This window comes from Ambystoma mexicanum, chromosome 4q (genome assembly GCF_040938575.1).
Source record: "Ambystoma mexicanum isolate Mex_15411 chromosome 4q, UKY_AmexF1_1, whole genome shotgun sequence".
Lineage (NCBI taxonomy): Eukaryota > Metazoa > Chordata > Amphibia > Caudata > Ambystomatidae > Ambystoma > Ambystoma mexicanum.
In genome coordinates, this window is record NC_090928.1 from 1,198,394,626 (window position 1) to 1,198,466,714 (window position 72,089).

A 72,089-nucleotide genomic window follows, 5' to 3' on the forward strand; every position below is an offset into this window, starting at 1 on the left:
AGTGGCTGTTGATCCAGTTTCAACTCCTGTCGGGGGTAGTTGTCAGGCAGAATTCAGTTTCATTAAGCCAGGTTTCAGCTAAATGTCACTTTTTGTTCCCAGTTTTCTACATTCATATCAAACTGACAATTTTTACCTATACATTAAATAATTACTTCCTTCAAGTCATTTCAGAATATAGTTTTACATTGTATCCACCTCTTAGCAAGTCTTTCCTTGGTCTGGTTTTGTTTCATTTGTTCAGTTTTACACAAAAGTCTGGTGGTTTTAAAACGCCGGCTTTCTGATAGTGGTGAGTACTGGTAATGCACCATTTTTGGGATTAAGAAAATGAATTCCCCACAGTTCTGAGCTGCTTTTTGTCAATCAGCATTGCCATTCCCAATGGTTTCAGGCTACTGTGTGTGTAGCCCAATGGTGGTTTTAGGCAGTGCCCTCCTGTGCTCACAACATAGGCAAACATGGGTGGCAGCCTATTCTTCATGTTTTCCCTGTGCACTCTCTGAGGAGTTCTGGCCATCATGATATTTTCCATGCCAGTGCTGCACAGTTTTATGGTAGGGCTTGGTTGCATGGGTAAAAACATCCCACAAGATGTAAGAGAAAACCACATTGTGAAGTGGCAGCAAAGGAAAATTAACCACATGTAAAACGGTCCTTTAAACAAACAATTTAAAAGTAAATTGTTGAATTAAGGCCTTGTTCTTGCATAGATATATACATATGTAGGATATGTAATTCCAATTAACAAGGGGGGTCCTAGGAGTCCCTCTGCCAGACATTAGTCCTGGTTGCAAGAGACTTACCCAGAGTCTTTTGCTCACTATCTTTCACAGAGAAGAAATATCCTAAACATATCAGTCTTTGTCCTGCCCTGGGGCAGTCCAGCACGGAAATGCTAGGCAAGTCTCCTCTGAACAAGAGTACCAACAGCATCCCCAGACACGTGTTTCGGTCTGGTTGGACCTCATCAGTAGGGAGGAGCTGTGCCTCTCTAAGAATAGTGAGCAAGGGGTCCACGTCTGGATTCCCCTAGTAACGTAGGGTGAGACCCAAAGTTACTTGCATATGCAAATTAACAAGGGGGGTCCTGGGAGTCCCTCTGCCAGATATTAGTCCTGGTTGTAAGAGACTTACCCAGAGTCTTTAGCTCACTATCTTTCACAGAGAAGAAATATCGTAAACATATCAGTCTTTGTCCTGCCCTGGGGCAGTCCAGCACCGAAATGCTAGGCAAGTCTCCTCTGAACAAGAGTACCAACAGCATCCCCAGACACGTGTTTCGGTCTGGTTGGACCTCATCAGTAGGGAGGAGCTGTGCCTCTCTAAGAATAGTGAGCAAGGGGTCCACGTCTGGATTCCCCTAGTAACTTAGGGTGAGAGCCAAAGTTACTTGCATATGCAAATTAACAAGGGGGGGTCCTGGGAGTCCCTCTGCCAGACATTAGTCCTGGTTGCAAGAGACTTACCCAGAGTCTTTAGCTCACTATCTTTCACAGAGAAGAAATATCCTAAACATATCAGTCTTTGTCCTTGCCTGGGGCAGTCCAGCACCGAAATGCTAGGCAAATCTCCTCTGAACAAGAGTACCAACAGCATCCCCAGACATGTGTTTCGGTCTGGTTGGACCTCAACAGTAGGGAGGAGCTGTGCCTCTCTAAGAATAGTGAGCAAGGGGTCCACGTCTGGATTCCCCTATTAACTTAGGGTGAGACCCAAAGTTACTTGCATATGCAAATTAACAAGGGGGGTCCTCGGAGTCCCTCTGCCAGACATTAGTCCTGGTTGCAAGAGACTTACCCAGAGTCTTTAGCTCACTATCTTTCACAGAGAAGAAATATCCTAAACATATCAGTCTTTGTCCTGCCCTGGGGCAGTCCAGCACTGTCACAAAACACAATAATAGGAGGAGAGGTCGACACTCTCCCCCGAACCACAGAAGCCGAATGAAGTCGACCCTCCCACCGTGGTTGGCACAGGTACCTGATATATATATAGACAGGACACCACGTGGCAGCCAGTGGGGGGAAGAGGGTTAGGGAGAGGTTGTGGATAGGGTGAGGAATTTTAGGAACACCGGATAGAGTTTAGAGGAAAAACCTAGTTTGGATAGGACTGGGGAAGTACAGGGAAAAATCCTACACTTAATAATACTTGTAACACCATAATCTGCAATACCTTGATTACTTGATTTCATATATGCCTGTTACCTGATAACCCCTACCTTGAGAACATCTTAATACATGTATCTCACACACTATATGTCATCGACATGAAACAAACAAAGCATGATTAGCAAATGAAACATACAATGGGAATACTCCCAAGATGAAGACATGAGACATGGCCCCTTGGGCTGGTATATGCAACACTTAAGCAACTAACAAGTACAACGAGCACAACAAGTACTTAAATGTGTAGAACATAAAGATTTGTCAAATGCTTTCTTGCAGCATAACAGAAGAATATGCACAGTCTCTCAGTAGGTCGTTGTCCCCATACGCCTAACAAACACTGAGTACTTTTGTGAGCATGCTCGTAATCACATGTGCATTTCATCAATGACCAATAAGCCCTTCCCGCACTTATCTTGTGTCCGGGAAGCTCCTGAGCCTTCCCGGACGTTGAATGCTGTTGCCCGTAGCAGCCGTGAAGATCTATCTTCTCCCCGCTGCAAAGTGCTCCCGCCTGCCGCCTCTGTGATCATGCCAATTTCATAGCGGGCGGCTCCTGACTCTTCCGATGCTGCTCCGACCGACGCAGCTTCGACCTCCAAACAAAATAAGCCACACCTGCCGCACGCCGTGAGCCGCTCATAAACTGTTAGCAATCAAGATCAGCTGGCCCCACGCGCGCCCGGCAGTAAACTACCCAGCCTCCCAAGTACTGCCGGGAATTGTAGTTTTGTTGGACTTTTTCAGTGTTTTAGCCCTCTGAGCCCAGTGTAGACATGTTTGCCCTTATTCCTGACAAGCACCGAAATGCTAGGCAAGTCTCCTCTGAACAAGAGTACCAACAGCATCCCCAGACACGTGTTTCGGTCTGCTTGGACCTCATCTGTTTGGAGGGGCTTTGCTTCTCTAAGAATAGTGAGCAAGGGGTCCATGTCTGGATTCCCGTAGTAACTTAGGGTGAGACCCAAAGTTACTTGCATATGCAAATTAACAAGGGGGGGCCTGGGAGTCCCTCTGCCAGAGATTAGTCCTGGTTGCAAGAGACTTACCCAGAGTCATTAGCTCACTATCTTTCACAGAGAGGAAATATCCTAAACATATCAGTCTTTGTCCTGCCCTGGGGCAGTCCAGCACCGAAATGCTAGGCAAATCTCCTCTGAACAAGAGTACCAACAGCATCCCCAGACACGTGTTTCGGTCTGGTTGGACCTCATCAGTAGGAAGGAGCTGTGCCTCTCTAAGAATAGTGAGCAAGGTGTCCACGTCTGGATTCCCCTAGTAACTTAGGGTGAGACCCAAAGTTACTTGCAAATGCAAATTAACAAGGGGGTTCTGGGAGTCCCTCTGCCAGACATTAGTCCTGGTTGCAAGAGACTTACCCAGAGTCTTTAGCTCACTATCTTTCACAGAGAAGAAATATCCTAAACATATCAGTCTTTGTCCTGCCCTGGGGCAGTCCAGCACCGAAATGCTAGGCAAATCTCCTCTGAACAAGAGTACCAACAGCATCCCCAGACACGTGTTTCGGTCTGGTTGGACCTCATCAGTAGGGAGGAGCTGTGCCTCTCTAAGAATAGTGAGCAAGGTGTCCACGTCTGGATTCCCCTAGTAACTTAGGATGAGACCCAAAGTTACTTGCAAATGCAAATTAACAAGGGGGTTCTGGGAGTCCCTCTGCCAGACATTAGTCCTGGTTGCAAGAGACTTACCCAGAGTCTTTAGCTCACTATCTTTCACAGAGAAGAAATATCCTAAACATATCAGTCTTTGTCCTGCCCTGGGGCAGTCCAGCACCGAAATGCTAGGCAAATCTCCTCTGAACAAGAGTACCAACAGCATCCCCAGACACGTGTTTCGGTCTGGTTGGACCTCATCAGTAGGGAGGAGCTGTGCCTCTCTAAGAATAGTGAGCAAGGGGTCCATGTCTGGATTCCCCTAGTAACTTAGGGTGAGACCCAAAGTTACTTGCATATGCAAATTAACAAGGGGGGTCCTGGGAGTCCCTCTGCCAGACATTAGTCCTGATTGCAAGAGACTTACCCAGAGTCTTTAGCTCACTATCTTTCACAGAGACCCAAGCTACTCCTCACTGATGACGCCCAACAAGGCTGAAACATGTCTGGGGATGCTTGCGGTCTCGTGCAAAAGGGATGTGACCTAGCAGTTCGGGCTGGACTACCCCTTTGGGGGTGGGACCAAGCCTGATTTGCATATGGTCTTTCCCCTTTTGTAATGGCTTGGCAGGCGAAGAACGATGGTCTGGAGGGTTGCCCAGAGCAATGCCAGAGGTCAAGATTTATTCTAAACCTTCCAGCCATCAACTCTTTTGTTTTGCTATTGTCACCCCGAGTGGGAAGGGTATGCCCAGACGTGGGTCCCTTGCCTGCTGGGCCTAGAGACCCAAGCTACTCCTCACTGATGACGCCCAACAAGGCTGAAACATGTCTGGGGATGCTTGCGGTCTCGTGCAAAAGGGATGTGACCTAGCAGTTCGGGCTGGACTACCCCTTTGGGGGTGGGACCAAGCCTGATTTGCATATGGTCTTTCCCCTTTTGTAATGGCTTGGCAGGCGAAGAACGATGGTCTGGAGGGTTGCCCAGAGCAATGCCAGAGGTCAAGATTTATTCTAAACCTTCCAGCCATCAACTCTTTTGTTTTGCTATTGTCACCCCGAGTGGGAAGGGTATGCCCAGACGTGGGTCCCTTACCTGCTGGGCCTAGAGACCCAAGCTACTCCTCACTGATGACGCCCAACAAGGCTGAAACATGTCTGGGGATGCTTGCGGTCTCGTGCAAAAGGGATGTGACCTAGCAGTTCGGGCTGGACTACCCCTTTTGGGGTGGGACCAAGCCTGATTTGCATATGGTCTTTCCCCTTTTGTAATGGCTTGGCAGGCGAAGAACGATGGTCTGTAGGGTTGCCCAGAGCAATGCCAGAGGTCAAGATTTATTCTAAACCTTCCAGCCATCAACTCTTTTGTTTGGATATTTAATTCCACCAGTTTTGCTTTCTGGTTCAGGAAATAAATAAATTAATTAATTTGCTGAAGCCACAGAGCAGGTTTTTTCCTGGCCTGGCTTCAAAGGACTTTGCTTCCTGGGAACAGGCTCTGCCTCCCATGCAGTGGACAGCCCCCGGGCATATGAATAGGCAATAGTTGTGAAAATATATTTGACATAATACCGCCTGATAGTAAATATTGACCGAAGCACATTCGCATTGCACTGTAATATCTCATTGAATGAACCTGAAACAGGCATACTACGCTACCATTTTGAGTGGTCCACCATTTTGATCACCTCTGCTTTCTATTTCATGTTCAGAATTTGTGTTTTCGGCTTCAACAGAGCAAAATGAACTTTGTGCTGCTTTATGATGGTAACATAGATACAAATGTTGAAGCTGCTAAGGTGGATTGTTTATCCTACACTGAAGAAAATTGGAGCCAAACAAAAGCTGTACTAATCAGTAATTTAGATACCATCTGTCCCAACAGTGCCTTCCCTGTTCAAACAGCAAAGTCAAATAATGAATGGCTAAGCATGCTTTTCTGTAGAAATCCTTGTTTTTTCTCCTTGGAACTAACTGACTTTAAGCTCAAGAACAAATGGTAGACAAATATAAGCAAGTACAATAAGGAATATTACCTTTGTGTCTTATATTTGGAAAACATGTGAAATGTTTTATGGAAAACAACAAACTATTCAAAGATGTTTAAGCATGAATTAGTTTTGTCGGATAGGCCACGAACCCAAGGTAAATGTATGACACGATGAGGGGCTGGACGATGTGTCCAAGACTGTGAAAAACTTGTATAAATATGTTGTATTTGAAATGTCCAGCACTCTCTCATCTCATGGTGTCTGCTTGCACACATTGCGGGGTGTTGAGAGCCAGACAGCTGTTTGTTGATAAAGGTACAATTGGAAATGTGACCTTGTGACTGGTGTATTTCTATTATGTGGTAGTAAGCCTTGATATTCTTTAATCTTTCAGATGGCGGCCGAATAGGGACCCTCAAGATTGATGCCACATTGCTACGATGAAGACAAGGCTACCTGACCAGGATCGGAGAGTGACGGGGCACCCTGCAAAGTGAGACGCAATTCCTCTGCTGTACTGCATGCCTGAACCCTGGACGGTGGGCAGTGGTTAGAGCGTTTAGAGGGTATCACAGTGATGGTCCCAGTATCGAGGCTTGTTTGACCAAAACGCCAGCCACGACGATTTGATGTCCAATAGGACCTTTGTTGGTTGAAATCAGGTGAGTCATACCCCGATTCCTAAAAATCCTGATATTTGTTTTGTTGCAAGTGTTGTTTTTGCAAAAACAAACATCGCCAGGTAAGATCGTGATTTAACTATGCTTGGGAAATTGTCATCCTGCTTTGCAGTATTTTTTTCACAACGGAAGACAATCTTTGGAACATGGCCAACCGGCGCCACCCAAAGGGTTGGTGGCTTATCATATATATTATAAGTACGGCCTGGGAGTTATCATATATCTGCTATTTGGGACAGACAGACCAGACGTGTTCCTGAACTTCAGTGGCCAGTTTGTGGTAGTTTTGAAATTGCTCGCCTAGAGCATTTAGAATCTGTACTGTTGAGAAAAAAGGCTAGGCCTGCAGCATTTGATGCAGTTAGAGATTGGAGGAAGGAAGCTATGCAGCAACTCAAAAGTAGAGAAAAGCATGCACGTAAACACATGACGAATGCTGAGAAAGCATTGTTGCATGATCAACAGAAACAGTCAGAAGGTAGTGACAGGTCTTTCCAAGTAGATGTGCAAAAGATATATACCTCTCAGGATTTTCATACATCAGACGAGTTAATTAATAAACTATTGAATGAGCATAGAACTGTTTCATCTCCCTCCAGATGATATCTCCCACGATTTCCCCCTCAGGTAGAGAGTCAGGTGAGGTAACTATAGCATCCCTTACTGTTCTGTTGCACACTGACCTTTCCTCTATTCCGCTTCAGACACTCTGCAGGGAACACTAGAGATCTGCCTTCCAAAATCACCCGGCATTGCTGAAAGTCTGCCGTGCACCCCCACTTACGTGGCAGAGCACATGAACACAACCAACCAAAATCTTTGTCTTTATGAGACGGTGGGCATGTGAAGAGGCGAGCCTCCCCCACTGGAACGAAAGTCATGAAGATAAAATCCCAACGCCACAGGGTAGGTTCAGTGCCCGGAGTTCATTAACCCTCATTCACAAGTGTTTAGGATCTCATTTTCGTTTCCACAACTGCAGAGAGAAGGAACTTGCCTTCCAGTATGCTCCCATCAGAAAGTTCTCTCACTGTTGTCTTACCCACATACAGAGGTACACACACTCCTCAAGAGAGTAATCCATTCTATTCTATATCTTTCCTTCACCCTTCTCTCATATCTAATACTTTCTCTTTCTTCTTGAATACAGTAATTTCCAGATGACCAGCTACCACGACTTCACCCATCCGGAGGAAGGGCCTCCCATCCATCAGGGATCCTGCACATCTAGAGCTTGCGCCCAGGTTTTTTTTTCCCCAGAGGGTTTCCCTGAGAAGCCTGTGCCACTGCAACCATTGACTGGCACAGGGGCATAGGGTTTTTAGGGGGGTTCTTTCTTCCACTCCCTGCTGTGTCCGATCCAGGCTCTCCACAAGGTGGGTACACCTTGATATAATATGCATGATACATGTAACAGTTATTACACTGCCTCCTCCCATTGTTATTCCCCGTCCTGAACCTGCACCCGTTCCAACAGTTGCCATCCCTGTAGTTCTGTCTGCACCACCTGCTGTATTTCCTCTGCTGCCTTTTAAACAAGATTTGTATGAACTCTCTTTACCAGGTGGTTTTGCTCCACCTGTAGTGGTTGAAGGGGCTGGAGCTGATCCAAGAATAGTGACTCGTGGCACAGTTCCTAAAGGCAGAAAGAGAGAATTGTATACGTGGGCTGAGAAGTACACAGATAGGGTGAGGAAGTTGCGATTTCTTATCAAGGGGATATTCCTGAACAGAATATTTTGATAGAACGGATGGGAACATATTTAGTTGATATATGGAGTGATTTGACAGACATGAATGTGCCACAGGGGTTGCAGGATTTGAATGTCCTTGCCCGCTCAAGGGACACTGCGGCAAAGGTATATGAGCATGTGGTGAAGGTATTTGAATTGAAAAGGGAGCTAGATCGGTTACAGAAAGATGAGCTGGATGTAAATGGACGGCAGGCTTCATATTTGCAGAAGCAATTTCTTCCTCTATTAAAACCAATGAGTGAAAAAATGCGCATTTGCAAAAGAGAAGCTCTTAGATGAATTTCAGATGTTTAAATTTCTCCCATTGAAGTGCATCACACATTTAGTGTGCTAGGCAGTGCAAAAGAAAGTCTGACAGGTGATGGTTGAGTATTTACAGGATGAATGTAGGAAGAAAAAGTTATGTTGTCCCGCAGATTTGATGGTTATTTATAAAAGAGCATTTTGGCCCAAAACTGTATTGACTGCTTTGTCACTTGATTTGGCCTTACTACTTAATAGATGTTCATATTTGCCTTCTTTGCAATTGCCGATGAGGAAGGTTCTTCTGACATTTGTTCCAAAAGTAGAGATTCCTGCTGACACCGTAGCAGGAACACTTGCCACTACTATTGAAGCACATTATATCTCACAGTTTGTCCATGTCCCGTTTTCTACACAGGAAGTGAATACCATTAAGCAATCAATTCCAGATATTAGGAAGACTCCAACAGGATTTTATAAAGAAATAGAATCTGTTTTGCATTCATCAGTTTTCACGCTGGGGAATATAGATTTGTTTCCCGTGATCCTTCCTGCTGATTTCTGGAAGCAGATTAGAATTGTAGATCAGGCAGGGATGGGTGATACATGGGATGCCTTAGTACAAGCAGAGGGGGAAACGAAAGCCGGTGAGAAACCGCCACAGGTGAGACTGATGTTGCCAGATAGAATAGTGACTAAATTGAAAACTCTGGTTCCTGAAAAGAGAATTATATGGGATAAGCTTACGGCTTGCATGCAAGGGAAGTCAGAGGGTGCAACAGAGTATTTTAACAGATTTGAGCAAGTATTTTCAGATTTTAGTGGTCAAGATTTAAGTACAGAGCCAGGAAAGAGGTTGTTTGTTGATAAATGTGTGTGTAGATTGTTGCCTGAAATTCAGTCACAGATTATGAGTTCTGAGATGCATGGCAAACAAAATCACAATCTGAAATGTTACACATGGCTCAGTATTATGAAAACAGGGTTAATACAGAGAAGGAGAAGGTGGGAAAGAAGAAGGGAGACCCATACACATAAACCAGTGTGCATATTTTAGATAAGAGCGTCATTGGCGAGCACAATGCCCGCTCCTTCAGCAGAAATCAAATAACACGTATGGCGCCATTGGTAGACGATCCACAGGCTGGCCTGGGATAGGGGGTCCTGGTAGAAATCAGTTTGCACAGAAACAGACACCATCACAAGATAATCAGAAACAGAGTGTTAATAGTGGGAATATTTTTGATAATCCTTCGAATGTTAATTATTCTGAAGATTTTACATCTGATGATATACTGTTCCATTAGGACAGCCCGAAGCAGGGTCTGGAACCAATACCTATTCCCGTCGATCAGATAGGGACCTACATTGAAATGAAAGTGGGGAATAGGTAGCATCTTTTTTTGATAGACACAGGAGCACAGCAGTGTTCTATTGCTCATTCACGGGTTCCAGATATTCCACTGTCAGGGCAGAGCAACATTTCTGTAGGGTTCTCTGGTAGGTCAGGGGTTAGTCCGGTCTCTCGGCCGGTACCAATTTCACTGGGACCATTCACTATTTCTTGTCTATTTCTATTGATGACAAATTGTGGCAAAAATCTGTTGGGATTGAATTTATTGAAGAAATTGAATGCTGTGTTTTACTGTTCTCCAGATGGAGTGTACTTAACGAATTCGCCCCAACAATCTTCTGTTCCACAATTTTTGTCTATGCCTTTACAAACTGAATTAAATAAGGTTCCCACATGTTTATGGGCAGTCAATGAAAATGATGTTCGAATTTTACAGGTTGAGCCAGTTAACATTGTTTTAAAACCAGGTGTTAAATTGCAGCGTATTCTGCAGTATAAGATTTCGGTCGAAGGTGAACAGGCCTTGAAGAGTATTGTCTCTGATTTCATACACCGAGGTGTGATTGAAGAAATTGCAGGGAGCGTGTGTAATAGCCCGATTTTACCAGTTTACAAGAAAGGGGATAATGCGATTCCTTTTCGTTTTATTATTAATTTGCGCGCAATTATTAAGGTGGTTGCTCCACAGTTTCCGATTGTGCCTGATGTCACCACAATTCTGACTATGATTTCAGCCATGGCTGCACATTGTAGTGCTGTGGAATTGAAAAACGCTTTCTTTAGTATTCCTTTGAATGTTTAAAGCAGATATTTGTTTGCATTCACCCGACGGGGACGCTCATTCACATTCACTAATGTGCTGCAAGGGTACACTGATAGTCTGAGTATCTACAGTAGGGCATTGAAAGAGCAGTTTGATAAGCTTGAGTAACCTTCCACATACACGTTGTTGCAATATTTAGATGATCTACTTCTAGCTGCTGAATCTGAAGATGCTCGCAAAGAGGGCACTGTGTTGCTGCTCATTCATTTAGCAGAGCATGTGCATAAGGCTTCATTGCTGAAATTCCAGCTTTGTCGACAGAGGTTGCCTATCTGGGTTATCTCCTGTCGAAGGAGGGAAGAAGGCTGGCACCTGAACGGAAACAAAGCATCTCTGATATGCCTATTCCAAATACACAGAAGGAGGTCAGAGCTTTGATTGGCATGGCTTCATATTGTAGACAGTGGTTCACAGATTTTTCGTTGTTGATAAAACCTATGTTGCACTGACAAAGAAGGACATTTCTTTGCCTTTACTGTGGAACATCGATTGCCAGAACGCTTTTGATTGCTTAAAGCTGCGTTGTGTTCCGCATCAGTTTTGGGCACACCAAATTACGAAAAGGGCTTTGTTTTGTATGTGCATGAACTTGTTGGATGTGCTTTGGCTGTTTTAACACAGGAACATGGTCACAGGAATGGGCCGTGCAGCTATTTTTCCTCCACGTTAGACCCTGTTGCTTGTGATTTGCCAAGATGTTTGAGAGCTGTAGCTGCTGCATCTGTGAAACAAAGTGAGGGTATGGTTTTAGGTCACTCTTTAACTGTGATGGTGCCCCACTCCGTAGACGTTCTATTAAACAGAACGCAGACACAACATCTCACCTCAGCTCGATTAACAAGGGACAAGCTGATTTTATTTGCCCCGCATATCCAAATTAAGATATGTTGTTCATTGAATCCGGCTGAACTATCGCCTTCTCCACAAGAAACAGATTGCAGTGACAAGATGTCACATGATTGCCTCTATATTACATAACAAGAAACCAAGGTCAGAATTGATTTAACTGATACACATTTAAAGAATCCGCAAGGGGAGCTATTTTGTGATGGCTCCTGTTTGAAACTACCGGAGGTTACATCCACTACTGCTTATGCAATCACCACAATAAACACTGTTGTAGAGAGAAAACGAAGTCCACATAATTCTGCGCAAGCTGCAGAGATTATTGAATTAACTAGAGCTTGTGAAATTTCTGAAGGGCTTAATGTAAACATAGATACAGATAGCCAGTATGCATTTGGGGTGGTTCATAGATTTGGCTGACTATGGGCTGAGGGAGGATTCTTGACATCACATGGAACAAAAATTCAACATGGCACTCTGAAAGTCCGGTTGTTGTCAGCATTTGTGCTTCCTTCACAACTAGCAAGCATGAAGTGCGCCGCACATCATAAAGTGACGGACGATGTAGGAAAAGGAAATGCTTTTACTGACAGAATAGCCAAACAGACTGCTACTGATCTGCACTCGAAAATGTATGTGCTCGATTCAGCGAGATGGGTTACTAATACTTGTATGATGGACGGAGGGATAAGCAGTATAAAAGAAACTCGGGCTGAAGCTACCCCAAAGAAATCAAACAATGGGCTGAGGGTCCAGCGGATCTAGATGATGATGATTGTTGGATGGATAATGAGAAACAAAGATCGATGCTACCCAACGCCTATGTCACTGCTATGGTCACCATTGCTCATGGCCCAACACACATATGTGCTAAAAAGATTTGTCAACATTTAGATCCCGTCTGGTATAATGCTAATATCCAGAAAACTGCTGAACGTTTGGCCCAGAGTTGCATGATATATTTGCAACATAACATTGGGAAGGCAACACTGACACCAGAGGGCAGTTTTGCCCCCCCCTCCACGTCTTCATTGTGATTTGTGCCTATAGCAAATGGGTTGAGGCGTTCCCGCTAAAAGACGCCACAGCAATGTCAACGGCAAAGACCATGCTTAAGGAATATTTTCCTAGGTTTGGCTTGCTGTGAGTAATTTGGTTCAAAAATGGCCCACATTTTATCGCTGCTGTCATCCTGCAAGTATTTCCCGGATTACAGATCAATAAACATTTCCACTTGGCCAGACGTACTCAGAGTGCCGGCCTTGTGGAACGCCATGATGGCATCCTAAAGAATAAAATTGCCAAAGTGTGTGCACACAGCAATCTGAAATGGCCTGACGCTTTGCCAATAGCCTTACTATCGATGCAGACAATGGAAAAGTCAAAGACAGGGCTCTCCCCCTATGAGATTGTCATGGGGTGATCAGCCAATGTATGGAATGCACCTAGACCAAAGAAATTGAGGGACATTGAATATCTGCTTTTGTCTGATTATTGCGATCAGTTGACTCAAAACAAGCAGCCCTCCCTGTAAAATATGAGATTCCAGGTCATCGACTTCGAGATGGCGAGTGGGTCCTGTTGAAAAACTTTGAGAGGGGCACCTGCCTTGTACCTCGTTGGAAGGGGCCTCACCAGATCCTTTTTGCCACGCAAACTGCTGTATGAGTGACAGGCAAAGGACACTGGATCCAAGCAACACATGTGAAGAGGATTCCTTTACCTCTGCCTTATGACAACGGGGAGGGGAAGGAAATTGATGATCCTGACGCTCACAATGAGCCTGCTTTGATCGACACCAAGTGTTCCACGAAAATCCTTCCTGAACCCATGGTGCCTGGGGAGATAGCTGCTTCTTCTTCATTTTCTTCTTCACCATCAATTGATCTTGTTTCTTCATATTCTTCAGGAAACGACAATGCTCTGTTCACTGATCATTCTTTACCTGGAGTTTCAAGGTACAAACTGTGACCACGGAACAGGATTTAGATTTAGGTCTTGACATTACATTGATATGATATGATATGATAAGGCATTTGTAACGTGCCTATACACAAGTGTTTCAAGGCGCGACGAGGCAGGGGGGGGACAAGGGGAGACAGACAACGATCTTACTAGGCCAGGTGTCATTCAGATCGCGCAAGGGTAGAGGGGAAGGGAAAAGTGCATGGGGATACAGGATAAATAACAAGGGCCAGCTGGTGGCAAGTGCGAGGTAAGTGCAGACAAGTGCTGGGAAGGGGGGCTGTATGGATACAGACACAGTCCCGTAGTGCAAGGGTTGCTGTGGAGGCAGTGTAGGGGAGAGTGGCTGGGCCGAGAACGGTGAATGGCCCAGTTGCAGATTCAGTGCAGTTTCATTAGTATTAGCAGGGGAGAGGGGGAGAGAAAGCGGAGGCAAAGAGGAAGGTTTTGAGGTGCTTCCGGAACCGGAGGTGGTTCTCCTCAAGTTTCAGGGAGGCAGGAAGGCTGTTCCAGAGGGAGGCCCCTGCAGTGGAAAGAGATTAATGTATTAATGTAATAGAATAGAAAAGTGCAGCTAGGATTCTGCACCCACAAGAAGCCAACGTTGAGCCACTCCCTTGTCTTTTCCCTGCTGCGTACAATAAGAGGCAGGGACCGGCAAAGTTACCTTCAATCAAGATAGGCCACGTGGTCAAGGGCCATCTACAGATGAACTCAAAGAGCCTAATAGTGAGGCTTCTTACTGGACGCTGAGAAACTATGCCTGTGTTGTTTTGCTGTTGATGGGGCCGTCTATCAAAGGCCTTGGTCCTCTAGGACCAAATGGATACTGATCACAATAACAGCTTGTATTGTAATTACATTGACACTTGTATTTTGGTTTTTGGAAAGTATGGATTCACTTGATATTCTATTGCCAACTGTCTCCACTATGTCTCCACCATATGTGCATTCGCATACTCTTCGTCCTCATAACAAAACCCTCTTGATGATTATGAACGCCACCCATGCCATTCTGAACAAAACAAACTGCTGGGTCTGATCACATCCGCCACAACATAAGGAAAAGGGATTGGGCTGGTATATACATCCACTCCCGCTAACTAATGCTTGTTATGCTTCACTTAGGGCATTATTTTTTGGCAGATGGAATGATAGTGTGACTGGACATTTTGATGGTACTGACCTAAATAAGTTTGAAAAACAGGTTTTAACACCTCTAAGATGTTCTTTGTTTGCAAATAGGAGCAAGCTAAACGTTGCTTCTACTGGGGTTTCTAAAAGACTCTAAGACCTTTCCAATCCATGATTACCTTTAAAATTTCTCCAGTAGGTAATAGGGATGCCATGCCTCCTTCCTATACCATTAACCATAGTCCGAATTCTGTTCCATTTTGTACACAAAGAGAGGGTTCCCAGCCAATGGGTACATTTGAGGGTTGTATGAATACTGCTGTACTAACCAGTGAGGATAGACCTCTGTACGTAGGTGATCCTGTTTATTTTGTTTGTGGTAACAAAGCATATCCATGGTTGCCAAGAGACTGGAAGGGTACTTGTTATTTTGGGATACTGTTACGAGGTGTATATGTCGCCACCGCTGCCGAAGTTTCTAGAACTCCTCGCAGGCGGGATGAGGATGGTGATACTCCCTCACAGATTCTAGGTCACGTTGCTAAATCCTCTGTACCATTTTGGGGACAGATAAATAATAAACTCCCAAGATATTAGAAAACTGGCAAGGGTTTTAGAGAAACCCATCAATGAAACTACTGACATCCTATACAACATGACACTAGAGCAAAATGCTATTAGATTAGTGGCTCTTCAAAATAGGATGGTGCTAGACATCATTCTAGCTGAGAGTGGTGGAGTGTGCAAAATGGTGGGATCCGCATGTTGCGTTTTTGCACCCGATTCCTCCCCCACCATATTCAAGGCAATACATAAATTGCACACTGTGAGCACTGACGTTCACGTTTCAGAAGGAAACTGGGATATTGGCACATGGTTCTGGGACTTGTTACGAACTTGGGGCTGGAAAATATTTGCTGTTTTGATGTTGATCCTTAGCATTGTACTGTTTTGTTGTTCTTGCATACAGTGTCTTCCTGTCATTTGTTCCATGATAGGCGGTAGTTGTGCACAAGCGGTTGGTAAACTAAAACCTAAGACACATATGACGGGAACAATTACTAATGCCTTGGTAATTCAGGATATTATCATAAAGGAATAAATGGCGATCAATGTTTATGAAGATAGTGATTCAAGATGTTCTGATGTTGATTCGTGGTTTTTGGATGATGCTAATGTTTGAGTAATGCTTTTGTCTTAGGCCAAAAGGAGGGATTGTGGAAAATATATTTGACATAATACCGCCTGATAGTAAATATTGGCCTAAGCACATTCTCATCGCACTGTAATATCACAATGACTGAACCTGAAACAGGCCGACTACGCCGCCATTTTGAGTTGTCCACCATTTTGATCGCCTCCTGCTTTCTGTTCCATGTTCATAATTTGTGTTTTCGGCTTCAACAGAGCAAAATGAACTTTAATATGCTATATGATGTTAGCATAGATAAGAATGTTGAAGCTGCTAAGGTGGATTATTTATCCTACACTGAAGAACCTTGGAGCTAAACAAAAGCTGTACTAATAAATAATTTAGATACCATCTGTCCCAACAGTGCCTTCCCTGTTCAAATAGCAAAGTAAAATAAAGAATGGCTAAGCGTGCTCTTCTGCAGAAATCCTTGTTTTCTCTCCTTGGAACTAAATGACTTTACGCTCAAGAACAAATGGTAGAGAAATTAAGCGAGTAAAATAAGGAATGTTACCGACGTGTCTTATATTTGGAAAACATGTGAAATGTTTAATGGAAAACAACAAACTATTCAAAGATGTTTAAGCATGAATTAGTTATGTGGATAGGCCATGAACCCTAGGTAAATGTATTACACGAAGAGGGGCTGGACGATGTGTCCAAGACTGTGAAAAACCTGTATAAATATGTGTGTATTTGAAATGTCCAGCACTCTAACATCTCGCAGTGCCTGCTTACACACATTGTGGGGTGTTGAGAGCCAGAGAGCTGTTTGTTAATGAAAGTGCAATTGAAACTTTGACCTTGTGACTGGTGTATTTCTATTATGTGGTAGTTGTTAAGAAGGATTTCTGAACTCTGACCAGGAAGGGCAGAGGTTCAGAAGGCCAACCTAGTTTCTTGGAACAGGGTAACCTCTGGACAAGCCGGACCAATCAGGGTAGCTATGGCAGGCGGTCAAGACTAAGTCTCAGGAGGGGTGAGGATGACTGAAGGACCTCAATTTGCACACAGAGCAAGGACACTTACAAATTACTTCAGATAGGTGTTATGTTAAAAAATATAGACACATTTATTACAAGGCCTTTATAACATAGACCATAGCAAATAATCACAGCAACACTAAGTAAACCAATACTTCACACTCAAAACAATATATATATACAAGACCAGGGGGGTCTAAAAGGGTGACTGCACGAAATATGTCAACAACCTACATGTGAAGGAAACAGGCAGTGCAGTTAATCTTTAAACCCAGTTCAACATCAGTTATTCAACTGACTAAGAGGCAGTCCAAGCCCTAAGAAGAGAGGAGCCTTGTGCTCAATAGTACATGTAGTGCAAACCCACCGCGGTTGTTCCAATGGGCAAAACAGGGTCCCTTCAGGGGTCTCTAGCAGCTTGGGAAGGTGGATAAGGCGATGAAGAAAAAGTTCCTACTATTCAAGAAGGACCTCCACTTGAAGGCAGAGGCAGTTCAAGAGTTTGGGATGGAGTCGCTATTTTGCAATAGCAGTGGATAGGAGAGGGGCTCCAGGGGCCACTCGTGCGTAAAAATGGGCTCTTGCGCAATGGGCCACCGGTTGGGGTATGGATTACTCCCCGGTCCCTGATGCAAGGGGACCCAAACTTCGGCAGGTTAGTCCAATTCAGTTGCAGATTCGAATGCGGCAAAAAGGACGTCTCAGAACCTTTTAGTTCCTGAGATCCAGCAAGGATTCCCAAATGGGACAGTGGCAATTTCTCCACTCCGGGTGGATGAATCGCCCCAGTTTCACTGAAGCAGGTTTCAGGGGCCAGTGGGTCACAAATGCAGCGGACTTGCAAGAGACGTTGCCACAGCAGGGCAACACAGTAACCATGTTACTCCGGTCCAGGCGCACTCGTCTCACTTCAGACCTGGAAATGTCAAGTGTACGAAATTCGGTGTGAGGGTGCCGTGGACACAGAGCAAGCAGTATACCAAGTTTCGAGGGCCTCCTCAAGACGACGGCGGAGGCATAGCTGGTCAGCCCACTGGTTGGCCCAGGAACACTTCCGAGAAAGCTTACTTGCAGGTTTTGGTGAAGGTGCTGAGAATAGTTGGTACCACTATTCCGATGGGTCAAAACATCTTCGCATACCTTCTAGGAGAACCAAATGCAGAGAGGTCCCACCGGACGACAGCGGGCTCAGGGTGCCAAACCTTCCAGCGGGTCACCAGCGGTTCCTCAAATCAGCTTTGTAATTGCAGGATACTTGGATCCTATCCTTTGTGCAGTGAGAACTCAGGAGATTGACCTGGTAGTGGTGTTTCCAGCCTCCTATTATCCAAAGATCCCTTCACACCAAAACGGAGAGGATCCAATGGGAGATCTGCTCACAAATACACACTCCATACGTGGACCAATCACAGATCACGGTGGTCTCAGGCATTCAGGACACTCCAGACTCTCTGGCACCCGGGATGTGTATTGGGATCAGACATCCTAACCCACATCCTGGAGGCGCACAAACAAGGCATGCAGAAGGCCGCGAAAGCATTGGGTTTTGCTGTAAATGCATGACCAAATAATTACTGGCCTGGGTTGACTCGACCTGGGAAGGTGAAGGGGCAAGATGGCCAAAGGACAGGACAAAGAACCTTGTGACATGGCCATTTTAGAGCCAGGCCACCTATTTGTGCCAAACCCGGTTAACGCGGTTAACATGGCAAGAAAGGGTTAAAAATAATGCGAAACAATAGCTGCCACCAGTCCTGTCCATGACACATCTACACAGTTTATAAAAAGTCCATCAAGAGTATCAAGGGCCTTTGACTACTTGAATTACTAGAGACCCAAGCGTGAGGTATGGTATGGTACATTGCACACTTGTTGCATGTTGCACAAAAGTTGCAACATGAGAAAAGGACTAAGGGAAACAAAGTCTCCCAGTACTGACTGTCTTAAGGGAATGTCAGTTTCCCCATAAAAAGTGAGCGAAAGCCCAGAGGAGTGCAGCTGACGGCTGTGCTTCTCTGGCAAAGTCAGTCAATGGTGTCTAAATAAACAGCAGCAAAAAGTTTGGGGGTGACGCATGGAGCGAAAATTACATACAATTATGAAATCTTTCCTAACAGTAGTAAGACTTGATATTCTTTAATCTTTCAGGTGGTGGATCTCGCACCCTTTCAGACTCTGTGGCAGAGCTCTAGCCTGGTACAATAGATTTCTGGGACACATAGGTGTGACCTTTTAGCAGCACCTCCCCTCAACTCAAACTGGGGAGCTTCAAAAGCAACTCCAGAGCACATTGGATCAGGCTGGCTAAAACCTGACCTTTAGCTGGTGGTTGGGGCATGTGCCCTTATTTGGAAGACAATGCTGGACCATTAGGGGCAAAAGACTTTAAGAAAAGTCTTTCTAATAAATAAACTTTAAGACTTTTATTTCTGCAACCGAAAAACACAGTAATATGGCAGTTTATCAATTTAAATGTAATTTTGGTGGCATTAAAACAAGAAATTATGGCTTTCCCTAGCATGTGGGGGATGCAAACAGCAGAAAAATGTAAAACATTGGAATAGTATAATTGGTATAACTTTGAAATTTAATGCAAACATGCTATGTGATAATAGTTAATGCAAACATGCTATGTGAAAATAGGTACACATCTCATTTTGTAGAATTTTAGGTTAAGCGGTTCCCACTAGAAATGGCGAAAGATTATTAGAATAGCGAAATGATATCATACAAATGTGAGAATTGGAATGACATGTTCAGTATAAAATCTGGAAACTGTCTATGTGATTTTCAAAAGTGCAATTACTGTAAAAATGTGCAATTTATTTCATAACTGATTCTTAAGCACACCCCATAAAACGGATGTCATGTCCCTGAAGTCCAACCGGCTGACAGGAAGGCGTTAAAAGCAAACCGTGACCAAACCAGTTGTTAGAAGCATGTCAAGCCAAAGGTCTGCCACCATAGTAAATCCTGTGATGTCACCGTCTTATAAAAGGTGGAAGCTCACAGAGACAAAGGACACTCTCTTCTGGATTTTCCAGCTCTTGCGTGTCCAGATATTCCATATTCATCCTGCAAGATTCCAGATTCCATTGCCAGGCCAGAGCATAGCTGACCCTATCCAGGCAGGACCACTGATGCAGAAAAACCCCACAAAAAATCCCAATAACTCAGGGAGAAAGGGGAAAGGTGGCTGAATCCTTATTGGGATTATCCAGTACTACTTGCTTGACCTGCTACACGCTTTATCCAGGTGAGGTACCGCTGTGCAGTGAGCAGACCTTTGCCCAGCTGTTTTCATCTAGGAGAACACTCCGCTGTGACAAGTGACCAGATATTGCGTTGCTGTCCAGAAACTCGGTCCGCTGTCCATAATACCCCATTCAAGTGCTTGTTGTGAGTATTTCTCTTCCCCAACAACCACAAACTGCATTCTTTGCTCTGTTACCTTGTAATAGGTCTGTGTAGTAGCTGTTTCTTTGCCACAGAGACTCTCCATGTGCTTTTTAACCTATAGGGAACAGTGTTGTGCTATGATTGTTGTAACTCTGGGGCAATCCCATAACTGCCTTAGCAGAAATCCTTAAAATTGTCAGAAACATTTGTGCATCCTGTCCTTGATTTCCAAGTGTTAGTGCCATTATTCCACTCATTTCTGTCCTGGTGTAAGTCCTTAGTACTATTTTGATTAAATAAATTAATTCTCCGTAAAAGAAGCACACATGGTGAAGGGGTTAAAACTGCAGCTTAACCTTTCTTTTCATGGATGGTATTTCTCTTTTCTAGCCACTGAAATCTAGTTTAAGTGAAACTTGTCTTTTTCTTTCAAAATCAATTTTGTTTGTCCACTGCTTTCATTTTTTTAAACTGAATTTCCTTTCCCATTGAGAATCTCATCCTGTCAGTAATTAAGAGTCACTCTTTCACTTTCATATTAACCCTGTGTTGTGCATCTGTCACTCAGCATAAAAACCGCATCCCGATTTTGTCTATTCAACCCGTTTTTCAAACTGTTTTGACATGTAAACCTGTGTAAATTAGCAAATGCAATTTCTACGCGTGTGATTTGGTTGCACTGTGTTTTTCACTTCAAAGTTGATTTTCTGAACTGTATGCCCGTTGTTGGTACCTTGCCTAATAGTTTGCTAGTGTTTTTACTTGCCTGATACTGTTACAACTCATATTTACCTCATTCATTCAATCGCACATGTGAATTAAATATTTAGTCATTCCGATTGCTATTTTATGCAATTGCAAGGCTCTTTAAATCCTCCCATTTCACTTCTGTTTGCTGCTTAGTATACCTGATTCCTTGCTACTCTTTGCTACCCACCCAAAATGTGGTTAATAGGGGTTTGAGGGCGTTTTGCAGGGGGAAATCTTAACTGGGGTGCTATCTACCCGAAAAGTAATATTTCTCTCATTCATTTGTGCCTTGTGTATGTTATATTAGAAGGTCAAACTAAGTGTATTTCATCGATTTACCTTGTAATTATCATCCCATTGGTGATTGATGCACAATATTAAATTTGTGTGATTTTATTTGAATTTAAAATAAATAAATATTGTATTACCACCCACGGGTCTGGTTCATGGTCCATTGTGACCCGGGGTATTTGTAAAAGGGGGTGTGACACGGGTTGGGTGCCATCTCAATCTGAATTCTTAGTAAATAAAGAAGAAGTGTTTTAATTGTGCGCTGCAACCTAGGCCAGCGGCAAGAGTCCTGGGCTGGTGTGTGACGCCCAATTACAATCCTTAACAATGGACAATGATGTTTGTGTAATATGTGACTTCTTGCGTTGTCCCTATCACTTCCATATTCACACAGTATGCATTAAGTGCATGTTTCTGTATTGTTTTACTACTTTTTAATCAGGGCCGCTATGTGGATTATGTCTCTTTGCATAGCTGTTTCTTTGCCACAGAGACTCTGCATGTACTTTTTATCCTATAGGGAGCAGTGTTGTGCTATGATTGTTGTAACTCTGGGGCAATGCTCATTCATGTCTTGTTGCTTGACTCTGTCAATGTATGGCCTTCATTAAGTTGCTTTTAGTTATTCTGCCTTAGGATATAAATTGTTATAATTCTCTGGAACATGGCTGTGGCAACTCAGCAAACCTGACGTGCATTAACCAATCAGTGTACAGTGTCTTATCCGGTGATTAGTATCTTTTCTTGTTTGTCTTGTGTGACTTCACTTACCGTAAAGTAAAGCCTGGTAAAGATTTTGCCGCCCTTAATTTGACCAATCATTGCACAGCATTCGACCTTGTAACTTGGAATGTGTGCCTTTCTGAAGGGGACTGTCTGATATTCTCTGCTCCGGGATGCTGGGGAGTTTTCAAGAAAAGATAACTAGATCATGCAGCTTATATGTATTGTGTTCATCTAATGCAGAGCGATGGCGATCATGTATTCAATATCATAAGCATCTCTTCTATACTTCTCTAATTTATGTTAGGTACTGTGAAATCTAGTTGAGGGTGCTCGATTATGTGCGTCTGCAAAATGTGTTTTATTGTCTAAGTAAAGCAGGCTACTAGTGTCTTGTTGGGCCGTTCATCGCACAGGGCGGCACACTTCTTTGCTACCTACTTTTTCAAAGAGGCTTTCGCAGCTTGTATTTACATGCATGTTTAGGATGCAGAATATATTCACCCATATTTTCTAATTCCTCTTCATTGCTGTCCATGCAGGTTATAATTGTTCTGCCAAGAACCATGCATATGGAAATAGAGAAGGGTCACCATAACAGCCAAATAAGTGCTTTGTCTCTTTGTGTCACCCAGTGTTTGTGAGGGCGGTGAAGTTATTCTTCTCAAACTTACTCCCAGCAGTAACAGCTGTGTTAATGTTATTCTTCTTGACCGTCCGCCGGACGATGTGTCTGATTTTAATGATGATTTATTTAATTTGTTGGCTCCGTTAAATGAGCCAAATTGTTTGACCTTGTTGCTAGGTGATTTTAAATCAGTGAAAATGCCACTGATAAGGAAGCAATAACCTTCGAGCAAAATCTAAATAATGTTGAGTTACTGGTTCATAATAATGAGCCTACCCACGTCTCTGGACTCTTTGTCGACCTCTGCGACTCTCTCTCACCATTCTCCCTTCTTGGCCGAATCATTCTGCAGGGCACACTCTCGATGTTCTGATCTCCTCAGACCTTCCCCTCTCTGTCCCTCTCTCCAATCCTCTCTCCTGGAGTGATTACTTTCTCCTATCTTCCCACCTCACCCTCCCTACCCCTCAGGCCAAGCCACCCCCATCACTGCCACCAACCTTCTCGGTCATCCAACCCATGAAGCGGGTGTCAGTTGAGGCTTTCGCTGCCACCTTCTCACCCCCTCCTCCAACTTTGGCTGACTCTCACCCTGACACAGCCCTCTCCACGCTCCATTCTTCTATATCTCATACTCTTGATATCCTTGCCCCTGTCATGAGAATACATCTGAAGTCCAAAGCCAAGTGTAACTCCTGGTATCACTCAGACCTCATCACCTTAAAACGCCAAGTGCAGCATGGTCAAGAGGAAATGGCGTGCTTCATGCTTATACTTTGACTAACTGGCCTACCGCCTGCTGCAAACGCAATACCGGCTCTCCGTCCTCACCAAGAACAGAGCTCATACCCAAGCCCGTATCGCTGCGGCATCAAACAACTCAGCTGAACTCTTTAAAATCTGCAAGGAACTGGCCAATCCTGCTGCAGTCTCTACCTCTCCTGTCCCGTCCCAGGCCCTCTGCATGGCACTAGCTTCACACTTCATTTAAAAAACTCAGGACATCCTGTCCTCACTCTCCTCCTATCACCTCCCTCCCGCTATTCTGTGCTCATCCTTTTGCCCATCTTCAGCCACCGCCCCTCCCTCCTTCTCTGCCTTTCCCATTTTCTCTGCAGACAAGGTTCCTAGACAAGTCCAATATATGAAAGTCTTGTTGAAACAGGTTCACCTCTGTTCCTCCAAAACTATCAAGGACCACATTGACTCCTTGGCTCCTGCCTGGCTGATTTCTGCAATCACTCCTTCGCCACTGGAGTTTTCCCATCCCCCTGAAGGCACTCCCTTGTGCACCCTCTTCTTGAGAAACCCTCTGCCGACCCCTCCTGCCCGGCTAACTATCGCCCAATCTCCATCACTCCCTTCCTGGGCAAGCTCCTGGAGAAACTGGCCATCTCCCAGCTAAATCTTCACACCAAATCTGTTGGTTGTCTCCATGACCATTAGTCGGGCTTCAGACCTGCCAGAAGTAAGGAAACTGCTCTCCTGAACATCCGTGAAGACCTGCTCTCCAACCTTGACTCCAATACCCCTTGTGTCCTCATCTTGCTTGATCTCTCTTCTGCCTTTGACACTGTTAACCATGCCGTCCTGCTCAACCGTCTGCATGATAACCTGGGTATCACCAGTCAGGCTCTGGCGTGGCTGACTTCTTTCCACTCTGACCGACCCTCCCACGTCCAACTTGGGTCTTTCCTCTCTGATATCTTTTTCTCTACCTGTGGTGTCCCCCAGGGATCTAACCTCTCTCCCTGGCTGTTCAACCAGTACCTGTCACTCCTTGCCCACCGCATTGCTGCTCTCTTCCCCAACTTTCAGTGCTATGCGGATGATACACAGCTCATTTACAGGCTACCCTCGGCCTCCTCCTCCCCTTCCCTCATCTCTGACTGTCTGCCTGCTATCCAGGATTGGTGTGCCGCCAATGACCTCTGCCTTAATGTCAGTAAGACTGAGATTCTACTCATCGGCACACCCACTCCCTCCTTCCCTGCAGCTTTCTGGCCGTCCTCTCTTGGCCCACTTCCTGTTCCCACCTGCAAGGCTAAAAACCTTTCTAGGCTGGACTATTGTAATAGCCTCTATTTAAATCTACCTGCCTCTACTTTCCACCCTCTGCAACTTATCCAGAACAGGACTGCGTGACTTGTCCTTGGCCTCAAGCCCAGGGATCGTATCTCTCCTGGACTGAAATCTCTGCACTGGGTCCCAGTGGCTGCGAGGATTAAGTTCAAAACCCTCTGCATTGTCCACAAAGCCTTCTGGGGCCTTGGGCCGAAATACCTTCAACTCCCTCTTCCCAAATATCTTCCTTCTCGAGCTCTTCACTTATCCGCCTCCAACTCCCTCAGGGTCAGTCTCTTTTCTAAGCAATGAGTTGGTGGTAGATCTCTTTCTTCGCAGGGGCCTCCCTCTGGAACAGCCTTCCTGTTTCCCTGAAACTTGAGGAGAACCATCTCCGGTTCTGTAAGCACCTCAAAACCTTCCTCTTTGCTTCTACTTTCTCTCACTCTCTCCCCTGTGGAATTCCTGGCTGAAACCGCACTGGGCAAAACTACCAGGCCACCCTGTCTGATCTCGGGCGCTGGCACCGCCAGTTACATACCTGTACTGCCTCCCTGGCAACCCTTGCACTTAGGGACTGTTTTCTGTCTCCCTACAGTCCCCCTATCAACACTTATGTCTGCACTTACCTTGCACTTGCCACCATCTGGCTGTTTTATTATCTTATTTATTCTACTACCCCTTGTACTGCACTTTCCCCTCTCCCATCCCCCTCGCACTTTTCCCCTTTCCCCCTACCCTTGCACTTGCGCGATCTGAATGACACCAGGCCTAGTAAGATCGTTGTTTGTCGTCCCTTTTTGTTACCCCCTCCCTTGCCTCGTCGCGCCTTGAAACACTTATGTATAGGTGCGTTATGAATGCTATATCATATCATATCAAAGGAAACGTTCTAGATTGGGTAGCTTCACGTAACATTAATATAGATATCACTAACACCAAACCATTTATCTGGTCTGACCACCTATTTGCAGAGTTTTGGATTCAGCTTCCTGAGACGAATACTCGCAAAATCAACAAACCTAAAACAGTCTCTAGCAGGAATTTAAAATTAATTGAAGCTGATGGTTTCATTGGGTGTATTAACACTCTCATGAACTCCACTACAGTCTCTGATATCCCGTGCATCCTTGCAGCTTCATATAGAACATGTATCACCCAAATGCTGAACCGTGTAGACCCTTTGAAGTCTTAAATTGTACGGGACGTGTTATGCCTTAATAGCCGTTTTACACCCACATTAGATGATCTTAAAAATAAGAAAAGGCAGGCCGGACGTATCTGGCTTAAAGCTAAGACTGAAACAAATAAAGCAGCTTGGAAAATTCAGGAAAAAGCTTACAGGCTGTTGATTTACAAAGCTAAGAAAAATGTAGTTCGCAAGCAAATTGCTAATGAACAAATGAACACCAAAGAGTTCTTTGAGGTTCTAAAAAGCTGGAGAAACCTAAGGTTCACTTCCAATCATTCATTCCTTCTAAGGAAGCTTGTATTAGAACCCAATATGCATTTGCAAGCAAAATGAGTACAGCTTGCATGAACATTATGAATTACTTGTCTATTGAAACACAGGATAAACCATTGGAAGTCAAGGGAACCCCTATACACCTAAATATGGAAAAGACACTCGAAGGGATGCACTCAATCACTTGTTTGGGTGGTGCCATTCCATCAAAGCTCATCCTATGCAACATACAAATGTTTGCCACCTTCCACAAACAAGTTTTCAATGCCACGTTCACACATAATATGGTTCCAGACTCCATAAATGAGGTCCAGTCTACCCTCTTCTGAAGAAAATGACCCTGAATCCCAGGGAGGCAGCAAATCTAAGACTGATCACGAATATCCAATTTCTTTTTAAAATCATTGACAAAATAGCTATCATGCAGGTCAGGAACGTATAGGCCCCTCTTCTTTTCTTCACTTGAGACAATCTGGCTTTCACCCCAGTCATAGCACCAAGAGTGCCTTATTAGAGCTGCAGTCCCACATGTTGGACATTATGGATAGGGACAAACCTTGGTTAAGAACATGAACGCCTCCTGACGACACTATTAACAGTTTGAGAATGTTCAGAGAATACTGTGCAATGGATTTGCTCCTTTTGAAATAACAGGAGATCCACGGTACATCACAATGATGCTACGTCAGACCCGCACCTGCTATATTGTGGAGTTCCACAAGGCGCATGCCTGTCGCCTGCGCTCTTTAATGTTTACATCAAACCTTTTTGTGATTTAGTACAGTTTACAAACTATGCTGATGACACCAAGTTGTTGTTGGAATTGGATGATGAGTACTGCATATACTCAGATAGGCTAACATTCATATAAAAGTCTATTAAACACTAGATGTCCATGCATTGGATGTGCCCAAACAGTTCCTAAACAGACCTTATGATATTTGGATCAAATCAGGCCAGAGCAAAACTTGATCCAAGGTATCCTAATCTCTTTATTGAGGACTGTAAAGTTCCTGTTGCAAACAAGGTAAAGAGACTTGAGGCCTAATTCACAGAAGCATTTTATAATGGCATAACCCTATGGGAAAACGCTCTGTGAATGAGGGCCTCAGAATCTATTTGGAGTCCTCTCTTGGTTTGGATGCACATCTCAATAACATTGTTAAGCATTCATAGTACCATCTTTGACTTCTCAGATTAAGCCTTTTGTCTTCGACAAAAACTGTGAAACTCTGGCCTGAGCTATTATTTTGCCTAGGATTGACTATTGTACTGCCAATTTGGCTGTTCCCAACAAAGGTAGCATTCATATACTTCAAGTAGTGCAGAACAAGTCAGTCTGCATTGTGAAAAACATCCCTCGTAGAGCCCACATCTCTATATCCAGAAAGGAACTGCACTGGCTGCCGGTGGCTGCTAGAATACAGTTCGAGGCAATTATGTTGGGGCTTCCTTTTATCTCAAGGAAAGCCAAGTTAAAAATGAGTCAAGAAGAGCATTGCTCTTTATCAACACTCATCTTTATTGTCCCAGAGTCTGGCACATGAAGGGAAACAAAGGTTTCTTTTTTTCCAGTACAGGCAGCTAATGCCTGGAACTATTTGCCTACGGATTTACACCAGGACAGGAACCAGCTCCAATTCCGGAAACTCCCGAAGACTTGCTAATTTGAATAATCGATTCATTCTGCTGTGTTTCTCAGCCTCCTATCTTGTGGGCTGTGTTTTGTTTTGTGTCTCGTGTGTTTGTGGGCCCCTTGATGCCTGTGGGCTTTCGGCGTGAAACTAATAAATACATTATTAAAAATAAATGACATTCAAACCATTTATATAACATTAAATATTTAATTTTAAATTGTATACATGTGATAAGTACTACAAATGAATGTTCCACATAATAATATAGTTCTGGATCAGTGTATCGTTCCATGTTATGTTGTTGTTATTGTGTATGGAAAGTCCCTTTTGTATCAATCAAAATAGTCCAAAGAGCCAAAATATGTGAGGCACGAGATATGCGCAACCACAAATGTGTTATACTGCCAGGGTAGGGAAACATCTAACAGACATTCAAATTCTCGTAGAGAAAAAGGCTGGTTTTATGATGGTTACAGAAAGGAAAAAACAACACATGTTTTGAGTTTCTTCAATGTTATTTGGCTAGTATAAGTTACAGTACAGGTGCTTCCATACATTTTACAAATTCATTGGCCTATTCAAACCATGTGATTAAAGTTGGTGTATATACTAGTTAGCTCATGTTCAGTGAAATCATTTTCATTCTCACGTGCCTCGATTGGACAATGATTATTGAAACATGTTTCAGTCAGATTTGGTTTACAATTGGCTGCTCCAGGAGGAGTAGATGTAAAGTAAACACAGAACTCTACGACCAATCATTATGTAAGATTTGACAACAATTATAACATTTAAATCTCTTCCTAAATGATCAATGGAGTTGACAACACCTTACCCTTCCCATCATTACGCACTGTGTACTATGAGTTAATTTTGCAACTCACTTGGTGGAAAGATTACTTGCATGCCCTTACTGCTTCTCGTGATTTCATCTGTCCAGACATTGACACTGTGCACTGGGGCCAGCTGCTTAAAGACATTGGGCCTCATTCCGAGTACGGCGCTAACCAATGGCGCTATTAACGCCTTGGTTGACGCCGTACCCGGACCGGCAGCGCCTTGGTGGATGGCGGAATTACCGCCCCATTCCAAGGTTGGCGGGGCGGTAATTCCCCATTCACCAAGGCTCTTCCCCATTCCCAAATGAGCCCCCATAGGGCTCAATGGGAATGGGGAAGATGCAAATAACGGTGACCGTTCATTACGGTCACCGTTATTGGCTTGGAGGCCCCTTTGCGCCCTCGACTTTAACACCTGCTCAAAGCAGGCGTTAAGGGCGAGGGCGCAAAGGGAACCTCAGAGTATGGCGGTAAGGGATTACCGCCACCGGTCTCGTTAGCGGTGGCCGCTATCCCTTACCGCCATACTCGGAATGAGGCCCATTGTTATTTCACAATGATGCAAATATGCATGTTTTCACACAGTGTCCATTGTCTTAAAATGGTCTTTTCTTACTATTTCATTCAGGTGATATTGCTTAGGTGTGTGCTACTGTACTTGTATAATGTCCTTTCATTGACAGTAATTACAACACCTGGCTTTTAAACATGTACAGAACTACTAAAATGGTAAACTAAATGTTTAGATGGGTGGGAAAGGGAGAGAAGGGCTTGGGGGTAGGGAATAGGTAAAAATAGGTGGCTGGGGTAACCTCCCCCCAAAAAAATCGATGACCATTTTCATAATTCTGTACACATTTAAAAGCCAGGCGTTGTAATTACTGGTGATGAAAGAACATAAAACCACTGTACTGATCATTTGTTCCTAGTTAATTCTATTGTATTGGCAATGGCTCTCATCCGAGATGTGGTTTCATGAGTTGTCCTTATCACTGTAGTATTCATGCAGTGTGAGCTATGTGCAAAGTTCTGTATTGTTCACTTATTCCTAATTATGGCTACATTGATAAGAGTGTTTTGCATAACTGTTTCTTTGACAAGGAGAGCTCTGCAATTGTGATGCAATAGAATACGCGTGGACATAAACACTTATTCAGAGACCTAACAGGAAACGATCTGTTAAACTCTGATACAGTATGTATACAAGAATCCTGGCTGGTTGATCAACCGATAAGCAACGGATATGTGGTACTGATGAATCCAGCGATCCAAAGGAAAAAAGGCCGACCGTCAGCAGGGCTCCTGACAATGATAATAAAATCAAAACAGATTGAAATAATAGAGTAGGAAAATGTCCTAGCCTGGATAAAAGTAACCAGAATCAAAATTAAAACAATACAGACAAACAAGTGCGCAAAGAAAGTTCTAACTTGGTGCATAATCAATGTATACTGGAACCCCACTGCCATCACAGAGGAAATCTTCAGAGACCATGTGTTCTCAGCAATGGACCAAGCCAAATTGAAATATGAAGAAGTAGAAACCATAATCTGGTGACTTAAATATTCACTTGTGCAATAGAGAAGGAGAAGAAAAAGCAGAATCCACAGTGGAAACACGTGCAAAAAAATGGACCAACTAAATTCTAAATAGACAAATTACCAGATCAGACTGTTATGACAGAGCAAACGGCCACATGATGGCAACCTGGGCAAATGGCAAGAAAACGGCTATAATTGATTACATCAACATGTCCAAAGGTATTAACGAAGAGCCCAGCTATGCTATCAATATGAAAAACACAAACAGCGACCCCTACATCCGGAGAAGAACAAAAAGTGTCGCACTTAAGAAGAAAGAAATTAAGCGCACACCCTGTCTGGAAGTAAACAACGGAATGAACAGACTAAGGATCAGCCAGCACAAGATCGAGACACTCCCAAGTGTAATGTCAAAATCCAAACTTGATGACAACCAGAAAATGAATTACGGATGGCTTTTACTTCCTTACAGAAAAGAGGCAAAAATTAAATTGCAGCCATCGCATAACCACAGCCATGCATACAACCTCAGAGTTGTACAAAATATGAAGGAACTGAGACAAATAATCAAATCAATTAAAAAAGGCACCACGGGAGACCTTAAAAAAAAATTTAATGGGCAAAGTAACAACACAGGAATTGGGTGAAAAATAACTAAGAAATGTGTTATAGGAAGATGCAGAGAGAATGCTACAAGCCACGAGAAACAGGAACACAAGACAACTATGGGCTCTACTGAAGGCGCAGACTCTAACCCGAGAAGTGATGACCACTAATGTTCAGGAGGCAAGCTGGGTAAGATACTATGCCAGCCTATACAGAGAAAAACACCAGAACGATGAAAATGGAAACCTACCAACGAACGACACATGGCACCTTATATGGGACCCGGACGACATAAAGGAGGCAATAAAGAAATTGAACACATCGAGAGCACCCAGACCTGATGGTCTATCGAACATGATAATCAAACAAAACCCGGCGCCTTGGACCTCAATATGCAACACCTTATTCACCCTAATAGAGAAGACCAAAAAGATAGCCCGAAACATGGCAGCAAGCCACCATAGTCCCAATATTTAAAAACTGCAAAACCGATGAACCCAGCAACTATCGCCATTTGGCCAACCTGGACCCATTAGGGAAAATATTCGCAAAAATCTTGCTGAGGAGTTTGGGCAACTGGGCCATTACGGAAGGAAAATATGCCAAAAGACAAACAGGATTCATCAACACCTTAGGAACTAACATCAACTTATTCATCGTGAACCTGTTAAAACATAAAGCCATACAAACTAAAACTCAAATCTATGCAGCATTCATAGACTTAAAACTTGCCTTTGACTCTGTAAACAGAAAGCAACTATGGAAGAAATTAAGCACATGGGAATGCCCAAGCAATATATTGGAACCGATCAAGCTACTATACAAGAACACCAGCATAAGGATCAGAATGTCTAAGGAAGGAGCACTATCAAATAAGATAAAGATAAATAAGGGCTTAAAGCAAGGCTGCCCATCGGCAGCCACGTTATTTCATCTCTGCATGGCGGATCTGGAATAAAACATCTCTACACCACAGACCAATCCACCGAAGCTGAATGGTACAACTATGACATGTATCATGTATGCTGACAACATTGTTGTACTAGCAAAAACCCCAAGAGGCCTGCAAATTGCCATGCAAAATATGCAAAGGTACATGGCAGAAAACCAAATGGAAATAAACGTGAAGAAAACAAAGATCATGGCTTTGATGAAGCGTAACAGGAAGAAAGGCCCAGCGGCAGACTTCTATATCAGAAAGGAGAAAATCGAAGAGGTAAACCAGGTTAAATATCTCGGAGTATGGATAAACCAGTCAGCTACCGAAGCCGACATGATGCTGCTCCTCGTGTCCAAAGTACTCTCCCTTTGTAGGCAAGCAAAGATGATACATCTGAAATATGGAAAATTCTCACTGCTACCTGTGATAACATTCTACAAACAGAAGGTGATGGCAATCCTCACTTATGGCACAGAAGGAATGATCAACATTGACAATAAGATCTGGCAACAAGTGGAAGGACAGTTCTGGAGGATGGTCCTAAACCTGCCAGCCTCATTTCCTATGCCACGCATTCGAGCAGAATTAGCTCTACAATCATTACAATCAGTTGTGGTATGGAAGCAAATTGGTCTCTACAGAAAAATAACTAGCGAGACATATGCTCCACCGAACAAAGAATACAAGCAATTCCCAGAAACCATTAGGAATATAGAAAGATGCAATTGCATGCAAATGTGAAGCTGAGGGAATCTCAAGTGACATGCTAATCAAAAGACCTCAAAAGGCGAAAAGGAGACTGATAGAAAATGATTGGGTGAAGACGATTGAGATCAAGTCAAACCACGCACTGGATATTCCATGCAAACTGGACATTGGACCAATTAACCAGCTACCAGAGTATCTAAAAGCATTTCAATCATTGAAAATCAGAGACACTTAAATGAGACTGAATATTCTCCCGACACAGGAAATAATGGCAGCCAGGAGAATAATCCCAGATAAAGAAAAATTCTGCAGATTCTGCGGAGACAGGGAAAAGTCGAGAGCCTGCATCATATCATTATGATATGTCCTGCATTAAGTGAGAAAAGAAATCTAGAAAGAGGATGGTTTATGCAGAACCGGACGTCAGTCTCACCCGAAGATCGATGGGCACTAATCCTAGCTGGAAAGGAAACAAAACTGATATTTGCGGTGGTCTCATTCTGGAACAACATAATGGAGAATGCACAGACAGGATGAAAATGAAGGAAAGTAATCAGCCACTAACACACCCTAAAAAAACAAAGCGAATAACAATAGCTAAAACACAGAAAGAACGATAAGTGAAACCCAGACAAAGATGAAAGGTTTGCTATGCAAACCAAAGCATTTAAAAAAATAATTTAAAAAAGAAATCGTGATTTTACCCTACAGGGGGCAGTGTTGTGATCAGTATACCACTACAAAGATTATTCTTCATGTCCTGCGGCTCAACTCCTGTCAAGCTGTGGCCTTTATTAAGTTATGTTTGGTTGTTCTTCATAGGGACAGAAATTGATATAACTCTCTGGGAAATGGTTATGGGAACTCGGCAGACTTGATGTGTTCTGGCCAATCAGGGTACAGCTTCTTGTCCTTAAACTCTGGTGTCTGGTATAATTTCCTAAACTAAACCCTGGCAAATCTTTTGCCCCCTTGCTTTAACCAACCCTGTGCAGCATTTAGCCTTTGGCAGTGTGAGTTTTGTACATTTTGAAATGTGTGCCTTTCAATGAGGGACTGGCTGGTGTGCTCTGCTGTGGGATGATGGGGAGGTTGTCATACTTCAGGGAAAGCTACCTAAATCTTGAGGCCTACATGTAGTGCGTTCAGCCAATTTAAAATCAATGGCGATCATTTATGCATCAATATAAACACTTCTACGTTTCTCTAGTTGACGTTAACTACAGCTGGGTCTGGTTAGAGATACATGGATATGTTCATCTACAAGAGGTGTGTTTTGTCCTGGTTGAAGTGTTGCTATTGGTGCTTTGTTGGCCTATGCAGGAAGCCTTTTGCTAAATGGGGCTGCTTGCTACTTTGCTGTGTGGTTTTCTCACAGTGACCTTCGCAGTTCATATTTTCGTGCATGTTTGGGATGCTGGATGCATTTGACAATATTCTCATACTCATACTTGATATGTATCACAAGAGTTGAAGAAAGATAGTCTAACTTATATTATCAATAATGTCATATTTCATGTGATTATTGATTTCATCAGTGATATATTGATATCATCAGTGATGTCATGTATGATGATGTTACTAACGCCATCAGCAATGTCATCAGTGATGCCACGTGTGATGTGATTAGTGGTGTCACTAATGATGTCTTCACTGTTGTCAAATATGATGTCATCATTGAGGTCATATGCTGTGCAACAGAGGGCACATAGTTAAAGTGCACTTGCTTGAGATGCGAGTGCTGAATTTTAAGGATTGTGTTGCGTTAAATCTGAACACCTTAACTCTCTCTCAACTAATGTTTTTTTCACTGACTTTCAGGGTTTCCTAACACTATAGATTCCACAGGGCCCACTTGCCATGGCCTTGGCCATGGCCACTGTACATATTGCATCTACAGTTTTCTTTTGGGCCCTCTAGTCATGGCCAGTGGACTTGGCCGAATATGTTGCACAGTTTCTTTAGGTCTCACTAGCTATGGGCTTCAGTGTTGGATTCTGTACATGTTGCTCTAATAGCTCACTTTTGGAGCCACTAGCCATGGACACTGACCATGTGTCGTCATTAATGTGTTACCAAACACCCATTGCCCCCTGGCCAGTAGATGTAAAGAACTGCAGATGTTAAATCTTTTTTTTTTCAAACTCCTTATTCTTGAGATAATTTCACAGCAATCATTTCCAATAACAGAAATTCCAGTAGAGTGGCATTTTGCTGATTCTTCCAATAATGGGAAAAAATGCTTGGAATTAGAAAGTCTTCTCTGTCCTCACAGGCCCTTCCCATGTTTTACCCTTCCTTTTTTCCAGGACCCCGCACTCCGCTCAATTGCTTTTTCCATCCCCAACCCTCTCCCTTTACCCTCTATTACTCATCACTTCATGGGGCACACATTCTCTTCTGAGCATGCCTTGCAGCATTGATGCCGTAGTCTCATGAACTTCCTGTGGTCTACCCCAGATAAACAAGTAATGTTCTACCCATACCTGGCTCCCCAACCCACCTCCAAATCCCCAAATGTACTCAGTGTCTTCTTTCCGTCTCAGGACCACTAGCCTAATGTGAGTGCTATTGCTATTGGTATTTATATAGCGCCTAAGCACTGTCATTAAAAACAATTGTCTTCCACTAGGAGTGACTACATACACAGAAGAAGTTTGAGTCTCTTTCTGAAGTCAAGAAGGTTATCAGACTCTCTAAGGTCATGTATGACTTCATTCCAAAGCTTGATGGCATCCTTTTTGCTCCTTCATAGAGCGTTGCTCATTCTTTCATTTTCATCTTCTCCCAGTATTAACGCAGGAGTTGCTTGCATCAATCAAAACAAAAATGGTGGGTTTTCATTTCTGAAAAGCCTCTCTTCTGCAAAGCACCAAGTCCAATATATATATAATTTGTAAGGAGCAGGAGAACCCCATGCTTCTTTCGCATGTTTTCAAAATTACTGGATGGATTTACCCTAAACCAGTGAAGGAAATGAAGTCAATGCTTTGTGCCCAAATTCTTTCTTATTTGGCCCAAATCTGCCAATCGGTTTAACGCTAATTTTTTAACAAAATGTCCACTTTGGTGGAGTTCTTGAGACACTTTTTGTTTGGAAAATGTCTTCCAATTGCATCCAGCAAGTCATAAGTTATTAGCTTCTTTCAGCATCTCTGCTATAAAGCACCATGGCGATATAAAGGTTCAAAGGAAAAGGGGGCACGCTCTTCTCTCTCATATTTACCCCAGACCAATCAAGGCAATTAAGTCAATGCTTTGTGCCCAAGTTGTTTCTTATTTGGTCCAAATCTGCCAAGTATTTTTTATGCTACGGCTGTTAAAACTGCACATTTACTCTATGGGAAAATAAATGGGAACAGGCTGAAAACAAAATGCATTTTCATTTTTTTTAATTACTTTTCATTTTTTTACATATTGCTCCCAAAATGTCCTGTTTGGGGGACGTTGACCAACATGTTACTTGGAAAATGTAATCTAAAACCATTTGACAGCCAAACGTTATTAGAAGTCAAAAGTTATTACCCTTTCTCAGACTCTCTGCTGCAAAGCACCTAGGCCAATGTAGAGGTGCCACCCCTTCTCTGTCAAATATTTTAAAACTTCTGAATGTATTTATCCTAGACCATTCAAGGAAAATAAGTCAATGCTGTGTGTCCAAGTCATTTCTTATGTGGTCCAAATCTGCCAAACAGTTTTTGCGCTATGGCTGTTCAATATTGCAATTTTTCTCTTTGGTAAATTGAATGGGTGTAGGCAGAAAACAAAGTGCATGTTTTGTTTCCTGATAACTCATTTTTTAATGTATTTTTCCCAACATTTCCATTTTTGGTGGCCCTTGACAAACTTTTCCTTTGTATAATTTCATCCAAATCCATCCAGCAAGTAAAAGGTTATTAGCAACAGAACTTTGGGTAAAAATGTCAGATTTAATTTCTGGAAAATCTCCCAGCCTCCCTGTTACAAAGATATTTTTGGAAGCAATGGGAACTCCCTTCCCCGTCAAATATTTTAAAAACTCCTTGGAATACTTGTGATTGCTCTAATCTGTATAAATTATTCCATAATTCAACCTGTACTAGTATTCCTAGAATATATTTACTTCAGAAGACCATGTTGATGGCTAATCCTTCTTTAGAGGGGTATAATACTGTTTCCTGTCCTGCAGTTAGGGGGGATGAAGGGCGTCCGAGAGGAGGTCTAACCATTGCTATAGATTGTAATCTGCTGTTTTCATGGGAAGTTCTCTGCTGCCTGGAATGGCTCTTGGTTATTGACTTAAAGCTGGATGCTGGTTTCTCTCCAAAATTGATTCTTAATCTCTACTGGAACCCTATCCGAGTCAATTTTGAAACCGTAGAGGAGGGGATAGGAGAGATTCTGTATGACTGGATTCAGGGGGGGCTGCGGCTTTCAAGTCATCTTGGGAGGGGATTTTAATTCCTTTTGTGCATAAAGTCCCCGGTGGAACTCACTCGGGGCTCGTCCTTCAGTCCAGCATGTGAACCTCAGATGAGATATTGGGTGGGATCTTTTTCTTAAGGAGTGGGACTTGTCCTTACTGTACCATTTGCCTTCTTTTATTGCCATTAAACATACTTGGCATAGAGGAGCATCAACCTCTCATATTGATTACTTTTATGTTTCAGATGGTATTAGGAAACAGTGCAGCTATCTTAGTCATCTCAATTCTGATTTGGGTGTTCATCTGCCCATTTTCTTTAACCTTGGCAATTCCTATGTCTATCCCTTGTATTAGGCCAGATCTGGCAGGTTTGGAGTGTAATAATAGGGGCACTAGAGATAAGTGGAATAAGAAAATTGTACTCAAATTTAATCAACTCCTTTCTGTATTGCTTAAAAGGTTTGGTAGTGTTCTTTATGGCCGTGATATTGAGGTTGGTGGTGGTACCTCTTCATATAATATTATCTTGGCTTGTATTCACAAAATTAGGGACTCAATTGGTTCTGTGAATTCCCATAAGAAATGTGTTGTAAAAGATTACAGAATTTTATCTTCTAAGGCCCGTAAAAGAAAAGAACTTGCTGTTTTGAGAAAAGATGGTTTAAAATCCTTTGACTATGGGAAACTCAAACGTGCAATTATTTTGAGGCCTAGGAATTACGTCAAATCCCTTAGGATGGACGCTTGTTCTCTTTGCCATCAAAATATGCTGGACCTTCTCAGTAAGAGTAAAGATGGCCATTTCTGGTCGACGGTTAACAGGATTTTGGGGACTGTTAAAGTGAGTATGGATTGCCCCATAGATTCTGCTTCTTGGGTATCCTTTTATACCAAGAAATATGCCTTACCTGAGGCCTTTGTAGCTTTGCATAATTTTGATTTGGGTTCACCTGTGAAGGGTATCTGTAAATGGAACAAGGATGATATAGCTTGGACAATTGCTCAAATGAAGCAATCTAGGGCCCATGGCCCAGATGGTATTCCCCCCTTTGATCTTAAAGAGGATCCTGGAATTCGGGTCAAGCTGTTAAAACCTATGTTCGACCATATTTTTTTGTCTCATACGGTGTCTGTTTCTTGGTCTTAATCTATTATTGTACCTATTTTTAAAAGGGGCAATAAACTGGATTTGTCCAATTACCGTCTAATTGATGCTACCAGTAAGGTTTTTTTCTATTCTGCTGTTAAGGGACCTCAATTGTGTTATCAGGGAACATAACCTTTTGAGTACGTTTCAGTTGGGGTTTCATGTTGAGCTTGGTACTCCTATAAATGCGGCTATTCTTTCCCATCTTAGACATTACGTCCATCATTCCCATGTTGGGGACATGTATTTGGCATTATTGGACATGACTAGTGCCTTCGATGGGGTGATAAGACCTAGGCTTTGGTACAAAATGCTTTCTCTGGGCATTCCCCGTAAGATGGTCTAGTTGATTGCCTTACTGCACTCCAAAACATCCATCTGCGTACGATTATCTGAACATGGTGTTCTCTCTTCTGAGATACCCACCTTTACAGGTGTTAAGCAAGGATGTACTCTGGCCCCACACTCTTCAACATCTATACGTGTGATGCTGAGGGACTGTGGCAGGGTAGCTCCATTGCACCGGCGAGCTTAGGGAGTGTTAGGTTGGAGTGTATGGCCTATGCGGACGACTTCATACTATTCGATAGAACTCCACAAGGACTCACAGTTAAGATGCAGCTTTTTTGGGAATATGCAATGGAAAACTATTTGTTCCCTAATGCTTCAAAATCTGAAGTCCTGGTTCTATCAAAAAGAAATAAGGATACAAAATATGCTTCGACTATGGGAACCGATACTGTTGAGCAGGTCAAGACCGTAGTTTATCTGGGATATGATTTGGCTAACAGTGTCAGTATTGAACATTGGAAATCTATTCTGAATGACAAAGCCAAGAAACGTACTGCTCACATGAAATTCTAAAGCGGAAAGTATGTGGATTTTCCTTAATTCCCCAGAGACGATACTATTTGGTCAAATTTGAGGCTATTATCCTCTATGGACTTGACCTTTGCTCTCAAAATATGGGTGACCTTTTAAAACTATTCAGGAAGTACTATGGAAGAATGTACTTGGTCTCTCTATGGCTACCCCAAATGCCATCATTAGACACGAGTTGTGTCTGGTATCATTAAAGGCTAGGTATGTTTGGAGACAGTTGTCTCTCTTTAGAAGAATAACCGCTCGGCCTAAAAATTCCCTTTATGACAATCTTAAGGTTGTCATGTTAGCAGGATCTGTACCATCATTGAGAGAGTTTAATGAACAAATGTGCTCTGTGCTGGTCTATATTTGTGCATCTGAAAAGGATTTGATTCTCAGACCAGGGCATATTAAAAAGACTCTGTTCAGGTCCGATTTGGCTGAGACGGTTGATTGCATTGACTCGTATACAGGTTTTGTGGAGTATTCTAGGTTTATACATCCTAGGGAATGTCTGCCTCTATATGTTCAAAAGTTTCCCTGTCCTGTAATACACTTGAACTTTATGTGTTTTAAGTTAAACCAACTACCTGTTTTTGAGAAAGTTAAAAGCTGGAACAGCATGAATATGCAGGAGGGGTTAATTGTATTGGACAAGGAATTTAGGTTTTGTGGGGTAAGTAATACCCGCGAGACCTTGAAACACTATTAGAATGTACATTCTTTGTTAAAGAACGAACTAGATTTTTCAAGGATGACACAATTGACTGTTCAGAGGTATCTAGAAATTTGTTTTGGTGTCGTTGTATGTGGAGCTCTGCTATTTCTCTGGTGTTATCTTTGAATCATTTTCTTCTATTTCTTATTTCTGAGTTGAATAAGAACAATTTAGCTTTGGAAGGAAAATATTACGTAAATTGAAGTTTTTGTGCTGTATTTAACTGTTTTTTGTCTTCTTTTCCTTCTGATTTTAGAATATGATTTTTTTTAATGGTATTTTATTTATTTTTTGTGTATTTTGTTGTGTATTTTTTTTATAAACTGTAAATGCAACAATAAAAAATGTTTTTAAAAACTCCTGGACGGATTTACCCCAAAGCTGTCACAGAAATCGAGCCAACGCTTTATGCCCAAGTTGTTCCTTATTTGGTCCAAATCCATCCTTTGGATTTTTGCGATTCGGCTTTACGAAAATTGGACCTTTTCTCTATGGGAAAATGAAGGGGAGTAGGCTAAAAACATTTTTTTTTTCCTTTTGCTTTCTTAATACCCTTAACAAATCTTTCCCAAAATGCCCAGTCTGGGAAGGCCTGTGACACCATTTTGGTCTGAAAAATATCAGCCAAATCCCTACTGCAAGTCAAATGTTATTAGGAATAGAATGATTTCCTATGACACATAGATATCACCTTAACTATAGGCTGGCGACCATTTTGTTAGTTTGTCTGTGCAGTGGGAATGAGCATGTGTAGAGCCATCCTCACCATTGAACCTGGCATGGTACGGCCCTTGGTGCTCAAAGGAATCACTAATGTTGCAGCCATTCTGATTTACATCTGAAATGGACCCTTCCTGAATCAGTATATATTCATCAATGTTCGATCAGTTTCAAAAAAATCGAATGAGCACCAAGCCCAGTGTGCATTAGGGACTTAGTGATACGAGAATGCAACTCTTTTATCACAGGCTTATTTGTCAAATATAAAGCTACGCTTCAATTCTTATGTTCCCAGAATGCTGTTTCATTTCACGTGATGTTATGCGCTGCAACCCTTACAGGTGTTATTTGGCCCCCTTTCAATTTGGGTGTTTTTCAAAATATACAATATGAGTGTACTAGGCTGGCCACCTTGGAATGATAACCTTATATGACAAAATAATGTACATGGGTAGACTATGGGCTTCATTCCGAGTTGGGCGGTAAGGGTTAACGGTCACTGGTAAGGAACCCAGTGCCGGTAAACCCTTACCGGCCAATTCCGAGTTCCCTTAGCGGGATCCGCAAAGGACGTGTGGTTTCACCACATGTACTTTGCAGGTCTTGCTAAGGGACCAGGGCACTAATAATGGGCCCACTATTGGCTGGCCCGCAATTAGCGCCTTCCCCATTCCCATGGAGCTCAAATGGGAATGGGGAATGGTTGGTTGAATGGGGATTTACCGGGTCCGCACAGGTCGGAATGTCCCGGTAAGTCCCCATTCAACCAGACCGGTCCCGGGTTTGGAGGCAGCCATGGCTGCCTCCAAACTCGCAATGACCCCCTAGGTTTTGTTTGTGTGCTTTGCACAGTAAATACAGGCAACTTTTTAATTATGACTTGTAAGTGATTTCAATCTGGCACACATCCAAGTCAACACCTAGTATGTAGTGCACAACTGAAATCCTTTTTTATTTTTGTCTAAAAGTTCTTTATTCTGAACGATATACCACTCATATCACACCCTTCTCCTGGAAACCCCCCCCCCCCCCGGTCGGACTGAACCAGGAATTAGGATGGTTTGCAAATGTAAATATTTATTTATCTATTTAAAAATTAATCGCAAGTAAGTAAGTAGTGAGCAAAACAATTCAGCACAGCAAATAAAACGTTTGTGTTGGTTCAGATCAAATAGCACTGTGATTAGAGGTTCCCCTGCACACCCCTCAACCCCCAATAGGTAATGTAAAGAGATAGGGGGAGAGAGCAGGTATTCAGGAATGGCAGAATTCAAACAGAATATCAATCCCACTTTCCCCCAGCAAACACAAGAGAAAAACAGAATTGATTGTCAAGCTGTCAGAATGGCTTTTAAAGTTATATTTAGAATGGACTACGCAAGCTGGGGGGCGCTGTTGCGCTCAGCGAAGATGGCTGCCTGATTCACAGCTCCGTCCCATGTGGCACTTTCTACCCGAAAATTCTCGTGATTGCCCCGACACTGCGTATAGCTGACCCGCAACGGGGATTGCTGGCGGGACCGGGAGTCTACCACGCGAGTTCCGCCCGCTAAGCTGCGGCTGCTGCGGAGTTACAGCCCGCTGTGAGAGGTGCGGGGGCGGGCGCCTTCCGGCCCCGCTCTCGGCTCCGGGAGTTCCCGCCCGAGTCCCGCGGCTTGCGGCCTGCTGTGGGGGGAGGGGCACTCCACTCGCCCTGCGCGGCTCACTCCGGAGGGGGCCGGCCTGAGCCGCAACCTCTTCCTCCTCACCACGCTGGATCCCAGAGCGACCTGCTCCGCTGCGCCGTCCTGGGCGGTGTGCTGACCAGAGGTCGAGTGCGCATCGATCCGGCTACGGGTGGTGAGTGGTCCTGACCCGATCTCCTCTATGCCCGCCACACAACAGCGGACCCTGCCCTCCTCCTCCTTGATTTCGGAAGCCCTGGGTGAGGCTTGATCCCCCTCGTTACAGTAGGTCCTGGGGTGCCCCTCGCTCCGCACTGGTCCCCTGCCCTCGTGGCTGAATGTGGGCGCTGCACACGGGCCTGGTTGGTCGCGGCAACCCCATTCCTTCTCCCCTGGAAACCGCTGGAGCTGGTGCGCCAGCTCGGAGTCGCCCCCCGGTGGGTCTCTCCCCCAGCCACCAGCTCAATCCTGATCCCAACAGGGGACCCCCCTCCAGGACCTTATGGCCAGTTCCTCCTTAAGCCTTCTGGCTGTGGCAGACGGTTTGACTACCTTCTATACTGACATGGAGACAACCTCAACTATCTCCTACCGAACCACCCGGCTGTTGGGCCCATTGCTACGGTTGTTCCAGGGCCCCGGGCCCCTCCACTTGCCCTCAACGTCCTGCACCATGTGTCAACCGTCTTACTGCCTCATACAGTGGTGTTCCCCTCCACTACATCAACACTCAAGACTCCGGCTCCTTCTGCCTCTCCTGCTGGTCATTGCTTCTTGGGCCCTGACCCCCAACAGAATTTCTTGAGAATTTCTTGGGACTGCTTGCTGTTCACTGGCTCCTACATAGATTGGCTGGCCCGGGAGGCCCCACAGCGGGGACGCCATATTCCTTCCTTCCTGGTGCTCGGCCTCCGCTCATACGCCGCCTGCGTCGATCCTGGTGCCTCCCCCTGTGGCCCTATCCACTCCCCTGTTTGGTCTCCTGGACTTAAGTTTATCCCCCTACCGGCAACATGTCGACACGTACCGGTAAGAAGCAATCCTCTATCAATATTTTCACAAAACCCTCGGGAGGCCCCGGGACGGAGGCATCTACACAGGGACCTTCCCCCTCACTGGCGCTGGAACCATCCGACTCCCAGAAAATGATGGAGTTTATCCGCGAGGGGTTCACCACAATTCATAGTAAACTGGATGACATGAACGGCACAATATCCTCTATTAAAGCACATATGGAGAGAACTGATGGTCGTGTTGCCGAGATTGAGGCACGGGTGAGCACCGCCGAGGACGGCCTGGGTTCCCTCCGTGCGGAGGTCTCCAAGCTATCCGCCCGCGTTACTGAGGTGGAGAAGAAGAACGAGAACCTTGAATCTCGCTCGGGGCGCAACATCCTCCTCATTGTCGGGGTGCCAGAGGATGGTATACAAGAACCCATGGAGGATTACGTGGAGGGCATGCTACTCCAACTCCTGGACTAAACTATCCCCACAGTTTGCGATCGAGAGGGCCCACCGTTCACTCACGGCGAAACCCAAACCTGGAGCACCTCCACGCCCGATCATAGCCAGGGTCTTAAATTTTCGTGACCGTGATGCCCTCCTCAGGGCGGCGAGGGCCAAGGGGGACCTTCTCTTAGGCGCAGCCAGGATCCACCTATATCTGGATTTTTCGGTGGCAGTTCAGCGTGAACGCAAGACCTTCCTGGCGGTGAAGAGGAGACTACGCGACCTCCAGGTTAAATATGCCATGTTTTATCCCGCCAAACTGCGTATCGAGCATGCAAACCGTGTGTACTTCTTCACGCTGCCTGAGGAGGCCTCCAGGTTCATAGATGAACACTTTCCCGGCTGAAATGTACTCGTAACAGGCACCGTCATTGGCTCGCCACAGCTTAGGCTAATTGTTGAATGGATGCCGTTATATCCTGCCTCAGAACTTACCTGGACTTCTGACATTCTGGCATTACCTGATATGGTTCCCATGAGGCGACTTGGTCGCACCTGTAACAAATAATGTTATTGTCTTTGCTGTTTCTCACTGTTGTTATTGCTCCCTGACTCTCTGACCTATCACAGTGTTGTCAGGCTGTTGGGCAGTCGTTGGTGCGGTCTGATCCCCCTTTGATGTGTTCCAGGTACCCGCTACATGCATTTTTTGTTCTCTTGATTGCCCGGGAGGTCCGTTGAAGCCCCTTGGTCCCAGTGTTCACTGTCTTTTCAAACTACACTACTTTTAATGTTATTTATCCACTACCATTGTATTGATTGAGATAATGAGGTTCCATGCGATCACCTTTCATTGGGAGACCCTACTGGACGCCCATAGACCACTAGCCGATTGGGCACCCTTGTGGCCCTCCCGGGCAGCTGCGGCGTACATTCGACAGTCTCCTGTTAGGCTGTCTGATCTCGCCCTGGGCTCCCCCGCTCGCTTCTGGGCTCTCATTGGCTCAGTCTCCCCTTCCCGGTGCTCCTATGTCATTAGGGCACTCTCTCAGTTTCTGTAGCTGAGCCCATACACTATCTCGGTCCAGTTGATCGGGTATTTACTTCTTACAATCTCGTTATATTGGTTCATTATCTGTTGGCCATGCCCGCCCCTTCCCCCATGGGACCTCCCTGGGTGGGAATAGATATTATTGTCGGCATTATGTTTATCCTAAAATTGCCTCATGGTTCGGAGCATCGACGCCAGGCCAGTTTGCAGGCCCCCCAGGCGTCGATGCCATTGTGTTGGTTTTGGTTGTTTGGCTATGGGGTGATCATCCCTCTGTTTGGGGGAGGGATGTGGGAGGGGGAGGAGGGAATGGGGTTATACGTTAAAAAAAGCTTGGTATTCGCAGTGAAGGTAGAGTCCGAAGCACCATGGTCCCGTCGGCGTTACAGATCTAACCGCACTGGGCACCGTCCATGGGGGGCACATTTCCATCTACCCGTATTCCTCTATGGCTACCCCTGGAGGGTTGAGTGAGGAAACTTTGACATTTATGAGCTGGAATGTACGGGGGCTGGGTAATTACAAGAAAATGAGGCTACTACAACTTCAGGCCGAGCGACACGGGACTAAAATCCTGTTCCTTCAGGAGACGCATGCATGCACAGAGTATGGTGAAAAATGTGCTAAAACATGGGGTCCCCAAAGGTACTTTACCACCTACTCTACCCAGAGCCGCGGGGTTATGACCCTTATTCACAGGAGCCTTAGATTCATCCCCATTGCTACGATAATTGATCCCCTGGGCAGATACGTGCTACTCCATGGTACCCTACAGAATAGGGAAGTTGTCCTGCTAAATATATACGGTCACAACATTGACGATCCCGAATTTTACACACACCTTATAACTCTCTTAGATGGCTTCCCTCTGATACCAATTCTCTGGGGAGGCAATTTCAACACGATATTCGACGTGGATCTTGACAGATCTGGTTCCAGACCCCGTCAACTCTCCAGAGCTGCATATACTACACTTTCCTCCCTTCCCCGCTTGGCCCTGTTTGACGCATGGAGGCTCCTCTACCCCGACTCCCGCTCTTATTCTTTTTATTCCTCGGTTCACGATTACTTTTCTCGGATTGACAGATGGTTGATATCCGATGGTCTGATAAGGAGCGTATCTGGTATGGCAATCCTCCCCAGGACCCTCTATGATCACTCCCCAGTGACTGTCACCCTATGTTGGGGCCCAGACCGGGACCGAACCAGACACTGGAAAATGAAGCCACTTTCTCTCCTCGATCCGGTCTTTAGCTCGGAGATGGAGTCGGCGATCGAGGAGTTCTTCGAGATCAACACCAACTCCGTGTCTTCACAGGCCACTCTCTGGGAGTCCTTTGAGGTCTACATCAGAGGCATTGCCCTTTCCAAGGAAAATGGTATCCTCAAAACTATTCGTAGGGAAATCGCTGAGAGCGAGGCCACATTATCTGCGCTGGAGGCACAGTATACTCTAGACCCAACCCCTAAAATCCTTGAGTTGATTGGCACAGAGTTGGACACCTTTCGTGCGCTCGCGGACCGCGAGCTGAGGTTTCTTGATAATCCCGGGCAGGCGAGGAGGTATGGTGAGGGTGAACGCCCTACCCGTCTCCTAGCTAGACTTCTCCGCCGTGAGTTCAGTGCCCCACCCATTCCCAGAATTGAGAGACCTGATGGATCCCTGGCCACCTCCCCTGGAGAGGTCAATGCCGAATTCCTCTCCTTCTATCAATCCCTATATGCACACTCAGACACCGCCACTACGGCAGAAATCGATGCTTACCTTGATAAACTTCCCCTTTCGGCCCTTTCTCCCGATACCATCGGATCCCTCGAGAATCCATTCACCCCTGAGGAGTTCTCGGAGGCTATAGACTCCCTATCTTCAGGCAAATCCCCAGGATCGGATGGTATACCTGTCGAGTTTTATAAGCATTTGAAATCACTCCTACTCCCTCGTCTGGCTGCTCTCTGGGAGGAGTCGGTGGGGGTAGGCCAGTCCCCCCCCTCACTCCGCGAAGCCACCATAACAGTCCTACTAAAACCCAATAAACCCCCCACTCAATGCGGCTCTTACCGCCCACTCTCATTGATCAATTGTGACGTCAAGATTTATGCAAAATTACTCGCTCTACGACTTGTCCCCTTCATGCCACATATCATCCACCCAGACCAGGCGGAGTTCATCCCGGGCCGCTCCACCTCCTTGAATTTGAGACGCCTTTTCAACATTATGAGTAGAGTGAGCCCGGGTGTGCACGCGGTGGCCGCGACACTTGATATGCAAAAAGCTTTTGATTCGGTCTCGTGGAGCTATCTTTGGCGGGTACTCGACAAATGAAAATTTGGCCCCACCTTTGTCTCCTGGGTCAGGCTACTTTACTCCAATCCCGTTGCCAGAGTCCGCACTGAGGACCGTTGTTCCCCCCTCTTCCATATAGCTAGGGGCACTAGACAGGGTTGCCCCTTCTCACCCTTAATCTTCGTTGTGGCAATGGAGCCGTTTGTGGACATGCTTCGCCAAAACCATGCGCATAGGGGTCTACGTACTGCCGGTTCCTCAGATATAGTCTCTCTGTACGCTGATGATGCTCTCCTCTATATTCACTCCCCCGAAATTAATCTGGCCCCAATACTGGAAGATATTGCTCTCTTTGCACGTATCTCTGGTCTCACGGTGAACTGCTCTAAATCAACCCTCTTTCCGCTCACTCCCAGTACACTCCCCCCTCCCGATACCATGGGATTCGCATGGGCCCAATCTAACTTTACTTATTTGGGCGTAGTGGTGTCTCGTCACACTGAACGGTTCTTTGAAGATAATTATCAGGCATACCTTACAAACCTTATGATAAAAATACAGGGCTGGAACAAACTTCCGATTTCACTGGCGGGTAGGTGTCATACGCAGCCGGGCCGATTGGCGGGTACTTCCGCATTGGAGGCTCCGGCGCAGACCGTAGTTCCAGCACGTTGCTTTCGCTTACGTGCAGCCGCGGTCTAGTTCTCTGGCAACATGGCGGTCGCTGGGAGGTATTTCAGTCTCTCACTCCCAGCGATCGCTGCGTTGCAACCCCCGTAGTGTTTTGTTTCCTGCTTTGGGTGAGAACGCTAGTATTTCCCTTATCGCGGCTTGATCCGTGCCTTTCCCTTCACCTTTCCTAGCCCTCTCTCTCTCTCTCTCTCTTCTCTCCTTTGCTTCACTTTGGCTTTCTTTCAGCTCCCGCGGCTCTCTCTCGCCGCCGGCTCGAGTCTGTCTCGCTACTCGTTCTTGCGAGGCGATACCTGCCTTGTTTCTGCCATTATCAGCTGTCGTCTTCCTCCTCCAATCCTCAGTAGCCGGCTACCTACTCTTCTGCAACCACTGGAGACGACGTACCATCAATCTCCTTGGGAGACTCGGGATTGGCGTCGTTCCTTTCAAGGGTTTTTTCTGCCGTCAAGGCTTTTTCCCTTGTCGCCTACTACGGGAGAGGAGTCCCAGGACTGCTTGTTTAAAGCATTCACTGTGGCTTCCTCTCGTGGTAGACAAGTATCTTCGACCACGAAGAGAGATTTCTGCTCACGTCGGCATCTCAATACGGAAGAGTTGGAGGATTACCGATTAGGTGAGGAGAGTGGGGAGGAGAGGGAAACAAAATCGGACAGTTTTCAACACCAGGAGAACACAATGTCAGCCGAAGAACAGATCCAGGAACTCTGGAAGGCGGTTCAGGGCCTGTCACAAGAATTACAGACGGTTAAAGCTGAAAACGTGGTTCTGCGCCAACTTGCCACGACTCGGGAGGTTTCGCCTGCTGAACTACCAATAATGTTGCTTCCTTCGGGGAAGTTTGATGGTTCACCAAAGAAGATAAAAGAATTCATGGAGGCTTGTGTGGTGTACTTTACATTTCGGCCTCGTTCCTTTGCCACCGATCAATCCAAGGTAGGCTTTTTGATCTCAAACATGACTGGTAACGCCCTTTCTTGGGCCACGCCATTGGTGATCAGTGCTAACCCCATATTACATGACTTTGCCGGGTTTCAGGCCTTACTGCAACAGACATTTGAGAGACCGGAACTAACCTTCACTGCATGTGAGGATTTGTTGGATGTACGGCAAGAGTCCTCAGATGTTCTAACCTATATATCCCGATTCAAGACTCTGGCGGCAGGAGCAGGTTGGCCGGAACAAGCCCAGTACACCATCTTCAGAAGGGGCCTAAGAGAAGAGATTAAGGACGAGCTTGCCAGGTCCTCTCGTCCACCGACTTTTGCCGATCTGCTATCCTCCACATTGCAGATTGAATATCGTCTTCAAGAACGCCGAGCAGAACGCCGCAAACATGGTGTAGCAACAAGCCCTCATACATCCAATACTTCTACGTCCTCTTCTCACGCCTCCTCCCACTCCCTCGAAGAGCCAATGCAGATCGGAGCTACCAGGGGTCCGCTTTCATTTGCTGAGCGAAGAAGGAGAAAGGAAAAGGGACTGTGTGCCTATTGTGGGTCTGAGCAGCACCAGCTCAAAGATTGTCAGGTGGTTCCAACCAGGTCACAGGGAAACGAACTTCCTCGGCGCCAGTAGGGACTTGGTTCCGAAGATCAACTTGCAACCCATTTAGTCCCTATGTTTCTCTCTCCATTTCAGCTCCCAACACTTTGGAGGATTCCAGGTTGATGGTTATTCCTGTACGAATTGAATCCCGGGGAAGGTCTATAGATGCCCTAGCCCTCCTGGATTGTGGGGCGGCCGGAAACTTTGTGGACACTCTCTGGGCAGAGAAGGTGGGCCTTCATAGAGTAGCCCGCAAAGAGGATCAAAAGGTAGAGGGTGTGGACGGATCTCCCCTCTCGTCGGGTCTGATAACCCATACCACGGAAGAACTAGGAGTTACCATCTTCCAACATAGAGAAGTGCTCAAATTCGATATTATTCGAGCAGCGCACTTTCCTATAATTTTAGGAGTTACCTGGCTTCGTAAACACAACCCTCAGGTAAACTGGACTAGCAACCAGTTGAGTTTTTCATCTCTGTACTGCAGACAACATTGCCTCTCAGGACCATTCCATGGGAGTCCCTTACTTCGACGGTGTTAACAAGTGATCATGTGGGGGTTCACGCATTACCACATTATTGTTTACCCTATCAGGAGGTCTTCAAGGAGACTATACCTGCAGATCTACCCCCACACAGGCCTGAGGATTGCTCTTTAGAGCTGGAACCTAATGCTTTAGTTCCTTTCGGCAGGATGTTTTCCTTAACCCAAACCGAGAGACAGGTATTAAGGAACTACTTGGATACCAATTTGCAAAACGGCCTTATTCAACCTTCCAAGTCTCCGGCAGGAGCTTCATTGTTTTTCATAAGAAAGAGGGACTCCACCGATTTGCGTCCTTGCATTGATTACAGAGGACTAAATAAGGTTACAATCAGAGACCGCTATCCCATGCCACTCATATCTGAGATCATAGAGGCCGTACAGGGGGCCCGTATTTTTACTAAACTGGACCTTCGGAACGCATACCATTTGCTTCGCATTGCCAAGGGAGATGAATGGAAGACGGCATTTCGCACCCCGTTCGGATTATACGAATACAAAGTAATGCCGTTCGGATTAGTGAATGCCCCGGCCATTTTTCAGCGATTCATGGATCGTTTATTTTCCGATCTGTTACTGGTTACTGTCATCATCTACTTGGATGATATTTTGATTTACTCATCCGATTTGGAATACCATATCATTCATGTTACTCAAGTGCTGGAGCGTCTTCAACGTTATAAACTTCTGGTCAAACCCAAGAAGTGCGTTTTTGCAGTCCCCTCTGTTCACTACCTCGGATACATTCTCTCGGAAGAAGGAATTTCCATGGATTCAGGCAAGGTCGCTGCTATACTCGATTGGTCCTCCCCGGACAGTGTAAAGGAGGTACAAAGATTTCTGGGTCTCGCAAATTTCTACAGGAGGTTCATCCCAAACTTCTCAGAGATAGTACTTCCCATTACGAGACTCTTAAGGAAAGATTCAAGGCCTTTCCTATGGTCACCCGAAGCTGAACATGGTTTTAGGGACTTAAAAGGATTGTTCTGTTCCGCTCCGATTCTTCGACATCCGGATCAAAACCGACGGTTCATCGTGGAGACTGATGCCTCTGCCTTGGCTATAGGGGCAGTCCTTTTACAAACCTACGATGGTGTGGAACATCCAGTAGCCTATCTCTCGAAGACTTTGTCTCCCAGCCAACTCAACTATTCGGTTTTAGAGAAGGAACTACTCGCCATGAAGCTGGCCTGTGAGGATTGGCGACATTTACTGATGGGTGCGCGTCATCCTTTTCTCATTAGGACAGAGCATAAGAATCTCAAGGCACTACAAAACATGGAGTGTGTTAATTCAAGGCAAGCTCGATGGGCTTATTTTTTCGCCCAATACGACTTTCATATTATCTATCTACCAGGTTCCTCGAATAAAGTCGCAGATGCCTTATCAAGGAAGGAGGTTCCTGGAGACTATACCCCTCATTCTCGAGAAGCTATGTTCAGAAGAAACAAGATCCTGGGACTCGTCAACGTTTTCTTTCAAGAAGTGAAGACCGCGTTGGCTTCGAAAGGATGAAACTTTCTAAGCTACGAGGAGGAAAATATACCGAGAAGGAAGGTTTAGTGTTTTACGAGAACTGACTGTACATTCCAGAAGGCCCTTGGCGTAAGAAGATCATTAATTTGGGCCATGATCCACTTACCTCGGGTCATAGAGGAGTGCAGAACACTACTGAACTTATTGCAAGAAGGTTCTTCTGGCCTGAATTGAAAGGAGAGGTTAAGGATTACATCAAGGCCTGTCCAATATGTGCCAGAGATAAATATCCATCGGGCAAGCCCTTAGGTTTGCTGACCCAACCCGAGATGCCTACACGCCCTTGGGGTCTCATCTCTACCGATTTCATTGTAGATCTACCAGAGTCCGAATCCTGCACTTGCATTATGGTGACGATAGATACTTTCACGTAATTGGCACATTTTTCCCCGCTACCTGGCTTACCTACCGCCACTCAGATGGCGGAGACCTTCACACGAGATGTTTTTCGACTACATGGCTTACCTGACAAGATCATTTCCGATCGAGGTAGTCAGTTCATCTCAAACTTCTGGAAGGCTTTGTGTACTAGAGTGGGCATGGAGAGAGCACTGTCATCTGGTTTCCACCCTCAGTCGAATGGCCAGACAGAACGACTGAATGCCACCTTGGATCAATATCTGAGATGTTATACCAACCGACACCAAGACAACTGGGTGTCGTTGTTACCCACCGCGGAATTTACGTACAACAATTCTACACATTCCGCGATAGGTCTTACTCCTTTTTTTTGCACGTATGGAGTGCATCCTCGATCCATTTTTCCGGTGATTTCAGCTCCTACGAACTCTCCCACTGCGGAAGCAGTACTTCAGTCCGTTGCGGAGGCGCATAGGATTGCAGAATTCAGTCTGAAAAGGAGCAGAAGCCGGAACAAGGAACAGGCGGATAAACGTCGGCAGGACTGTCCCGATTGGAAGGAGGGAGACAAGGTGTGGCTCTCTACTAAATTTCTGCCTCGATGGGTTCACCCTTCCAAACTTTCTCCTCGCTTTTTGGGAACCTTTTCTATTCTATCTAAGATCAACCCTGTCGCTTTCAGATTGAAATTGCCTCCCACTCTCAGTCGCATTCATCCTGTTTTTCACTCCTCCCTTCTCAAACCTTTTGTTCCGGATCCTCACCTAAGATCTCTTCCCCGTTTGCAAGTCCAAAGTTCTGGAAGTACGAAGGAATACGAAGTTTCGGCCATCCGTGACTCCAGATTCTACAGGGGACGATTGGAATACTTGGTCTCGTGGAAGGGTTACCCGGAGCCGGAGGACTCTTGGGAACCGGTCTCCTACATTCATGCCCCCCGGTTGTTGACTGGGGTCCATCAGTGTTTTCCGGGTAAGCCTGGGGGGGTTCGCTTTGTGAGGGGGCATACTGTCATACGCAGCCGGGCCGATTGGCGGGTACTTCCGCATTGGAGGCTCCGCCGCAGAGCGTAGTTCCAGCACGTTGCTTTCGCTTACGTGCAGCCGCGGTCTAGTTCTCTGGCAACATGGCGGTCGCTGGGAGGTATTTCAGTCTCTCACTCCCAGCGATCGTTGCGTTGCAACCCCCGTAGTGTTTTGTTTCCTGCTTTGGGTGAGAACGCTAGTATTTCCCTTATCGCGGCTTGATTTGTGCCTTTCCCTTCACCTTTCCTAGCCCTCTCTCTCTCTCTCTCTCTCTCTTCTCTCCTTTGCTTCACTTTGGCTTTCTTTCAGCTCCCGCGGCTCTCTCTCGCCGCCGGCTCGAGTCTCTCTCGCTACTCGTTCTTGCGAGGCGATACCTGCCTTGTTTCTGCCATCATCAGCTGTCGTCTTCCTCCTCCAATCCTCAGTAGCCGGCTACCTACTCTTCTGCAACCACTGGAGACGACGTACCATCAATCTCCTTGGGAGACTCCGGATTGGCTTCGTTCCTTTCAAGGGTTTTTTCTGCTGTCAAGGCTTTTTCCCTTGTCGCCTACTACGGGAGAGGAGTCCCAGGACTGCTTGTTTCAAGCATTCACTGTGGCTTCCTCTCGTGGTAGACAAGTATCTTCGACCACGAAGAAAGATTTTTGCTCACGTCGGCATCTCAATACGAAAGAGTTGGAGGATTACCGATCAGGTGAGGAGAGTGGGGAGGAGAGGGAAACAAAATTGGACAGTAGGATAGGGGTACTGAAGATGGTGGTACTTCGCCAACTCCTGTATAGATTTGCTTATATTCCGCAGTGGCCGGGAGCTGACTTCTTTCAGACATTGACACGCACCCTTAACACCTTCCTCTGGCACTCTGGTGCAGTCCGCCTTAAGCTCAAGACCCTTTCCGCCCCAATGGAGGCTGGCGGCTTTGGGGCACCAGACTTCCTCAAGTACTGGCTGGCGGCACAACTCCAGCACACTGCGCACTGGTTCAATATATCGGACCCCCCTCCCCATGTCAGACTAGAAAGGCTATCAGTCAATGACCACGACATTTGATCTCTGGTGATCACACCAATGCCAGTGGTATCGGACTCACTGGATCCAGCGACATGCACATCCTTGGCCTTATCCAAATCTTGGCAAATATTGGGCACCGCCCATCCCTTCCACGGTAACTTCCCAATTTGGAATTTCCTTACGGAGGTCCCACGAGTCCCTCCCTCTGTGGTTCGTACATGGGCCGAGGCAGGTTATGAATTGCTGCGTGACATATTCGAACAGGGTAATTTCATAGAATGGCCTGACCTCCCGGCGCCCCTTAGACGGAGACCCTCCGTTTGGCTTCAATATTCATCCCTCCGTAGAGTACTCAAGCACAAGTACACGTGTTTCCCAGCACTGCCACCTGATGAACCTGCAATCACCGAACTGTCCTCACCTGTCCCTATGAGGGGCAAAATTTCCAGACTATACACTTTGCTTCAAACCAGATCACCCCCCACATTCTCCAAACTACGACGCTCCTGGGAGACAGATCTCGGCCTCGAGATGTCCGATGAGTGTTGGACCGATATGTGTGCACGTATCCAGGGGGTCTCCTTCAACTCCCGATTCAAATTAATTCAATTCAAGGTGCTCCACAGGTACCAATACACCCCGACTAGGCTACATCGCATCTCAAGCAACTCCTCCCCTAGATGCCCTAGATGTGGCTATGAGGATGCTGATTATATCCACATGATCTGGTCTTGTCCCCGACTCACTCAATTCTGGACCTCAGTGTGTTCCACTATGTCGTCCATCCTTGAATCCTCCATCCCCCCAATCCCAATGAAATGTCTATTTCACGATTTCCCCGAGCTCCACCGTGACTCCAGAAAACTGTCTGGCCTCTGTATGCTACTAGCTGTCCGTACAATTCTACTTTGCTGGCTTCGGCCTATCATCCCTACTCAAGCACAGTGGCTTAGGGCAGTTACGTGGGCCTCCGACACCGAAGAGTCCTGGGCGATACAACAGCCCGCCCGTTCCAGACCTAGAGATATCTGGCTGAAGTTCCGTTCATTTATGTCCTCCACTGACACCGACTCAGATCCTGCGTCCCCAGCTCCCTCTCCTAGTTCACCCTTAGTTGGTCCTTGATTTATTTTCCATCTGCCTTTGTTCCGACCTTCTGTGGGTCCCCCATGTGCATATGTTGATTCCTTTTCCTTTATGTACTTCGTTTATATGTACTATATGAATCTGTGCCGATTGCACTGTTTTGATCCCATATGCTTTATTGTTACTCACCTGTATCTGTGTTGCCGAGCTGAATAAATAAAAGTTTTTTAAAAAAAAAGAAAAAAAAAAAAGAATGGACTACGCAAAAACACCAAATATTGTCAACATTTCTGAAATGGTTATAAATTCTTATGGATAGTTGAACACAAACACAAGCAATGATTTAATCCCAAGAAAACAGTTGAAATTTTAAAATGCAAGTCTGAAGCAATCAAAAGCTGTTTTACACGTGTACAAAATTCCCAAAACAAAAATTTGTGGCAAACTTTTCACTGCGCGATAATCGCGATAATGAGAGAATCACATTGATTTGGAATACGGTTTTAGGTGCGATGGATAGATATGGATGTTAGCTACAAGCAGAAACTGATTGAGTTACAGACGTTTTGGTAGAGGTCGTTTTTCGAGATAGGCGCAAGAATGGAAAACAGGAATGCACTTTTAAAATGACAAAAGGGTTTCTGATACTAGAGGATGACTATGAACAAAACGAATACTACACAGAACACAGTCACTTTATCAGGGTGACTGCCTGCTAAGGAAACTCGCCTTCTTCAGATGAGAAAAGGATCAGCGCAAAGATAGTTTTAACAATACTATTTCTGGAGGAAGATAGGATGGGTTGGAGAGAGGTTTCAGACAATGCAAAGATACTCCTAACAATACAGGTTCAGAATGCACGATAGTATGGGTCTAAGAGAGGGATAAGACTATGCAAAGTACATATGCCAGTGACACAATTCTTCCTATTTATACTCACTGGATTCGTTTTTAAATGGGGCTGTCAATTCTGGTCAGGAAATTGGATCTGGTTTAGGAAAGACAGCTTGGCACATCGGATTGGGCAGGGTCAGCAAGGCGCTCTGGTCACAGCACAGCACAGGACTGGACAGGGTCAGCAAGGCGCTCTGGTCACAGCATGGAACAGGACTGGATCGGATCTGCCCTTCTTGGTTCTGATAATATTTGTTTTCAGCAGGCAAGCAGTAACAGCACAGCCCGGCTGTATTATGTTGCTTCCCCTTAGGCTTGTGGGGTTCTGTTCTGGAATTCGAAGCCTAGCTGAGAATGGTTCAGCTATGCAGTGGGCCTTTTTTCTTTGCCAAGTTTCGGAGTCTGGAGCAAGGAAGATGTAGAGTTCAGCAGCAGGGTGCTTTGCCAGCATCAGGATAGTGAGAGAATCTATCTGTCTTTATGTCTGGTGGCTGTCTCTATTTATGCTATGAAATGACATCATAAAGGGAGGGTGTGGGCTGGTTTAGCCCAAGCTTGCCCCTTTGAATGGTGATTGGGTCAGTCTCTTCTCTCTGCCTTGAAAGGAGGAGACAAACACTGTGTCATCTTTATGGTGCAATTTTATGAGGCTGAGAATCCACCGCTAGGCACTGGAACACAAAATCCACTGTTGGCAAAATACATATTTCCACATGTGCAACCTCTATAAAAATCACATATATAGATTACAAATTTAATATAGCAGCTATTCCTCAAAATCCCGTAGCTGTGGGATCTTGTCTCTGCTTTTTACAGAATTTTGCCCATTTCACTATGAACACAATGTCCAATTTTTAAGCACATTTCTACAGGTGTGCATGTTTAACATGGGAATAGGTGTATACAGTTTCACAATTCTAGCGGAAATACATTTTGCGTAAAGCCACATTTCTTGCCATTGCTGTCCAGAACCTGTCACACAGTTCTGCTACCTCTTCACCCATGCAGCCTGAAATTACATTAACAACTCTGTTATTTTTATATTTTTCACAATTTTAAATAGTAAGTTATCAGTCTTTTTAAAATGTGTTATTTGTCCATGTCGAGCAACAAATGGTTGTTTGGCTCCACCCCTTGGTCTCTACATGGAAGCACAGGAGCCATACCCCCAAGTTTGTTCCTTGCAGAGGCAATTTACGACTGTCTTCACACTTCGAATTTCTTGAGATGCAGCTTTGTCATTGTTCCTTTCCCCACTGTAGACCAGGTTCTTTCCTACCTTTTAATTAACACCTCTCTGTGATTTCCTGCTGAGGGGAAAGACCTTCCTTCTGTGAGAAAAACCTGCTATTCCAGTTTGGCAGCTTCAGCCAGGTTTAAATTAATTGTTAAATTCTTCTTAGCACAAAACAAACTTGTTGTATCAAATAACAAATATAATTCTCATTCAAGATTTTAAACCTGTGGCATCAAAACCAATTACAATATGGGTTACTATCAGTAACAGCCCTCTTAAATGGCAACGTTTGACTTTCAATTTATACATGTTAAAGTTTAATCAGGCAGGCCCCTGACAGCTGTCATCACAGCAGCCCTCTGCTGCACAGAGATTTTTTTGACAGATCCACAGACAGGCCGCTTTTGCTGTGGAAATCTCATCATGCTCTCAGCTTTTCAGGACCTTGTAAGTTCACAATGAGTTCTTGAACTAAGTGAATTGTAGCACCCAAAGAAAATTTTGAATATTTGAAGGTGTTTAGTACCGGCATCTGAAGTTTCAGCAGCAAAGAAAAAGTGATTTAAAGCAAGATTTGGAGTTTCATTTAGCAAAACACTGCTTTTTCCTTCTGCACTCCACTTTCAATTGTGGTGGAGCCCGGTGACACATTTCAACAATGAGAGCTCTGTTACACCACTGACAGCATGTGTGGCAGGTTGGGCAGTCATCATTTAGTGCATTGAAAAGCGTGATTTTCAGGGGTTTTGGTGCGCACACGGGTGTTGTGGCCATTTTGCTGTTTCTGGCCCCATCATAAAAGGGTGATGCAACATAGCAGAGCAAAAGTGAGTCAATACATCCCACAGACTAATGTATATACTGAAAGTGATCATTAGAAATTAACAATTTAACATTTTAAAAAGAGCCAGCATCCAATGTAAGCAGAATTACATCATTTGATTTTTAATATTGATATCTGTTTACCAAAAAACACAGCTGGGGTGGTTTCAGCAAACGCGCACCTGACAATGTGAGTCTAACCTACATAGAAAGAGGAGAGAGAGAGAGAAAGAGAGAGGGAGAGAGAGAGTGAGAGAGAGGGGTGGGGGAGAGACCAAAACGGTAAGCAACTGTTTTTTTTTGTTTACTACTTCCTTACCACCTTACCATGTTAGCATGTGTCAAGCCTAGAAAGAATTATGACCATTGGCCTGCGTCGCATCTGGATAGAATTGTGAATGTTAGCATGTGCCATACTTGGTTGGAATCGTGAACATTGGTCTGGGCTGCATCTAGATAAGATTCTGATGTTGGCTAGCACCACATATAGAATTGTGAGGGCTAGCATGTGCAGAACTGTTCACATTAGCCTGTGTCGCATCTGGATAGGATTGTGAATGTTAGTATGTGCCACACTTGGATGGAGTCGTGAACATTGGTCTGGGCCGCATCTAGATAAGATTGTGATGTTGGCAAGCGCCACACATAGATAGAATTGTGAAGGCTAGCATGTGCAGAACTGTGAACATTAGCCTGCGTCGCATCTGGATAGGATTGTGAATGTTCGCATGTGCTACACTTAGACAGAATTGTCAATGTTGGCATGCTAAATGTTAAATGTTATATAACACACTAACCAAAAAGCTCAAATTTTCGGCATACTTAATTGACTCAGAAACTCACACAACCATCTCTCGCACAACAAGCCGCATGCAATTCACCACACCGCAACAACAGACAAGCTGCACCAACAGCGCATGAGGACTGACATCGATCCGGTACTCACACCAAAGCTCAGCACGTGGTGTATACCGAGATGAAGCTGCCAACAGAACACCACTCCTCTCACTAGCCTACTTCCCTTATTACCACATCCCGCCTTCTTGTTTACAGAGTGCATGGGGACCAACTCCTTTGGAGACGGTGCGCCGCACAAATACATTTATCATTTAACACCCCCCCAACCCATTCACATTGTTATTTGCATTTTTGCGAAAGTATTCACATAAACAAAAAAAATGTTTTTATTGTATCAAAGCATACCAAAGATCAGCAGGGGCACTTTTTGTACAGGTGATAGAGTTCCCCTGGTTTATGCTTTGATTAGACTTTTAGAAGAATTATTTAAAGATTGTGATACATTGTAATGCCACTGTGATTTGAAAAATATGTATGTGTAATTTGCAGAGAATGATTTTGATTTAATATAATGCACGTAATGTAAAGATGGTGAAAGGTTTTTATAAACCAAATAACTAATAAGAAAAATACAAAACAAATAGTTTTTTGCATTTTTGGTAACGTATGCCCATAGAAAAACTTTTTTTTATTTTATCAAAGCGTACCACAGTTCAGTGGTCCAGCTTAAAAACGAAGAGCAAAAAAACAGGTCACCAGCGTGAGACAGAGATGGAGCACCCCCAGAGTGGATCAGAGGGGGAAGGTGACAGATTACAAGAAGAAAAATGTTGCACAATGAATAGGAAAGATGTGTCAGGAATGAATAGAGCTTTCAAATGAGGGGAAGCAAAATGAAGTACGAGAGAACAAAGAGGAGATAAAAATAAAAGCAGGGCGAGGCAGCGAAGGGAACAGTGACGCAGATAGCGAGGTGTACTGTGCAGCGACAAAAGAAGAAAAATGAGATTCCAGAGAAAAGGAAGATAATTCTGGATGCGGAGCTGGGGAGATAGAGGCAAGACGAATGCAAGAGTGTGTGTCGCAAAAGTATCCTCTATGCTCAAGCATGTCTGATGAGAACGTGAGCAAAACTTGGCCCAAACTAGAAACTACTTACAACTCGTTGGCAAACACCAAGACAAAGAACAGGATGCAAAAATAACTAGAAGTCTGACTAAACTAAAACAAGACAACTGCAGTAGCTGCCCTCAACATTCGCAACTCCAGCCGCTAAGCGATGCCAGCGTGTCTCTCGACTGATCGTGACTCTCGTCAGGGTTGTTGAAGGCAGCGTAGCTAGGGTTTCGTTTTTTGCTGGAACAGGAACAGCATGGTATCTGTCAAGTTCGGTCAGCGATGGAGATGCCTAAACATGGCCTTGGTACACATGAGCTATCTAGGTACATGTGTGTACCATCGAGACGCGATTAAAGACCGGTTGTTTTGGACGCAATGTATAAATACCAAAAGCAGAGGTTAGCGAATGGCGCCATACAGAGTTTGGAGCATGCTGTCTAGGCAGTTGGTCTTAGAAGTCGTGGGTGGGCCTGGAATTAGCCAAACAAACAGTAATTTCCCTGTGCGCGCTGGCCCAATCTCTTGAACCGTAAGCTCTTGTGCTCTCTGAGCATGGCAACCGGAAGTTAACAATGCCGACTGAAGGATGGAATTGTGGATGGAATTGTGGTTTTGTTATGTGTGGGTCGTTTGTTGTAACATAGGCCTTAGAACATTTTTCTTTTTAACTATGTAAAATACGTTTAACCGATTAAACTTTTAAGATTCATTCTTCTGAAGGTTATGAAATGGAAATTGGTTTAAAACTGTATTCAATTGTTTAAATGACTTAATGATTACGACTTCCTGTTATATGTGTTAAGTTTTATATTTAAGCTATACCACATTAAATCAAAATAAATAAATACATTAAGTAGGTTTATATCACCTAGTCGGATTAGGGGAGGGTTTACCGCCTATCCCTTCAGAGAAATATATCTTCATGTTACAGTGAATTATAAATAAACCACATCTCTGTGCTCTCCAAAATGAAAGCGCGGGTTGCAGAAACCCGATTGATGGTTCATTTGAAGCCAGTCTCTGATAGCAACACTTGTCCTTGATGTTGAAGAAAGAAATTGCATTTCAGTATCTGTCATTCAACAAACTCAAAAAGTGCATTGAACTGCACATTGTTGCTGGAAATCCTGTATTAATAGGGAAGCCGTACAGATAGAATTTATACACATGGATGTAGGTGTCTTGTGGAAACTAGCAAGATTATTACAGATAGATTATTATTTTACTGGAGGTAAACTGGCTGTAAATTGTTTAACATCATCGGTCACTTCCCCAGCATAAAGTTAGGGGACCACTATTGGTTTTGATTCACTAGTTTAATTAAACAGAATACTAAGCACAAATACAGCTTGTTTCTTGTTGCAGAACGTTGGACTAGGATTTTGTGATGGGGTAATAGAGCACGCTATGCCACCTTGATAGAATAAGTCTACCATAAATCGTCTGACAAACAGCTGTATGGCTCCTCACCAAGTTCAAGGAATGATATGATATGATATGATAGTTTATTTATATAGTCCCTATACACAATGTGTTTCAAAGCGCTTCAAGGCAAGTGAGGGAACAAGGAAAAATACAACGTCATTCTTACAGGCCATGAACAGTAAGGATGTGAAATGAACGATCGTACTGGGCCTCATGACATTTCAGATAGTGCAAGAGCTAAGACACAGATAAGGAAGGGGGGGGAGAGTGAGAAGGAAATGAAAACAGACAGGCGACTACCGTACTAGGCCTGACGACATTTCTGGTAGAGCCGGAGAAAAACAAAAGGTGAGGGAGAGGGGTGCAAAAAGGGAGGGGAGGAACAAAACAGGTGACTATCGTATTAGGTCTGAAGACATTTCAGATAGTGCTGGTGGGGCGCGGGGACAAATAAGGGTTGGGGGAGTAGGAGACAGACAAGGTTGCTATCATCCTAGGTCCAGGGAAAATTCTGATACAGTAAGTGCATAGAAAAAAGTAAGAGGAGGAGGGGAGAAGGGCAGGAGATCAGAAAGAGAGTTAGGGAGAGCAGGGGAGAACAGAGAGTAAGCAGTCAAAAAGAGTGGAGAAGCAAGAGGGGAGAGTGAATACAATTGCAGAAGTCAGTAGTAACACATAATGTTGCAAGCCAGGATACAAGATGAAGATGGGAACAGCATTATTCAGGGCCACCATGAGTACAAGATGCAAAGGAAGTCCAGCCTGAGAGTTGAGAATGACTAGGGCGATGAGCATGTAGTTGTTGCTGGCCAACGGAAGCCCCTCCGCCTGGTAATGTGTAGGCTCTAGGATATGGACCGAAGGCATGATGTACTTGTTGGTTCCATCAATGGAAGTTATATGCTATTTGCATCAGACTGTTATGGAACTAGTGTGGAAGACTGACAGGCACCTCCTCTGCCTTTTAGGTGTGCATCATGAGGGTAGAGGCATCATTCTGCAGCCACAGTGAACGTGAGAGGTCAGAGAGGCTGTGTCACATGAATTTGTACTCCTCTTGGGCATCCCAGAGAGGATGGAGGCTCCAGGACAGTGGTCCAAAATCAGGGACCCGATGATTGCTCTATTTCCATCACCACACTAGAGGCTTCTGTAACTGGGTTTAGTGGGCTGCTGTCCCCCACCCCTTCATCTTCTAAGGAGCATGACACAAGAAGATTTAGGATTGGAGGTTGGAAGGCTCCGGACCAGGCGACATAGTAGAGGGTAGGATGAAATAGAAGGGACAGGGCACCTAGATAAGGGGAGGTTGGCCATAGAGGGGGTACTATGAGCCAGAAGGTCGGAGAACTTAGTTAAGGTGAGCTGGACTAGGGAGGGTCACTAAGGATGTTAATATCTATTCAGTGAAATAAATTGTTGACACATATGTTGTGATCTGCGGTAATTGATGTGCTAATATTGTATTTACAAGTGCAACATGCAGACCTGAATTAGAGAGAATGGTGTGACTTGGATATTTGATATTTGTGTTGATGCATGTTACAAAGCAGAGTGCAGTCAATATCAGACTGTCATATAAGTTAGAGTTGAGTAGTACTGGCTTATTAGGGACCATTACACAAAGGGATCAACTAAAGAAAATATAACTCACTGGCAGAATATCTTCATCTTGAAGGTCATCTACCCGTTTCATCTGTTCGTGAAAGGGCTGGAGCAATCTCCCACACGGACCCAGCACCCAGGAGCTCCACGGAAGTGTCCACCCTTCCTCTCTTACCCACAGGGTGTGTATGGCTCCCCGCAATCTCGTAAGGCAGGCAAGTGAGCCTCTTCCACATTTAAAGCATGCGATCGCTGCCTACTGTTGACAATCTCAGAATAACCAGAAGGAAGAATCTACAGAAATATCGCCGCAGAAACCGCAATGTTTTCCGTGTGAACTATATATTTCAAATGTCGTGGCACAAATCAAAATGGCTGCGTCATTCTCTCTGCCTCCCTAGGGCTTCCTGGTCCACTATTCGGTGCATCCTGATTGGTCGCCACACCAGCCTTTACCAAATGGTTTAGCCAGCAGGTGGAACCCGGTCGCGCACCCGAAGGGCCGCAGCTTAAGGGCATGCCTGTGTCAGCTGTGCCCATTCTGTTATGTTATGTTATGTTATGTTATTTTGCATTTATATAGCGCCTTGTATACCATTGGTATGGTCTGAAGGCGCTGGTAGGTTGAACGCCCTTGGGAACCGAAGTTCAGGTCAGTAGAGAGAGTAGAGGGAGTCCAAAAGTGCGTGTGCGCACCAGGTATGTGTGCAGCTGGTGCGGAAATCGAGTGGTAGCTGCTTCTTAGCTGTAGGTGTGGTGGTTGAGAGGTCAGGAGTACGTGTTCGCTCTGGTCGGTTTTACCCAGAACGAATGTGGCTGCGTTAGGCCTGAGGAGAACACCTGGCTGGGGGGTGTGCAACCAGCAATGATTACTTAGAGTGATGTGCAGTAAGCGGGAGATGTAGATATGAAAACAGTTATACCGAATGGTGTCATAGTATCTCTGTGTTCTAGATGAGTGGTGGTGTAAGGGGGAGAGTAAGCGCGGGGTGTGGTATGATGTATGTTTTCAAGTGTTTCCATCATTCCAAAGCATATTATGTATCATCCGTTGCACATATTCGTCCGTTCCTCATACTCGTCCGCTTCACAGATTCGTCAGTCATTATCATCGTCTAGTTCACACCCTCGTCCAGTCCGCACACTCGTCCAGTCCGCACACTCTTGTAGTTTATACTCGTCTAGTCTGGATACCGGCTCCAGATAGGGCACTCGTTCAGTCCACAATGGTCGTCCGGTCCATCCACTCATCGGAAAAGCCAACTACTCGTCTGCTCTGTATGTTCATCCATTCCATACACTCATATGCTCTATGTTTTTTGTCCGCTCCATGGATTCATCTGTTAGGCACAATCGCCGCACCACACATTTACCCGCTTCACCCAATCATCCGCTCCATATATACATCCGCATCCGACACTCGTTCGTTCCATATACACATCCGTTCCATACGCCCATCCACGCTACACATTTACTTTTTCGCTCTCCTTATTCATCCGCTCTCCACAATCATCCGCTTCGCACTAATCTGCTCTCCACACTCGTCCCTTCTCCACGCTCCTCAGCTCTCTTCTGGTCCCCACGCTCGACTGCTCTCCGCACTCAACCGCTCTCTGCACTCAACCGCTCTCCGCACTCAACCGCTCTCCACACTCATCTGCTTTCCACACTCATCCGCCATCCGCTCTCCACAGTCGTCCGCCATCCGCTCTCCACAGTCATCCGCTCTCCACATTCATCCGCTCTCCACACTCATCCGCTCTCCACACTCATCTGCTCTTCACACTCATCCGCTCTCCACACTCATCTGCTCTCCACACTCATCCGCTCTCCACACTCATACACTCTCCACACTCATCCGCTCTCCACACTCATTGGCCATCCGCTCTCCACTCTCATCCGCTCTCCATTCTCATCCGCCATCCGCTCTCTTTTCTCATCCGCCATCCGCTCTCTTTTCTCATCCGCCATCCGCTCTCCACACTCACCCGCTCCCCACACTCATCCGCTCTCCATTCTCAACCACCATCCGCTCTCCACACTCATCCACACTCCACACTCGTCCGCCCTCCGCACTCGGCCGCTTTCTGCACTCGGCCGCTCTCCGCACTCGTCCGCTCTCCGCACTTGTCCGCTCTCCACTCTCATCCTCTTTCCACTCTCATCCACTCTCCACTCTCATCCGCTCTCCACCCTCATCCGCTCTCCACTCTCATCCGCTCTCTACATTCACTCGCTCTCTACATTCACCCGCTCTCTGCACTCATCCGCTCTCTACACTCATCCGCTCTCTACACTCATCCGCTCTCCACACTCATCCGCTCTCCACTCTCATCCGCTCTCCACACTCATCCGCTCTCCACTCTCATCCGCTCTCCACTCTCATCAGCTCTCCACTCTTACCGATCGTCACACTCATCTGCTCTCCACAACTCATCCGCACTCCACACTCATCCGCACTCCACACTCATCCGCACTCCACACTCATCCGCTCTCCACACTCATCCGCTCTCCAGACTCATCCGCTCTCCATACTCATCCGCTCTCCACACTCATCCACTCTCCACCCTCATCCGCTTTCCACAACTCATCTGCTTTCCGCAACTCATCTGCTCTCCAGTCTTAACCGCACGCTTCTGTTTAGTGTATTTGTCTGTTCTGTACGCTTCATCCATTCTAACTGTTTCATTTATGTCAATCACTGTATTCCCTTCTCATTCATTATGTCCCTTTCATCGGTTCAGATCTCCAAGTTTCTCAATGATTTATTCCTATTTTCTGTTTCACTGTTTTGATCTACTTTACTCGTTTAGGCCTGTTTTGTGTTTCTAGTTTACATTCAAGTTTATTTAGCTGTCATTTCTCGCTTCATGTAGTTTGATGGGTCGGTATTATTGTGATGATGCTAGATTGGTTTTATGGGAAGAGCCAGGTTTTCAGTAGTTTGCGGAAGGACGTTATGTCCTCAGTTAGGCAGATGTGGGGTGGGAGTGAGTTCCACAGGGTTGGTGCCAGGGCAGAGAATGATGATCCGTCCTAGCCTGACTGAGTTTGTCTTGGGAATTACTAGGAGGCCGGCTGAGCTAGATCTTAGTGTACGAGTGGGATGATAAGGTATTAGTTTGTCTTGAAGATATTGTGGTCCAGTTTTATGCAGTGCTCGATGGGAGAGCCATAAGGTTTTGAAAGCTACCCTACGGGCTACTGGAAGCCAGTGCAGTGTTTTAAGGGCTGGGGATATGTGGTCTCTTGGATTGGGTGAAAGTAGCATTTTGGCCGCCGCGTTTTGTGCTCTTTGGAGTTTATTCAGTTGGTAGGCATGGATTCCGAGGTATAGGGGGTTTCCATAGTCCAGTCTGGATATAACGATTGATTGGACAGCAGAGACTCTGTTGGGAAATGAGAGGTATGGAAAGACGCGCCTAAGGTTTTTAAGGTGGTAGTGGCAGGACTTTGAGACGTTGTTGACTTGGCGCGAGAGTGTTAGGTCAGAGTCTAGGGTGCATCCGAGATTTTTTACTGTTTTGGAGGGTGTAGGTGAGTTGCCCATGGCGAGTGGCCAGGGTAGTGGGTGCGGAAGAAGGTCGGAGTTGCCGCAAACCATGATTTCTCTTTTGGAGGGGTTTAACAAGAGGTGGCTTTGGGTCATCCAGCGCTCTATGTTTACAAGGCAGGATGCCAGGTCGGGTTGGGAGTTGGGTTTCGAGTTCAGGAATTTTAGAATTAGTTGAGTGTCGTCGGCGTAGTTGTAACATAGGATGTTGTGTGAACGAATTATTGGTGGGAGGGTGGTCAGGTAGAGGTTGAACAGGAGGGCAGATAGACATGCTCCTTGAGGGACTCCCGTGTCGACCGGTCGAGCTTGGGAGGTAAAGCTGGAGAGTGTTATTATTTGGTGCCTGTCTTTGAGGAATGAAGCTATCCATTTAAGAGCGGTTCCATGAATTCCTTTGGAGTGGAGGCAGTCTAGGAGGATTGAGTGATTGATCGTGTCAAAGGCAGCCGATAGGTCGAGAAGGATTAGAGCGGCACATCCTGCAGAGTCTGCTGTCATTTTAAGGTCCTCCCAGATCGAGGTTATGGTTGTTTCGGTTCCGTGCCGAGTTCTGAAACCTGATTGGGCGGGGTCAAGGAGATTGTTGGCTTCGACAAAGGCGTTTAGTTGGGAGTAGGCAGTTAGGTCAATGAGTTTGGCAAGGAATCTGGTGTTGGAGATTGGGCGGTAGTTTTTGGGCTCGAGAGGGTCTAGCAAGGGTTTTTTAATTAGAGGTTTGACGTGTACCATTTTGAATGCTTCGGGAAAAATACCGGAGGAAAGGGAGGCATTTATGATAGATCTTGCATGTTCTCCGGCGCTGGTAGAAGCAAAGATTTCTTTAAGGGTTGTGGCTGGGCAGAGGTCCAGAGGGGATCCAGATGGTTTGAGGGCAGATAGAAGTTTGAGAAATTGTTCTGGTGATATTGGACTAAAGGATTCGAACGTTGGTTGAGTAGAGGTTGCATTTGACAGGCTGGCCGGTATGGGAGGGGGATTGTTAATTGGTTGTATGAGAGCCAGTTTGCTGTTTAGAGTTTTTGTCCTTTCAATAGCTGTGGTGTAAAAGTGGAGGGAGAGTGAGTCAGACAGTGATTGTGATGGGGTCGGGACGGTTGTATTACAAGTTGGGTTGGTGAATTCGGAGATGATTTTGTGGAGTTCTTTGCTTGGGTTTTTGCAGTTTAGGATTCGGGTGTTGTAGTGGGCTTTTTTAGCTTTCCGGATTTCAGCCTTGTAACGGTACAAGTGTCGGGCCAAGGTGGTCCTGCTCTCGAGGGTTTTCTCTTTTTGCCAATTGCGTTCTAGGTATTTGTAGTGTCGTTTACTGGTCTTCAGCTCAGGAGTGAACCATCTGGGGAACGGGCCACGGCGGGTTGATGGTTTGCATGGAGGGGTGAGTCGCATCAGAGATGTGTTGAGCCATGAGTCAAAGGCCTCAGGTGTAAGTTGGCTGTTAGGGTGGCAGGTAGGTGGTGGAGACTGGAGGAGTGCCTCGGCTAGGTCCGGGGTGATAATTTGTTTTTTCCAGCATTTTCGTAGGTTAGGAGGTTCAGATGCGGGTACGGGTAGGGGGCCGGGAGCGGGGATGGCAAACGATAGAATAAAGTGGTCGGACCAGATGATAGGAGTGGGGAGCTTTAACCGAATCTGGTTGTCGGAGCTAAAGATGGCGTCGAGAGTGTGTCCTTTAAAATGAGTCGGTCCGTTTATGTGGGGTTGGAGATTAATTGCATCTAGACCGTCAATCAGGGCGTGTGTCATAGGATTGGTGGGGATGTCGAGCCATATGTTGAAGTCTCCGAGAAGGGTGAGGCTGGGATGGTTTATTTGGAGGGTGGCAATAGAGTCGCAAAGGTTGTTTGCAAAATGTCTATCGTAGCCAGGGGGCCTGTAGATTATTAGGAAGGTGTGTGAGAGTGACGGGGAGAGGGATAGTTTAACGAGGAGGGATTCGCAGGATGGAATGGAGGGTTGTTTGTCCATGATTGAGGCGCGGAAGAGAGATTTGAAGACAAATGCTACCCCCCCTCCTCTGGACGGACGGTTCAGTGGGATGAGGCAGTAGTTGGGCGGAAAGGCTTCATTTGCGATTGGGCTGAAGTCATCAGAGAACCAGGTTTCGGTGATGAAAACTAGGTCTGGTTTGACGGAGGATAGGAGGTCAAAGATGCAGTGTCTGTTTTTTGCTACAGAGCGGGTGTTAAATAGGATACAGTTCACATCGGCAGGGAAGGTTGGTTTTGGTGCTGGAGCGGGATTGGGCGGAGGGGGAGAGAGTGGAGGGAGAGCGGTAGGGTTGGTGATGCTAGGGAAAAGAGGGCGAGCCGGGAGTTTTGCTGGTTTATGACTGGGTTGGGTGGATGTGTGTTGTGGGATGATCGGGTTTGGGGAGGGGGATTTGAGGACGGGGGAGGGCGGTTGGGAGTTTCGGTTGCGGTTGAGGAGAAATCGAGGGAGAGGGGTTTCAGGAAGGGAGAGGCCACGGGGGAGGGGGGAGATTGTGGGAGAGAGGTGGTGGGTCGAGACAAGGGAGGCGAGGAGAGCAGAGAGGTTGAGGGGGACCAGGAACGCTTCCTCTTTAGTTTCTTTGCTGCGATTGGTGTGAGAGAGAGGGTAGGGGGGTCAGAGGGGGAGACGGAGGCAGCTTCAGTTCTCGCTAGGGCTAGGCACGCAGTTTTTAGGGAGGGGAAAGGGTGCAGTCGGGGGGGAAGGTGGCAGGGGTATGATGGCAAGGCGGGGGGTGGGTGACTGGAGGGTGGGGTGTGGTAGTGGGGGGAGCGGGCATGGGCAGTGCTGGCGGGTCAGCAGTGGGGTTCAGGAGATGAGCGGTCTTGGGGTGGGTGGCACGCCATCGTGCCCCCCTGGCTTGGTGTTTGGTGAGGGTGCTGGCAGGGATTGCGGAGGATGGTGGGTTTTCTTGGGGGGGGAGGAGGGCAGATCGGAGGGTGGAGGGGGTCCATGGGAGTCGTTTCTGATGGGCACTGGTGGAGTTGGTGCGCTCATGATTGGTGTGAGCTTTGAGTTGATTTAGGAGGGATTTCTGATTGTGGTTCTAGGGTCGGTGACTCACACTTATAGGTACACCTCTGGGCTCAACTAGTCAAGGACTAATTGGTGCTTCTAAGCAAGTGGGTATACTTCTAAGTGCAACTTGGTACAGTTCTAAATGCAATGGGGTACACTTTCTAAATGCAGTTGGGTATACTACTGAGTTGAGCAACTTTTCAGAGAGGCTAATGGGCACAACTTCAAATGTAGTTGGGTATACTTCTAAATGCAGGTGGGAACAGTCCTAAATTCAACTTTCTCAGAGAGGCTATTGGGTGCAATTTTTAAATGCAATTGGGTACACTTCTAAATGCAGGTGGTAACAATTCTAAATTCAACTTTCTCAGAGAGGGTGCAGGGTACAGTTCTAGAATGCAGGTGGGAACAGTTCTTAATTCAACTTTCTCAGCGAGGCAATTGGGCGCAGCTTCTAAATAAAATGGAATATTTCTAATGCAGGTGGGAACAATTCTGAATTCAACTTTCACAGAGAGGCTATTGGGTCCAACTTTCAAGTGCAACTGGGTACACTTCTAAAATGCTGTTGGGTACATTTCTAAATGCAGGTGGGAACAGTTCTAAATTCAACTTTCAGAGAAACTATTGGGTGCAGCTTCTAAATGCAATTGGGTCTCAGAGAGGGTGCAGGGTACAGTTCTAGATGCGAGTGGGAGCAGTTCTTAGTTCAACTTTCTCAGAGAGGCTATTGGGTGCAGCTTCTAAATAAGATTGGGTATACTTCTAATGCGGGTGGGAACAATTCTAAAGGCAACTTTCACAGAGAGGCTATTGGGTGCAAACTTTCAGGTGCAGCTGGGTACACTTCTAAATACAGGTGGGAACAGTTCTAAATTCAGCTTTCACAGAGAGGCTATTGGGTGTAGCTTCTAAATGCAATTGGGTACACTTCTAAATGCCGTTGGGTACACTTCTACATGCAAGAGGGAACTCTTCTAATTCAACTTTCTCAGAGAGGCTATCTGGCGCAACTTCCAACTGCAATTGGGTACACTTCTAAATGCAGATGGGAACAGTTCTAATGCAGGTGGTAACAGATCTAAATTCAACTTTCACAGAGAGGCTATCCAGCGCAGCCTCCAAATGCAACTGAGTACACTTCTAAATGCAATTGGGTACACTTCTAAAAGCGGGTGGGAACATTTCTAATGCAGGTGGGAACAATTCTGATGCAGGTGGGGACAATTCTAAAGCAGGTGGGGACAATTCTAAATTCAACTTTCTCAGGGAGGCTATTGGGGGTGCTTCAGAATGTGAGTGGGAACAATTCTAATTCAACTATCTCAGAGAGGCTATCCGGCGCAACTTCCAACTGCAATTGGGTACACTTCTAAATGCAGGTGGGCACAGTTCTAATGCGGGTGGGAACAGATCTAAATTCAACTTTCACAGAGAGGCTAATTGGGCGCAGCTTCTAAATGCAATTGGGTACACTTCTGATGCAGGTGGGGACAATTCTAAATTCAACTTTCACAGAGAGGCTGTTGGGCGTAGCTTCTAAATGCAATTGGGTACCATTCTAAAGCAGGTGGGGACAATTCTAAATTCAACTTTCTCAGGGAGGCTATTGGGGATGCTTCAGAATGTGAGTGGGAACAATTCTAATCCAACTTTCTCAGAGAGGCTATCCGGCATAACTTCTAAATGCAATTGGGTATACTTCTAATGCAGGTGGGAACAATTCTAAAATCAACTTTCACAGAGAGGCTATTGGGTGCAACATTCAGGTGCAACTGGGTACACTTCTAAATGCAAGAGGGAACAGTTCTAAGTTCAGCTTTCACAGAGAGGCTATTGGGTGCAGCTTCTAAATGCAATTGGGTACACTTCTAAATGGAGGTGGGAACAGTTCTAATGCGGGTGGTAACAGATCTAAATTCAACTTTCACAGAGAGGCTATCCGCGCAGCCTCCAAATGCAACTGAGTACACTTCTAAATGCAATTGGGTACACTTCTAAATGCAGGTGGGAACATTTCTAATGCAGGTGGGAACAATTCTAAATTCAACTTTCACAGAGAGGCTGTTGGGTGCAGCTTCTAAATGCAATCGGGTACACTTCTAAATGCAGCTGGGAACAATTCTAATGCAGGTGGGGATGATTCTAAATTCAACTTTCTCAGGGAGGCTATTGGGGGTGCTTCAGAATGTGAGTGGGAACAATTCTAATTCAACTTTCTCAGAGAGGCTATCCGGCGCAACTTCCAACTGCAATTGGGTACATTTCTAAATGCAGGTGGGCACAGTTCTAATGCGGGTGGTAACAGATCTAAATTCAACTTTCACAGAGAGGCTATCGGGCGCAGCCTCTAAATGCAATTGGGTACACTTCTAAATGCAGGTGGGAACAATTCTAATGCAGGTGGGGACAATTCTAATGCAGGTGGGACAATTCTAAATTCAACTTTCACAGAGAGGCTGTTGGGTACACTTCAGATGAGAGTGGGAACAATTCTAATGTATCTTTCTCAGAGGGGCTATTAGGCGTACTTCTAAATGCGAATGGGAACAGTTCTAGATTCAGTTTTCATAGAGAGGTTATTGGAGATTCCATCTAAGTGTGGCGTATGCTAGCAATCATTAGTTGACGTTATACTGTGGGCCATTGAAATGTAGGTTAGAGTGGCAGGAGCTTTAGGAGTAGAGTAATTCTACACCATTTCATCATTTTGCGAGAGGGATGGAGCCCTCTCTTACTGCGACCCAGCATCCAGGAGCTCCACGGAAGAGTTCACCATTCCTTGCTTACCCACAGGGTGTGTATGGCCCCTCAATCCCGTAAGGCAGGCAAGTGAGCCTCTTACACATTTGCAGCATTTTATAGCTGCCTACTGTTGACAAGCTCTGGATACCAGAAGGAAGAATCTAAAGAAGTATCGCCTCAGAAACCTCAATGTTCTCCGTGTGCGCTATATTTTTCAAATGGCACGGCACCAATCAAAATGGCTGTGTCATTCTCTCTGCCTCCCTAGAGGCTTCCTGGTCCGCTATTCTGCGAATCCTGATTGACTGCCACACCAGCCTTTACCAATTGGATTAGCCAGCAGGCAGACACCAGCCGCGCACCCGAAGGACCGCGGCTTAAGTGCCTGTCTGTGCCTGTCTGGGCTGTTGTTCATGCCATCGCCCAGTCACTCTG